The following is a 72,089-nucleotide window of genomic DNA, read 5'->3' as shown; positions in this document are numbered from 1 at the left end:
TGCTCTATTGAGAGACAACATAGCCCAGGCAGGAGAGTTCAGCATGGCCACTAATAAAACACAAGTGCTGCTTTGTCAGGCCACGAGTGATTACTTGAACAAGTGCCAACCAAGAAACCAAACATTAGAGCGCAGCTCTTCAGACCCTCAAGACAAAGGGCCAATTGACTTTCCTCATTAGTTTTTGTGCCAAACATGTAAACACAGTTTCCTCTCTATCTTTGATGCTCAAAACATGCCAGCTTGTTAACATCTTGGGTGGTATGGTGGTTTATGAGCTTGTAAAGACTATTATGTACTGGTGGGTTTTGTCCGAATTGAATAGATTGGCTTATCCTAAGGACGCCCGAAACTGGCATCTTTTTGACAATTTAGAAATTCTATCTTTGCTCTAATAGACTGATGAAACTGCGTGAAAGAAATTTAAAATGCACAGGATTTTTCACTGGCACACATGCATGTTAAAGCTTTGTTAAAATTAGGGTTAGTCTCTGGCTCACTGAAAAATAAAAACAAAACCCTGCTGAATTGATAAGAGAAGCTTTGGCTACATAAATTGCCTGATTAAACCTGGTATGTAACCACAATGCAGAAATCTCACTGAGATTTTTTGCTTGGTATTCTTTATTTTACACTGCTTTTATTTAGGGGACCTCTGACATTTTAACTTCCTATGCATTTACTCCGGTCTTTTTTGTTTCCAAATGCTGTGACTATACAAGATAATGGAAATTGGAACAATTTGAAACAACCTGAAATGTTTGTGAAAAGTGTTGAATTTTAGTCAATGCACCGGGAATGTTTTCTGTCTTGGAAATCCCTTTCATATATGGTGTGACTGCTGGCATATATGGTGTGACTGCTGATATTCTACCAAAGTAAAACACTGAGGGTTTCTTAATGTGGCCACTTTATAAACAACTGTGAATGGTGGTGAGCTTAATGAGCTGGCTTCCCTTTTCAGTTCTGCAAATGATATCCATACATTTTAGCTGAAAACTGGAGCTTTTTTTTCCACTGTACAAAAATATGATGAGGTTTTTAAAAATGAGACTGATTATTAAGAAAAAAACAACTGAAACCCTCTATTTAACTCACATATCCAACTAAAATTGAAAGGAATTCATTTGCCAGCTTCTGTTTATACTGAAATAAAGAATCATGTAACTTCCCATCCATGGGTCTAATGAGAATTACATTATTGTCAATGAAGAAACGGTGAGAAATAGGCATGAATAAATTATTTTGAATTTCCTTTTAAAGAACTAAAAGATAAGAAAGGGAAAGAATAATACAGGTGTTCTGGGATTTTCTTCATCTCTCTCTCTCTCTCTCATACACACACACACACATAGAGAGAGAAAGATACATATATCTTTTAAATAAAGGATCGAGCATGGATGGAACTATCCGCAGGCAGGGCAGTGACCCCAGTGGGAGCCCGGCTGCTGCTTTGCTCAATGAAACTAAATGAAAGAAAGGGCTACATTTTTGGTGGAATCTTGGCAGCCAGATCCTTGCATTGAGATTCTCAGTGCCAGTAAATATTATTATTAGCTGAACACGAAAGCAAATGTATGGAATCTAATGGCATGTAATATGATGTCTAATAATGAAACTCCAAGTGTCTGCTCCTAGTCTGTCCCACAGGCAAGAGCCCCCATTGTCCATGTCTCTGGCTACGAAACTTCTGGCCTGCAGAGTCTTTAGCAGGTGGCTGAGTAGGCACACAGGCTACTCACCTCTTCCCCCTTTCCACTGCAAGGTTGGTTGTGTGAAGTTTGGAGGTGCTGTCTGCAGCTTAAGATTTCTGCCTGGGTTCTGTGTGATTCAGGTCTCAGTCTGCAAGCTCTGTCTCTTTGAGGCTTCCCTGCATCATCTTGAACTAACCCTAACCCAGGAGTAATAGCAGAGTGCTGTTAATCATCCTCAAGTAGATGGACAAGCAAATGTCTTCCACCCAGAGCAAGCTGGTTTTCCAAGGCAGGTCTGTACAGGAATGATAAGGAAACAATCTCTCAGCTACAGATATGAGCCACCTGAGGGGGCTGATGGTGGGAATCCTGCAACAGATTAAGTTTCAGATGCTTTCAAAGAGTGGTAGCCATACTATTCACCTTGAAGGAAAATGAAACAGAGAGTGATGTGCCTTCCTGGGGAAAAAAAACCACCTCTGGTACACCACCAGGGATGGACGAGCAAAGCTGAGGGGAATTTGGTCTGCAGAAGATATTAAAAACACTGTGCAGAATTGTGGTTTCATTCCCAGGGACACTGTCAGGTGCTTGCACAGGTTCAGGATGGACTCCCAGAGGGCCTTCATCATGGTCTGGGGAAAGGGGCAGGGTTAAATCATAAAGAGGTCCACAGGGTCAGTGCTCAGTCCAGGACAGATTGTGAAACGGGAGTTTCATTTCCCAAGAAGGTTTTATTGAATTGCCTCCTCACACAAAATTGTACTGAGAGACTCAAAAGCCTGTCCAGTGCCTGGACTCTTCTGAGGCTCTTAAGACTTAAATTGCTCTGGGAACAGCTGCAAGTGGGTCCAAACACTGAAGACTTGTGAGCGTCCAGAATGATCTGAACAATTTCTATGACAGCTGGCAGCTAACTCTCAAAAAAGTCCCCTGAAATTTTCTCAGTGTTTCAAAACTATAGCTGCCTTTGAAATTTAAGGAGTTTTCCCTGCAAGTGGAGCTTCTTCCAGGCTTCTCAGTGCTACAGGTAAAGCTAGCTTCCAAAGCAGATTCTCAGTGCAAGGGGCAGTGACAGATTTGGAGGCAAAGTGCGTGTAAGGTCCATATGAGTAGGGCAGGCAGCTACTGGTGAAATAAAAGAATCAGTAAGATTAAAGGTACTTGTGGTGATGGTTCAGAAAAATATGAGTGGGGGTCTCTTGTCCTCTCCTTCCTCACACTCCATCTCCCTTGCTCATTGCCTTAGGTTACAGGAGCCTCAGTTCCTCCCTGTGTTCCTCCCTCTCCTTCTTCACAGATCTCTACTTCCTCCTTCAAGCCACTGACTTCCTTCACCTTGATCCTCCCCCAAGAAGAAGTTCCTCTCCCATATCGAGGTACAGAGACATTTCAGTCATTCAAGTTCTGCTACGAGCTGGCTGTGAGGTTGCCAAGGTTTACTCAGAAATGGGTCTTCTGGATATTCCAGATTTTTGAGGTAATGTGGGCCTGCTCTCGGAGTAAGTAAAGCTACTGTCTGAGGCACATGATAACAGCTTTTGCTCAGGACTGAATTTGTATATATGACAGTCTGTGTGAGACAGCTGCAGATATTGCAGGACAATTGTCCTGTGTTGTTCTTTATGTTGTGTTTCCCTTCCGCCTTTCCTTTTTCCTTCTGCCTGGATTTGACTGAAAATATCTTGTTACAAACAATATTTTCTGTAACACATTGGATTTGACCTAAAACTGAATTTGGCTCTGTACCCCTGTATCGAATGTTTGTTTTATAACCCTCTTAGCCTTTTCACTAAATTTCCTCTATAGAAGTAATAATTTCAAAATGTGTTTTAAATAGCTGTACATTTTTGATTGCCTGATGTTCAGGGTGAGTACATTAATACTGTTCAAAATGCTGTTTGCAGTATTTCGGGCATCTCAACACTGGAATTTCAGCAATCGAATTTGACCTACTGAACCCTGCACGCAAATCCCTTGAATCGATTGCACCACACAAAGCAAAGTCTGCTGTAGTGTTGCTGCTAGAGTGAAAATTGAAGAGTAGGTTATTGGTGCTCTTTTGCTACCAAGTTCACCGTGACAAAATCATGAGCTCATGATAGACCATATAATGAAACTCTCAGCATTTCGATGTAGAAGCTAAGACCAATACCTTGACCTTTCAGGACTAGCAAAATGGATACAGGAATTGTGGAAAAGGTGCCTGTTCTTATCCTAAGTCAGGCAGATAGGGCCATTGTGGACAAGAAAACACCATTCTAGATGTTTTACAATGGTTTCCTACTGAATTTCAGCATTGTAGTGAAATTGCGAATTTCAGGCAAAATGAATTTCAAACATCACTGTGACAGAATAATCACTGCATAGGGGCAGGGAAGAGAGTCCCTGTGAGAAATCACTTTCTGTTAGCTTTGTCACCAGCTAACTGCAAAACAAAATGATCATCAGTAGATCAGAAAGATGAAAATTTAAGTTAAAAAAAAAAAGGTATAAAAGCATATATATCTGCCTTGCTTCCAGATTTAGGCTCTATCTGAGTGTTACTCATCTGATCATCTGCAGCAGAGTTTGTTGTTAGAGATTTGTAGGTTCTCAGAGGTAGGGAGATTGCTCAAGTTCTAGCAAAAACAACTGGTCAAAGTATGCATTAAATCACATTGGAAGCATGTGAAAATTACTTCTTAGATTCTTCAAGTTTTTCTCCTCCTTTGTGTATACAGCAAAGTAGCACAAAATGCCATTTATGAGGTCTACTGGTGAGAAGAATGTATATGACAGTAGGTGTCGGATTCTTTTCTTGGTAGGGTTCATCCTCTCTTCTTCAAATCCTCAGTGATTATGTAGTGAATTATTAATGGCAAGGTAAATGCAGTTATTCTGGTGGAAAAGAAAAAAGATGTGTACTGTTATTATGACTGAGAAATTGTTACATGGAAAAAGGATAGGCTGTCATTTACAAACCATTTTTCTATTTAAGGTTCTCTCACTCTCTTATTCCTCCCTAAGTAGTTTCACACAAAATTGAGAGACTGGGAGAAGGATGAAATTTCTTATTTAAAGGTCACTCAATGCAATGGAGGGACTCCCGTTGGGCCTACCCTTGCAATGCTGCCTCAGAGCAGGATCATGTTCGATCCCTTTTGGGTCAGGGCAATCAGAATAAAGACTATCCAAAGACATTTGGTAAAGGGGATACTGTCACCTTTTATTTTTATTTTTTTTTTAATGAAATAAAAAGATGATGATTTTATGGAAGAAACCATTTTCAATAAGCCTAGTCAGAGAAGTGAAAGAGAGTCTAGAAATATGATCCCCAGAAAAACAGTCTATGACTACTGGTATTTAAATAGTACAGGATACAAAGAAATATCCTTTTTTTCTTCAAGCGCCTCCCCAAATTGCAGGGGTGTTACAGACATTTCATGATACTGATTGAGCGTTTCATTGATTTGAGAATATTTTCTCTCTGGTGTAAACAAAACAATTCAAATTCTCTAAAAAAGCACAGAAATTAGTATTTTCCTATTTCTGAATGCTTTGTCACCTGTAGTTTATCTTCCTCATATACTTTTGTCCAATCTTTCCCATTGACAGCCTTTGTATGTCATCTGCACTCAAACCAGAACAAGTAGAACTATGGTGTGATCTCTTTGTTTATAAGATTACTATTTATACTCTATTGCCATCCTTGCTTATTGAAGAGCACCTGGCAAAATGGGATCCCAATCTTCTTTCAGGCTGTAGGAATACTCACTACAATGTGGCAACAACACAGTTTCTAGATGCCTGTGCACATACATAAAGAAGTTCTGTGGGTTTCAGAGTAATATGTTACTCTTCTAAAAGAATCTTATTTTTCTTTGAAGCCAAGCTTTTTAAGGAGTTAGAAATATAGTCTTTGTTCTTTCTAATGCGCAGTTTTATTCTTCTCATAGAAAATAATCATTCTGCTTTATTAAACCCATAAAAACTTGAAGGTTACAAAACCTACTGGAGAATGTTTGCACTCAGCAGTGCCTTTTTCTAAGTAGCAATGAGGGTGGCTGCATAGTTAAGATTTCTGATCTGATCATTTATTTAAGCTATTACATGATTGAATTTTGTTCTGGTTTGTATGCAGGCAGCTTCTCCAAGTATGTTAGAGGTATCATACACTGAAATTCCAAAGTGGGTGCAGGGCTCCCTACTTTTGTTCTTCTGCACTGATAGTTTTTAAAATGAAAGCTTTAATCTGTATTATATAGGATCATTAATTTCTGCATTTTACACTTGAGCAACAGCATTCTGATTATCTGCTGCAATGAAAAATAAGCAGCCCTGCTCCTGCAGACTTAATTACTTACTGCAGGGCCCATCCCTTCCTAGTTATGGCACGCAATCTGTAAATGGGGTCAAAAACATTATTAAAAACCAAATTACCCACTGGATGGAGAAAACAAACATACAACTGTGACCTAGAGGACCTCACCAACGTAAGAAGCAAGGCTAGCTGCACACATTACACAGCTCTGCTCTCAGACAAGAGAATAAGCAGCCAGATGAGCTCACCACCCAGGACAGCCATGCATGCTAGCATGGTATAAAGTGTGTTCTGCCTAAGTGTTTTATAAACAGCGGAAGTGACTGATATGGAAATGCACCCAAGTGCTTTGGACAATGGGCCTGCTGAAGAGGTGCCTAGATACAGTGGGGATTTCTAGAAAAGCTGATTTTAGCAGGAAGGACCAGGAATTTTTCCCTAAAATCTCACTGTGTAGCCCTCTTGAAAATTAAGCTCTGCATACCAGATCCTTGTAAAAGTGTGATTCAGCCTCGAAGAAAATTAGATATAGACTTTCAATAAGGTAAATATATTGTATCTACAATTCTTTAGAAATAGTACTGGTTGCATTTTAGAGCAAGCAATAGGAGTTATGAAGGATTTGGGAAATTTTAAAAGTATATAAAATGCAGTAGTGCTTACAGAAACAGATAAAAATGAAACAGCAAACAGACTGACTCCTTTTTAAAAACAGTAACTTGTTTAAACACAGTGTAGAAGAATGTGTCATATTTATACAATTTCCCTAGTTGAATGGATGAAAAAAATGGATCTGAGATGGAATTTTCCATGTCTAAAAATCTAATGGTTGGTAATAGAATTGTAAACTATAAATGAATGCTGATCCATTTATATTAACAGATATACAATATTTACTTGCAATATTTCTAGCAGTAGCATGCTAAGCTAATTTATAAGACAATGGGACAAGGAATCTCTTGTTTTGAAATCACATAAAAAGCAATAATAAAAGAAAACAATAAAATATTTAAAGTGCATACAAGGAAAATAAGTCCATAAAACATACAGTTAACATTAAAAAATGATTCAGTACCATTTGGAATTTATCTATTTGAATGTGCTGTATTTAATTAATTGTAAGCACTGAAAATTGCTGAAGCTTAAAAATATTATTCAGTCCAGAACATAATAGTATAATTTTTTTTCTATGAAATAAAAACATTATAAATTCTAAATAATAAAACTCCAGGAAATGGTGAGGGTTGCAACAAAACAGTAGTAAGTTATCAACATGCAAAAATGTGAGAGATGCAAATAGTCTATAATCATGTAGATATCAAGAGGAGTTCCATAGTAAAGTTTGTGCTGTAATTTTAAACCTGAAGAAACATTAAAATAATTTTAAAAGTTTGCGTTTGCTGAATTCCATCTGCAAGTCCAGCAGAATGAATCTTCATGGGGCAGGATTTTTTTCCCCCTTTAATCAGCTGCTAATATTTTTCTATGACCCTGTGCTGCTGAGCTGCTGCTCTGCTTTCCTGACATGTCCATCTGGATAGATACCCATGATCCAGACCTCTTGCCCACTGAATTGAGATTTCAGCCAGAAGTCACATGGGCATTTTCCTATTGAACACAGAAGGGCTTTGTCCTCAGTTGGTCAGAGCATGATGCAAATAACACCAAGGTTGGGGGTTCAATCCCCGTGCAGGCCATTCATCTATGAGTTGGATGATGACTTGATGATCTTGGTGGGCTCCTTCCAAATTAGAATAGTCTGTGATTGTGACTGTGTGGTATCTGAGCTGTGGGCCTCCCTCTTCTTTGCTTTCTGGCACTGCCTGTCTGTTCCCAAGCTCACTGGGGGCCCCTGAGAAGATGGTGATGCTGAAGGGAAGGGTAGCAGTGTAGATGAAGAGCTGGGGGGAGAGTTGCAGTGCTCCAGCAATCCAAGGGGTGGCACAGGGAGGTTAGAGAAGGGAAGATGCACTTTAAGACAGATATTTATGGAAATGGGGATTTGTTCAAGGATTGGGAGGACTGGAAGGACTAGCAGGACTGAGGGTGGCTTTCAGCCTTGGAGGACAGCCTTGTGGGGGTACAAAAGGAGATGTGACAGCGGGGAGCTGGTGCTGTGCTCAGGGGCAAAGAGAGAGAACAGGCTGACTCATCAGAGCAAAAGCACAATAAGGACACACTTGCAGATTCCTCTGCTCCGTGGGCTCAGGTGGCAGCTGGCTCCCCCGGAGCTTGGCTCAACACCACTGCGTGCAGAGTGTCCAGGTGGGCACAGCTTTAGCGGCCCAGCTCTGAGCAGAGGTGTTGGTGCCTGAGGGGCTGCTTGGACAGGGAGAGCGGTGAGCTTGGTATCTCCACCTCCTCCTGCGGCTCCTTAGCAGCCTGTGCTGCTGCCCACAGGGAGAGCTGCGGGCTGACCTGAGCCTGGTGGCTGCTGGCAGGACCCTGAGAGCAGAGACCCCAGGCCGGCCAGGGTGCCCCCAGCTCTGCCACGGCAGGGGACAGCACTCCTGGCGTGCTGCAGCAGGTCGCACCTCACCTTGTCCCCACATCTTCTCCTCCTTCTGTATATGATTTCCAGAATGAAAATGCAATAGCCCTGTCAAGTTGCTGAATTGGGGATGAGACGAAATGTTTCAGAAACGCAAGATGATCAGCGCAACAACCTGAGTAATTGACAGCATCCTCCCTATTTTTATTTTCCTGATGTGATTCATTGTTGCAGGAGCAGCCTTTCAAGGAGAAAGCCTGAAGTACTGTTCTTGCTGTTGTTACAAGGGCTACTTGCTTAAATATTTTTTCATAATTAAGCTTGTCAGGTCTGTGTCTGGATTTGCAGGCCAATACTTGATATTTACTTTCATATTCCTTAGGTCAAGAAAACTGCAAAGCCATTAGGTAAAAGAAATTAATGCAGGCTTTGACCAGTGCCTGACTACATGCTCCAGGAAGAGCCTTAAATAAAATCCCACCATTTCCCTAATATTTGCACAATGACAGTAGATTTTTTGTTTATACCTCCATCTCAAAGCATTCCTGGAGCAACATGCACAGCAGTGGTTGCAAAGCCGAGTCCTGCAACAGCACTGTGAAGTGATTGTACTGAGATTTTTACAAATTTTTAACTCTTTTAGAGAAAGATTAGGAGAAAAATGCTTAAGTTTCTTTTACATTCCCCTGGAGGGCTTTCTAACTCTCCTTGGCATAGAGGACCAAAGACAACTTGAACTCCTCAGCACATTCAATGGAAGCCAATCATTCCCATAATTTTTTGTCCTTCAAGCAGAGCTGGGGTCTCTGTTTTGCTCAAGTCTTCCAACTCTCTCACAGATCATCTTCCTGCCATTCCCTGAGATTCTTCCCTCGGTCTTTAGGACAGTTTAGCTCCATTTCCATTCTCCTTGCTGTGGCTTCTTTAAATACATAAAATTTTATCCCAAAATCCCAGGGTAGGTATTTTTGCCTTTGCTGAGAAAACCTGATTTTTATTGGCCAGTTAGCAATCACTCACAGTTGAGATTTTTTTTTTTTTAATTGCTATCTGTGTGTCATTGTTTCAGTATCTTTCAGTATTAGATTGTATGCTGGATGTGTAAAATGTCACTGGCTCATTTTAATTATTGGTCACCCCACAAATGAACCTCTTCAAGAGATGCATTGCTTTGCAGGTAGAACTGGAATTATGTCTAGAAACCTCCATGTTTGTGATCACACAGCATCAAGAGATCAAATTTTTGTCATTAAACTCATCAGTTTTAATGTTTTTTATGAAGTACCAGGTCCTACAAATCTGAGGAGATGAAAATCTGAGATTTTAGAAAAAATTTTTAAAAACCCACACCATTTTTTTGTGATATAGGAAGCTAAAAATTAGACTGTAAAGCCTCACAAAACACAAACATTTTAAGACAAGGGTCCCAAGGAAGTGGAATGCACAAGTGTAGAGCAGAGAGGGTTCTAATCTTGCCATTTGTAAAGAAGTGTATTATGACTTGTCAATATTTGGGAGTCACTAAGCTCATCTCGGGAATGAAATTTGATTGTGAATGCACATAAACAAAGAGGAGAAAAGCTGTCTGGAAACACTGGCTGCTCTGTTTTACTTAGTGGTGTGCTTTGTGTTTCATTTTACACAGAAATTCTTCCTTTTATTTCCTCTCTTGTTAATTCTCACAGTCAGTGGTGTATGGTTCAATCTGGACTCATAGAAATTGGCTTCTTGCATTGGGTTGTCTCTCAGTCATGCCATTTCTAGAATGAAAGCTCAGCAAACAGCACCGAGGCACACACTATGAGACGGGAGGTCTGAACACAGCTCTGGGGAGAAAGAAGTCTTGTTACATTCATAGCCAGTGCTTGGTCAATGGGTTTTGCAGAAAAGAACGCACAGGGATTGCTCCTCTCTCTGGCAAGAGCAGTGCTGTTTTCAATGACAAAAAAGTCATGCCATCCCTTCCACAGATTCCTCACTAAAATAAGACATCTGTCAGCTGGATTAAGCCAGGCTTGGGTTTAAAACCCGTACAAATAGTACAACAGACTCATGGCTTCATACTGAAAGAGAGTAGGTTTAGATTCGATATTAGGAAGAAATTCTTTCCTCCTAGAGAATGCTGAGGCACTGGCACAGGTTGTGCAGAGAAACTGCCGATGTCCCATCCTTGGAAGTGTCCAAAGCCAGGTTGGATGGGGGTTTGAGCAACTGGTCTAGTGAAAGGTGTCCCTGACCCATGGCAAAGGGGTTGGAATTAGGTGATCTTTAAGGTTCCTTTAGTTTTGCATGGAGCAATTCTCAGTCCCTGAAATGTCTACCACTTTTGTTTAAATAATCTTAATTAGAAATTATTTCCTCTTCAGTCCATTTTCTTTAGCACCCTGTGCTGTGATAACTGGCGAAAAATGCTTTCAAGTCTTGGGACTAGAGAGGAAGAAGAAGCAAATTAATTCTGTGGGAAAACTTTGTTTAACGCAATGCTTATAAGGGATGGTATTTATGACAAATCAGTTACCTGACATGTTTTGAAAGAATGCAAGAAAAATGTCCAGGGACTTAAGAAAAATTTTTTTGAGGTTTAGAAGAAAAATCACCCCTTGGAAAACTAAAATGGCTTCATTTTTGGAATCCAGCAACACTGATCTTGTTTCAGAAACCCATTTAGTATTTGCATTAATTTCTTCTAACAACACAGGGTTTTTTCTTTTTTTTCCTTGAGATGTAAAGTAAAGCCAACTCAAATGAACTTCAAAAATATATTAATGAAGTTTTATGGTAGACTCAAAATTTAAAAATAATATAGCCAACTTTCATGAAAGATAAATTAGGTCCATCCTAGCATTTAAGAGAATTTCTGTTGTGAACATAATGTTTAAAAGTAAAAAGCAATGGTAAAAACAGTGTATATTTCAAGCTAATACTTTTAGAATATTTTCAAATGTTTCAGGCCATTAGATATATATAATATGTGAAATGAGATGATGAACCTTGCAAAGTGCCTATCTATATACTCCCATAGGACAGACCTAAATAAATTGCCAATAGATACAGAATGCAAATGGAAGAAAATACTGATAAAGACAAAACCATGCATGTCAACAACACCATTCAAACTGGTGTACTTAATTAAAAAAGTGAAGTAAATTAAAATCAAAACAACAGTGTAGCATGTACAAATGCTGGAATAATCATTAGGCCTTGCTGAATAATGAAGGAGTAAAGAATTTTTTTTCAACTGAAACAGCAGGGGTGATACATTACACAAAGCAACAATCTACAACAATATGACAATTGAATTACTTCAGCCCCATTAGGCAGGTGCAGAAGAATAATTAACATGAATTTCTTCAATGGAAAAGAAAAAAACACAAACTTTTTTCTAGTACAAACTGCTATTTTTTCCCTCCAAAATGATGAGAAAATATGCCAACGAGCAGACTGATTAAAATGAAACCTTTATGCTTATCCTCTATGTGAGACCCTCTAATTGTAGAATAAAATATGTACACAGTGTATTTTCTCATAGTCTGACAGTGTTAAAACAGGTCACCACGGTTCACATCAGCTTTTGGTCTTCTGCTGAGGCATAAGCATTGACTGTTCATTTCAAAAATATAATGTAAAAGGGAAGAGTTTTTGAAGTTTCAAGCTCAGATATTCAGTCAGGCCTCAGGTCTCATTCAATATCTTCTTTTCCCTTTCAAATTCAAAATAAACATGTGACCTCCAATTTCAATCTGAGCAACAACTGTTCTATAAAATCACAAGAAGGAGTGAACAAATTTCCTAATCTCATGAACTGTAAGTTGTTTCTTAAACTCCAGATGCATCCAATGTTTTTCCCATCGGAGTTCTACTAAAATAATTCTAAATAGTTGTTTTGAAAGAGATTGGAGACAGATAGTAATGCAGTTTACTGAGGGACATTTTATTTTCTTCCTTTATAATCAAAGAGATGGGTAAACACTAGCAGTGCTCATGTTAGAAATATATTAATTAAAGATGTGGCCATAATATCTCAAGTGACCAAGTTAGCATACTGTCTTGGGGTGGCTTCATGATGCTGTATCCCCTATCGCTTGCACTATGCCAGACATGGATCCTGTGCCTCTCTGTGTCTTTAAGCTGTTTCTCAGGAGAGGGGGGAGAGAAGCCAGGCGAATTTTTCAGAGCGGTTTGTGCTCAGGGACACACACTCACCTGCGTTCTTACAGCTGCGGAGCGGAGGAAGCTCCTTCCTGCTTTTTTCCCAGCTCTCGGCCCTCTGTAGCAGGGAAGAGTGGCATTCTCTTGCTCTTTAGCTAGCTTCTTGTTCATTAGCTAAAGCACAGAGTTTCCTGGGACTTTGGCTTCTTCTTTTTCTTCTTTTCTGGACTGTTCAGCAACACCAGAATATCACCAGGAGGTCCTACACCACGGCCCGGAGGGGCCCACGCCAAACCCCAGCTCTGGAGAGGGCAGAGCCACACCCACACAAAGGACTCTGAATTTACCAGGTTCTCTCCACAGTGAGAGGTTTTATTATTTAACATCATTCTTCTTCCGTGCCTGCATGCACTTTGCTTGTTAAATAAATAGGGGTTTTTTCATTTTTCTCCGAGGAATTTCTTGCTGAACCTGGTGGGGGAGGGGCTGCTGAAAGCTGCCTTCTAAGAGAGGGACATTCATTTTGGATGTTTTTCCTCCAAATTTGTCTCAAACCAGGACACATAATTAAGAAGCTGCTGCTACAGCCAGAGAGACTGTGGAAGGACAAATGATCATTTTATGAGCCAAGGCTGTGTGCTCTGGTAGCTTTAACTAAGCCATTTTACCTTGTCTGTGCAATAGTCTGTGAGGAGCTGAAGACCCCTGGCTCTGTCAAACAATATGTCCTGTCTACAGCATCTCCTACCACCCTAGTTGCCCATGGTCTTTGCACAGCTGGTGGGCTGCTGGTGCTACCCTCCATCCTGAACACATCTATAACCTACTGCTGTATGTCCAGGTGTCTGCATTATGGCTCATCAGAAGCACTGGACTCTTCCTCTCCTCTACCACTTGACTAGACATATGACCATAGCATAGTTTTTAGAGATACATATGCTTCCATTCTTGTAAGTTGAGTTGTTGGGATCAAGTATTGCTAGAAACAAATTTCCACTTTGAATCAGGAATACGCAACTACCACCTCTCAATTAAATGGGATTAATTTTCCTTTGAGAGCTGGGAGTCCCATAAGTATTTGAGGCTGCTGTATGGGCTACGTAGATTTTCTCACGTTTGGGGGTTTTTTAATTATAAACTTTCTAAATTCAATCATCTTTTATTTTTCTAAAAACACCAAAGACTAGAGAGCTTTAGAGAGTTGGAATGCTTCCTTTGAAAAAAGGAGTGATGCTTTGGGACAAAAAAAATTTAAGAAATGGAATGAAAACATAGTAGTTGCCACCATGTAAGCAGATGTTTGATACTTTTTTCTGGTTTGATCAATTCTGCTGCTATTTGAATCAGGGGGTCTTTAAACAACTCATTTCTGGACCCGTGAATGCTTATTTTGTAGATATCCTGCATGTAGTGCTCATTCCCTAAATATTCATGTTGATATACCTTTTCTTCTATCCCTCTACATCTTATGACAGACTCATATCTGGAGTGGTCTGTCTGCTTCAGTGACCTCTAATGTTCTAAGACACCGCTGATGGCATTTTTCCATTTAAATGTTGATGCACTTGCAGATACATCTTATTTTGATCCCATACCCTCAAGTTATAAAAGCTATGTTGACAGCCTGGCAGAAACTATGGAGAAACCACAGACAGTGAATGGACTGGTTCTGCTGCAGTGACCTGGGAATGCCAGCATGGACAAGGATCTGTTAAAGCAGGTGCTGCAGAGATAAAACCCCTAGGATAGCTTACAATGTTAAAAAAATATACAAAGAGTAAGTAGTATTGTGAGTCCTGCTACTACTCTACAAGACCTCTGCCACAACATGGATAGCACTAAAACCTGTCACTCCAGAGAAGATGAAAGAGCCAAGAGGGACCAACATCCCTTCTCTTCACAAACTCTGAAGAAGCCTACAAAGGACAGAAGCTGCAAACCCACACAGCTGCCCAGCCTGTTACTGAGTTGGGGAAAGAGATGGAGAGACGTGGCTGACAGCATTTTGTGCTGCACTACAAAAATAGTGGGCTATAGAAGTGTCATAACCATTTTATTCAAGGTAGTAAATGGCTGATGCTATTTTGGTCTTACGTGGTTTACTTAGTGTGTCTAAGCTTCCTTGTCTTTTATCTCTGCTCCAATTTCCATACAGCTAGAAGTCAATTTTATGTGGACTGGTTTTTTTTAAATGGAATTTTAAGAAATTTCTATTTTGCAGCTTTCGGCCAAACCGTTTTCCCCCCATCCTTGTTTCAGTATTACTGGCTGCTGTGTTACCCTTCCAGATAACTGGGTAAAGCCACTGCTCCCCAGCTCAAGGCATTAGCAGACATTTGCCTGGACACAAGCATCAGGCAGTAACTCTTGCTGCTAAAGAACCCAAGAACTTGTTAACGGGAAAAATATCTATAAGCTCAGGCAAGTGTAGGGAGATATTGTGGGGTGGTTGCTGTGGTGATTAGACCCACTATGATGACCATTTCTTACATGTCTCAGCTGCTTCATCCAGTGCAGATATCCTGCAGCCAGGAATATGGTCTTACTGGAGAAGTCTCTGGGTCGGGAACAGCAAAATATCAGACTAGAGAAGGGGTCATCTCTAGAGGAGAGAAGAAGAGGTAGACAAGGTAGCTAAAAATATATAATAGACATATAAACAAAAAATGATTGAAGGAGTTGACACAAAAGTAGGCAATTCTAGAGAGGGCTGTTTCATTCAAAGAAATGAATGAAACCTCTGCAGCTCAGTTATAACCTTGTCAAGCCATGCAACCTGTTGAGAAGGTTTCAGTCTGGCAGCATCATCACACTGTTCCAAGTTCCTGCTACAGACCTTCACTCTGCATTCCAGCCCAGCAGAAACTCATCTTTGTTTTCATTAGGAAAGACAAAAGATCCTTCTGACAGTTTTCTGTCCCTTGAATCACTGACGTACTATATAAATATGATGCCTATCTATTTATTATCGGACCTGACCAGGTATGCATGGATTTTTCTAGGGCTCAGGTATTTTATTTTTTCCAGGGTTCAGGCATTGTAGTTTTTCCATTCAGTTCCAACAGGAATACATTATTTTGTTGGTGATGTGCATAGAAAAAGCCTGTCCTGCCTTCTGGCAGTGTTCAGTGATGACTACAGAGTTAGTTAATGGGCAGTTACGTGTTTCAGACTAAAAAAAGCAGTCCAGGTGAACAGTTTGCTAATCCAGCCTTTGAATCCTGCCTCTTCAAAAACTTTCATGCCTACCTTGGCATTCTGGGGACACTTTCACTGAACAAAGGTACAGTGTACCAAGAACACTTTTATTTAAAACTATTTCTGAAAGCAGAAGTGGAAGTTTAGAGTATTTTAGTTTGGGACTCCCTCCTTCACTCCCACATCTACAATATATTCCTGGGCAATAAAAAGAACTAGCCAGTGCTTCCCTTTGTTTCCAGCCCTCTTTGCAATGCCCATGCAATCACTGAAAATTTATAGGAACAGAGTAAGAGGCCCATAATCTTATAGCCTAAGGGGGCAAAACTGATGGAGGAGAAGACCCACTTAATGCATTTTGCTCTACGACCAATTTCATGTAGAATACGTGAACCATTTGGTACGACCCTCCCTACCTCATAGACTCTGTCCTCTGAAGTAGCTGTCATGATCACCAGATTAGAAAGTAATACTTGCTGGCTTACTTTCCAGCTTTATTTATGGCTTTCTAAGAATGAAAATTATGAAAGTATCTCTCCCATGATCCTGCTCTGGGGGTGCAGCTTCTGAGGTGGATGGGTTTGAGTCCCATTTAATAAAGAAGGGAATAGAATACTGGATACACATCTAATTTCCAACCTTTGCTAGATGAACCCTCTGAGAATAGCTTGATTATTGTGATGAAGGAGAACCAGCACCTGAGCAGGAGATAATACTTCTCTGTGGTGCTACTTTAGTTGGTTTCATTTGGGAATTCTCTGTCAGGAGCCAGAATGAAAAATGGAGCTCCATATAAATCAAATGGACATACGTTAAGCCTACTCCAGGGTTAATGCCTCCTGTGCCAAATATTTGAATACAACTCCTATTTGTCAGACAATGTTAGACTGACACACCCAGTCTGTATTTGTCTCATCAGAAGTAAATTCTAAGTTATAATAAAAGTGAAAACTCATAGCCATGGCAGATATTTTTTGCCTTCATCATATGAGTGATCATATGATGTTATTTGTCATGATGACCTAAGCATTATACTTAGGAGATGAACTACATTCATGTTATCTGTGAACACCATGTTCTTGCTCCTCCCTTTCCCACCCCCAATTTATTTGGAGAATAATAAACAGGCTTTTTAAAACAGAGCGAATAATCTCCTGAATATTTATTCCCATTAAAAGTATATTTTTTTTCTTTCTATGAATATTTTTCAAATAACAATGCTTTCAGCTGGTTTGCTTATAATAAAGGCTGCAAACATTACTAAGGAAGTTGGCAGCTTTTATTCACAAGAGAGTTTTCTCTGGAAGGGAAGGAAACTGTTTGGTGAATCCTCTTTCTTGCTTACCCCCAGGAGTTATCACTGCATATAATGAGGTTGGATGAGCCCTGAAGGAAGTAGGAATGTTTGTCACTATACGAGCATGTTAGAAATGCCAAGTTAGTGTGACTAATGGATAAGACAGAAAGCAAAGCCAGTGATCAAAGATGAATAGAAGCATTAGAGGGAAAACCAGGAATGCAAATCTCACTTTGTTAGAAACACAGACCTTATGTCTGCTCCAGAGTTTTGTTTCATCAGCTCTTATAGCTTATGGGTTCCTTCACTGTACAGAGCAACTGTAAATCCTGCAAAAACTGGGAGAGGTAGAGCCTGTAGAAGCTGATGTTTGTATTCAAAGTTGCTTGATGGAAGCTGCTAAGTGATACTGAAAATGCTGGCAGGAATCCCAGAGTTTGGAGGGAATTTCCATGTGCTGACTCAGACATGAATTTAAGCTCACTGGAGTGCTACACCTGATCCTATTGATTTATGAAATCTGGAAGCAAGACTGAATTTGAAGCGAACTACTGAAATTCTTAACAGCACGTGTAGAAGACACAAAAAGAAGGAGTTGTGCATCCAAACACATAGTATATAGCTCCCTATCATATAATGTACTCTCTGAAGAAAAATTAGAAAGAAACTCACTGAAAAATAAGTCAAGCAACATCATCCAGGAACAGGGGCAGCAAAATTCTTGCCCTTCCAAATTGACGAAACAGATTAACAGCTGTTGAGTCAGCTACAGAGAATCAGCTCTGATCAAAATATGTTGCTGCTGGAAACACCTCAAATTCAGAAGAGAGTACTGGGTGCTTTAAGTCTTGCTGTTTCCGGAACTGTCTTCTTTATATGTCACTTTTAGCAAAACAAGCCTCTATACTTACATGTCAATATGGAAGTTAAAGCTTAAAAAGTTTAATAAGCTTTGTAGATACACTAGTTCAAAATTACTAATGAGAAATCATTTGTCCAACAATTCTAGTGAAAATGGAAACTCTGGATTTCAGGGTAGATGTAGTAGTAAGATGACTTTTCAGAAGGAGGAGGCCAAGCAGGGCCCATCCCAGCCCCTGTGAGAGCAATTCATTTGAGTTGCAGGGCAATAATGGGAAGAAACCCTTGGTTAACTAACAGTTATGTAGTCCTATGGGAAACTTGCAGACAAATTCTCCCAACCCTGCTTTTACTATTTCCCTTCTCATTGTCAAGAAAGAGCTGCTTGCTGGTTATATCTTTATTATCCAGTAATGCTTTAAAACACTTTAACATCTCCGTTTATATGGGAAACATCATCTCCATCTTTCCAAAATTTTTGAAAACTTATCACCAAGCACAAGATCTATTTTTCAGACACTGGTTGGTACTGTTCATGTCTAGAGCTAATGAAACAATTCAGAAAAATTCATTTAATAAACTACATCTCTGTCTGCTCATCTCTGTGGCTCATCAAATGCATCCTGGTTTTCTCAAATTTCTTGTTGATTTGAAATTTTTATGAAAAACACCTTACACAGAGTTCTTAATGCTTCAATCGTTTCTCAGCAGTCTCTTGCAAATCCTCAGTGTTTCAGCATCAAGCTTATGATTGGATGTAAACCTGGAAGGTTGCTGAGACTGATTAGAACATCTTCCCAGTCTAACCCTTGCAATTACAAATTGGAAATGTTTGTGTCTGTACAGGAGATTGGTTAATTTTTTTTTTCCTTTTCTGCTATTAAGAAAATTTAAATGAGACCAAGGAAGTTCAGTAAGCAGTTGATTATGGACATGTTTGGATAAAAGGATGCTCCCTCCTCTCATGGGCAAGATTTTCAGAAGGAAAATAAAGTTTTAATCTCTTGTCAAAATTCTGTTTGGACTCAGTGGCAATGGGATTTTAAACACTGCCAAATACTTTCCAGAACCAACGAATTTATTTAGGAAGAGGAAAAATGATTTAACAAGTAGCAACAGCTTTCAGAAAATCTTAGGCAAGTGCTACTGTATGCCCTGCACAATGAAAAAGGCAAAAGTCTATTTTTATCTGAAATTGCACTTATTTTACACATAATAATAACTGGTTTAAAAACAAAAGGAAAAGGCATTGAAATATATAGCTTTTTGTCATTTATTTATTTCAACTTCTATGCCCCTTAGCTTCAATGTCACTTTATTTTCATTGAGCTGCTTGAATTTTATTAAGGCTTCTTTTTACTTGGTGCTAAAATATTTGTGTTGACATAATTAGATCTTATGGTCATGGAATAACATTTATTCAGCTGAATATTCAGCATTTATTCAGTACATGTCCTTTTTCATTAAAAAACTCTAACCTACAGCTCTTCTCCTCCAGTAACAGAAAGCAGAGTTCATGAAATTTGCAGTGCATTTTCTGTGAATGAAATTCACCAAAAACATTAGACATTTTTGTTGACAACTGTATGCCCTGAGGGGATAGGAATTTTCCAATTTTGGGTGGTATCCTTGGGTTTTTTGCTTATAAGCAAGAATATTTTTGGTTTTAATTAAAATACCCAACAGAATTTCTTCCTAGAAGCAGAGACACATTGCATTATTTTCACACAGGGCTGTGGTTTTGTAGCAGCAGGTTCACACAACTTCGAGCAATGACATCAGGCTTGTGTGTTAAACACAATGTTCCATGGGATAAATAGTCCTGTGTGGACATGGCACTGGTGTAAGCCACGAGGATCTGCCCCATCATGAACAGAATGCAAAAAAACCATTTCTGCAAAATACTTCCAAGAGTTACTCCTGCATGAAGCAGTTGCTTACTCATGAGTCACCTCCTCGTGTGGTGTAGGCGACCGACTGTAACAAGCTAACTTTTACCCAGGCCCTTTTTTAGTTCTCTCACCTCCTTTCAATCTGTCTAACAGCTTTTAAGAGACAGACATGTCCCTGTGCGTGTCAGGAAAGGAAAGAAGCAGCTCATATCAGCTGAGTGGGTATTTGTGGATTTTGGGAGATGGAGGAGATAATACTTGTATGGATATAAATGCAGGAAGGGTTCAGTCTCCAGTGGGCAACTTGTGTAAATTCTGGTGTAGGTTTGTTCAGATTAACAGGGGTTTCTGATTTTTGGCTCAGAGACTTATCTCTCTAAAGGTCTGTAAAAGGAAGAAAGAGAAACTATGATATAGAATAAGCTTCGGGTTTAACAAAGTACGAATCGCAGTGTGAAAACTCACTTTGTTCCTCTAAGATGAAAAAAACCTTAAAATTAATTGGAAAGGAAAAAACAATAGTAGAGGCAACATAGCTTAACTGAGCTGTGAGATTGTGGTAGGGTACATGTACAGAGTATTTTTTCAGGCAGATTTGATCTCACCCTTCTCTGAGCCAACTGCAAAACCCAAATCTCTGTATTGGCAGACATGTAGCTGTAGTCCTCACAACACTCATTCTAAACTAATAAGTCTGGCAGACGGAGAGAGTATATCAGCTCATTCTTAGTTCCAGCAGCTACCCAGAAGGCATTACAACACACTTGAGATGTATCTCATACAAGGTACTGATATGCCCACACTGCACAGAAGTGACTGCAGTGTGCTGTGGAGACAGCTCAGGCACCAGGAGTTGTGACAGTTCCGAGGGAGGTATTATACCTTACATCCCAGGCAGACTATTGCCGAGTCAAAGCTGCTTTAGCTGTAACTTCTGTGGCTGAACCTATGAAAAGAGTCCTGTTTCTTCCAAAAATAATAATAAAAAAAAATCAGTATTCTCAGGGCAGCATGTGTGTTTTCAATTTGTGAGCTCAACAAACAGTATTTTAGCCTCAGGTACCTCTGAACATTTCCTGGGTATAGAGTCTGTGTAATATAACTTCTAAAAAGTGCCTTGCATACAATCTGCTAGGTCAGGGAAAAAAACTTGCTAGGAGTGGGATGAATTAGGAGAAAGTATAACATATGGTCAGAGGAAAGAAATTGCCACTTTCTTGTCCCTAGCATTAAGCTAAAGAAGCACACTTTAGAAGAAAATAAGCATTTAAATTTTTTTTTTTCCAGACTCCAGGTATCTGGATCTGTCAGCTGAATTCAAGGCAGAGCTCAGAATTACTGAGTGAAAAACAGGGCCACCAGTACTCTACTTACTCTTTGCAGAGATAGAAGCGGCAGGTGCTCAGGTGGGAGATGATCTCTGCTGTGAGCCTGCTGTGTGCCTGTGCAGTCAACAAGGCCAACAGCACCTGGGGCTGGACCAAGAGCAGCATGCCCAGTACATCAAGGGGTGTGATGATTCCCCTTTTTTCAGCACTCCTTACAGGACATCTAGAGTCCTGTATCCTGTTTTAGACCCTGGTACAAGAAAGACACAGATCAAGTGGTGAAAATTCAGTGGAGGCCCACCAAGATGGGGTCTGGGGCAAGTGTCCTACAGGGTAGGGGCTGAGGGACCTGCACTTGTTTGTCCTTGAGAATGGAAAGCTCTGGGGGGCCTAAGCAGAGCCTTCTAGGACCATGAGGAGAACTCCAAGAAGACAAGCCCAGGCTGCTCTCAGCAGTGTGTGGCAGAAAGAAAAATGACAGTGAGCATACATGTAAATAACAGGAGTGGGAACAGCCCACAAGTGGAAGTGGCAGTCTAGGGATTCATGCAAATCTCTACATTTGGAGGTTTGCAGCAGTCAACTGTATAAAGTCCTGAGCTATATGATCTGATCTCGTAGCTGACCCTGCTCTGAGCAGAAGGTTGAACTAAAGACCTCCTGTGATCCCTGCCAATCTCAATTATTCTGTGATCTTATTTCTCTGATAGTTTTTTTTAGGAAGGTTACAAACTACTTCACCAAAGCACTGCCATGGCTCAGACTGCTCATAAAGGATCTCCTAAAGGCAGCAACTGTAAGCAAACATACTTTGATCAAAAGATTAGCCCAAAAAATTGACTGTTACATTCATTTACTGTGAAGTAACACTAGATCTTTGCATGAGTTTCACATGCAAAATCATGCATGTGAAAATTCCTTTCACAGCAGATGTCTTGTTTTCCCACTCCGCTTAGTTCTCCAAGGGCATTTTCCTTCTCTTAGAAGATTTTTCCTTTGTTCCCAAGCCGCGTCATATGTAGATATAACTTCTTTTACTGAAATTCTTTGTAGTAGGCTCTGATTCAAAAATACACGCAGGGGCAGGAACAGGGGGGATTCCCAAGCACCACCTGATCTGCAGCAACAGATAACACACTCTTAGCCCATTGCAAACTCTTCAAGAAGCCTATTAGCTTATGTTTCTTACATTTCTGTGGAAACAGAAGTCTTGTTTCATCCTTCCAATGAACAAGAGAGTGTGCACTGGTGTTCAGCAGATAAGCAGTAAAGATTTAGGGCAAAACTTGTTTTGTTTTTCTAGACTCTTTTACTTCTGGATAACTGTAGAACACCTCTAAACAGAAAAATATGATATATATTCAGCTGGGAATAAAGAAAGAAAAGTCCTCCTGACATTAGTTTCTTCCTTGGTAAGGACAGTTGGTAGAATTAGCCTTATTAATTGTAATATTTATATACTTAGAATGTATCTAACTTCATTTATCATGGCATGCTACTTTCATGCATAATACTCTCACGTGTATTGTACAATATCAGAATAAGGTGGGTGTCAAATGTTTGAATATTCCGTGTACAAGTTGTTTTGAGCATTCAGTTGTGTTAAAACTGTGAGTGATTAAAGAACGAAAAGGGTAGGTGGACCTGAAGCAGTGAGGGGGGAACTGACTTAAGAAATACCATGAGAAGCTGACCATAAAATGGTATCCTATTTTAAAAAAGTAAGAGTCAATAACCTCTCACAATATAACGCTGGAAGAAATCCCCCAGATGCTTCACCTGGGCATCCTTCTTTCCTTAAGTCTACTCTAACATTTTTTCTTGTACTGTCTAAAATCTAGCTAAGTACATCCCTGGCACAGTTCTGGCATGTTACCAGCAGCTGGGGACAAGTGGGATTTGATCACACCACTTTTATTCAGCATATATCAAAACTATCTCTAGACCTCGAAATTAGTATTTTCAAAGGAATTTACAGGATTTAGGCATCTACAGCCCTTGGATTTTTGTTTGAAATAACAAAATATTGTGTTTGGGGGGTTTTTTTGAGAATTTTAGCCTGGAATCTTCAACTCCCACAATATTGTGCTCAAAAGCTGTGCTCAAAAATAAGCTTTTTTTTTGTTGTTGTTGCTGTTGTTGCATAAAAGGGAGTCATTATTACATTTAATTTATATGAAATGGAAATGCACTACAAAATGAAGTTTTTCTTTGTTCTCAATTAAACCCACAGTTACAGCCATTTGTCTTTGGACTGATATTTTGGTTTAAATTCTTCTCCCTGCATAAATTTATTTAGACATTTCTCATTCATCATCGGTCATTCCCATGCCTTTAGGTAACTAGCTAAATGTTGTTGAAGTAAAATTATCAGTTGACTGAATGTCTTGATCTAGTGTAGTGGCATAACTGCAAGGCTACATAATGCTGACTCTCTAGTCAGCTGGTCATCTGTTCTTTCTTGTACTTTGATTTGGATGCAATGAACTGAATTTTATAAGCAGGAAATTAAGTACAAAGACTGCTCATGGATTGCTTGTAAGAAGACCTTAGCATAAGGATGTCACCTGGGCTGCAACTTCATACTTGATAGCATTGCTTGCATGTAATTATGTCAATAGCTTGAATATGTGGTCATAAGGTTAAAGTTGCAAAGTGGTGCTACTTCTGGATCATACCTTGTTTGAGCACTGCTGATAGAAAGCACTCAGGAAGGCAACAAAGTAGATGGAAATTTCCATAAATGAAAGGGACTACCTTAGAAAGAGTTAAAGCCATCAACATTAATTTACTTTAACTCTCAATCAGCAATAAATTTAGCCATTACCAGCTGCTGGGAGAATTTCCTAACTGCTTACTTTTACAGCTCACAGTTTACAGCAGCCCATGGGCTGTTTTAACCTGTGACAGTCTGATTTTCTTTGGCTTCTGCTCAGTCCTCCCCACTGTTTAGCTTAGGCAGATCTTCACTGGTCTCATAGACTTACACAGATATGGTTCTGAAAAGTTTAATTTTTCCTACTTGTAAAAGGCTAAGCTTTCTAACTTGGGGCTGTTGATGTCAAGATGCTGAAGATGTCAAAATGAACGAAACCTAGATCATTCAAGTCTTGTCATGTGTTCAGCTGATACTACCCTTCAGCTGCAGGTAACCACTCTATAGCAAAGATACCTGAGTACATCCTTGGAGCACTTCTCAGCAGGTGGTCAGTTTGAAACCAGCTGGACTCTCACATGCTTTAACTACACCCCTCCGTAGGTCAGTGCTTAACAGATCTGTATCTTTCCTACTTTCTCTACAGTCAGTCCGGGTTTGTCTTAAGTCTAAAGGCCTAGTTATGACATCTGAGATGTTGCATGGACAAACCAAGAAGTGGAGATAGCAAAGGAATGGTCATCTGGGCTCTGTACAGGAGTTTTGCAAAGTCACCCTTATAGAAAACAAGGAGTGAGGAGGATAGGAAGACTTTTCCTGGGAGTAGACTGAAGTTATTTGTTAGGGTATTCTAAATTAGATCAACTTAGTCAAACTGAAGCTTACCTCACATAAATATTCAAAACAGGAAACAAGATGTTGTGTTGTGCTGCCTTCAGACTGATGGAGCTGTAAGGTATTCAGTGAAGTAAGTCTTAGAGTACCAAACAAACAGGAAGGTACCTGAAAAGGCCACGGATCAGAGGTTTGATTGTTGTTGGAGAATCTGTCTTTCAAGCTGCTTATCTGTGCTAAAAATTGGTTTGAGCACTTCAAATTGCAAGTGCCTGATCTGCACAAAGTGGAAGTAATATGCTGACAAAGTCCTGTACAGGTAGCAATCAACATTATCTTGGATGAGCTACAATATTGCTAAGACGTTTTAAGGATGTCAGATGCCAGAGAAGCATTGCAGTAATTAACCCTGATTGTCAGAACGTTGGGCAGGCCTGAGTCTCAGGAGCTGAAGCATTCAAATAAATAAATAAATAATTACTTGATGTGCATCACTGCTTAGGGATGGCGAGTCTGAAACCAGCATCCTGAGTCCATAAAGATAATAGCTTGCTCACAGTTGATGTGAATGGATGACAACAGGAACCTTTAGAGGTGATTTGCAAAGGCAAAAAAAAAAAAGGGTTGTACAATTTTCACTTTTTTTGCGATGACTAAAGATCGCTTGAAAGCCTCTGCCCCTCCTAACATTTCACATCTTATCTGATCCGTTTTCCTGGATGATTCTACAACAGACTGGAGGGAAAGTATAAGTCTGATGCCACATCATATCATGGAAATAATAGTGAGTCAGGACAGAAAAGGAGATTTTTTTTTTAAATTAAAACCACTGAGCTCTTTGTGGGTTTTTTTAATGCATATTTTTGGGAGCAGCTACTTAATTCCAAACTCCTTTCTTGGAGGTTTCACTTCTATCGCCGTCAAGATTCAGTACTTCCAGTCCTACAAACAAATGCAGAAAAAAATGCTAATCCATTTCTTTGTGTACTCCACAGATATCTCCCAGGAAATAAAATGAAACCTGATATTACCAGTATGTTTAGTCAAAAAAAAAAAAAAAAAGAAGAGTATAAAACAAGTGTGAAGCTGCCACTCTGTTTTGTCACACAGCAAAACAAGGCATGATGGTAAGTGACATAATGCCATTCTCTCTGCCATCTTTGAATCTGTAAATGCTGCAACATTAAAAGATGTGTGTTCAAGCTCTTAAATGAGATATTGCGTAAATAGCATCAATATCTGACACATTAGCATGCAGAAGTTGCTACAGCAGCCTATTTAGCATGAGTAAGTCAATAGGATTGAAAGAAACTTGGAGATAAAAAACATGTTCCAGGGAAAAAAAGTACACTGCAAAAAAAATGCATAGGACTGGGTTTTTCTGGAAAATTGCATTCTCTTCTGTTATCTCACAAATCAAGATTGGTTTGGGGGAGCTCTTCTGTGACTAAAGTTATTGCTCAGCAATGGCATTTACTGCCAGAGAGGGAGAAAGAATAATCAAAGCTGACCCAAACAGTATAAGCAGATATTCCTCATGGGGTAAAATTTTGAATGATTTATGATAAACAAAGCATTCATTAAACCTCTCTGAAAATAAGCATAGATAAGGCAACACTCACAGATGGCCAAAAGATCAATCAGAAAATAACCCACAGGAAGCTTAGTGCAAAAAGTAGTTGACATAATCATCAAATCAATTTCTGATGGTACAAACACTTCTGCATTCAGTCTGTTTCCCTGTGCTGTAGATCATTTGTATGTCATTCTGATCACTGCTGGCCCAATATAAGCTTGTAATAGTTTTGAGATGTTCAGGTACTTTCTGGAGTTCACTTTACACATGCTAACAAAGATGCCAGGTGAGGGCCCAGGTTACTGTTTCTGGTAAGTGAGCACTTATATGATATTTACTTTTGAGATGTAGCTTTATCCCCAGATGTTGTCCATTTTTGTATAAAAATAGAGAGCCCTGGAACACTGTGGACCTTTGTGCAAGATGTTCCTTCACAGTGATTACAAGGGAAGAAGTGCAAAAACCTGGTTGATGATGAGGTTTTCAGGCTAAGATTTTAGGTCATTAGTCAGAGCAATAGCAATGCCTTCCACAGTTCAAAGATTACTGCTCAAAGTCATAACGGAGACCAATTTTCAGAAAAAAAAAAATCTATTATTTCAGCATAACTAAAGCACTTTTCAAAGTGTGAAAGATTTAAAAGTAAAAATGGGGTATATTGCCATATCTGCCAGAATAAAGGAGGGAGAGAGGAATTCCATCTGGAGATAAACACACTGTGGAACTGAATCAGAGACAGAGTTTAACGTTTCTCTCAGGCAGTAGATTGCCAGCTGTGAGTAGGAGCATATTTCATTTGCTGGTGTCATCAGTAGAAATCATACATTAGTAATTTACAGCTGCCCACCTGCCTATAAAGTTCTTATCTGTGTACTACCCTGAAGTTTAAAGTTGTTTGGAAGCATAATAGTTGAAAAGTGTTTGAGGTATTGATGGATATTTATGTCTGTTCAGCTGAGCAAAGGAGTCCACTGCTTATTTTAATAGGCCTGAGTACAAAACTATAATTTTGTGTGCAATGTAAGAAATGTGCTGCATGTCCTAAGTTGTGGTACATCATTCAGAAATATCAATCTAGGAATCTGTTACATTTTGTAACCAGTGGACATTTCTTATACTTTCACAGAAAAGAGAGTAGCATTTGGGAATGCCTAAAGGAAGACAGCAAGAAGTATCTGAAAGGGGATTTTTGGGTTTTGTTTTTTCGTAAAATTCAGACCCATTATCGGAGTAAAGAAATACATGATGGATATGATGCATACAGACAAAGCAGTAATGCTGTAAATAATATACAATTCTGGTCTATATTCCATTTTTGTGATTTTGCTCATATTTTAACTCAAGGATGCTCAATGATGTGTACCGATTTTTGATGTACAGGATGAAATACTGTAGTTATTCAGTGTCTGGAAATGCTGAGCTGATACCCTTTCCTCCATCCTCAACCCTTCAGCCACTTCCCAGATTTCTTTTGAACACGAGTCAATAGTTTCTTCTCACATCTCTTTATCTGCCTGTAAAGGCCTCCCTTTACAACCACCTGTTGCTGAGGGGATATCTCAGTTCACAGACTCCTGGTGCAACAGCTCAGAACACTTCCCTCAGAGCTACTGCACTCTATTATTATGTCAGTATTGTTTCCTGATGTAGTAAATATGAAAACTACATTTCTTACAAGGAATTAGATTGTATAGTTTCTTTGCTAGATTTAGTGAATGAGCCAACTCCCTCCTCTATAACTAGTAATAAAAAGTAATAAAACCTTTTGCTGACATTTTATAGAATAGTGCAGAATGCAGGTAAAACACTGCAGAATTGATTTTGCACTTATCAGACAAGAAGAAATGTAATTATATTGCATTTCCCCAGGGACTGTTTTCTTTTATCTAGCCTCTTTATTTAAAAAAACCCTGTAAGAATTCAGTAATCTTCTGTGGATGTCAGAAGGATTCCAATCCATTTCAGTTCCTGGACTTTTTTCAGAGAGGCCTGTCCTCCTGAGTTGGACCACTGTGGTTCTCTATTTGTAAGCTATTATTTCAGCAAAACTCCAACTGGACCCAATTTTTCTGCAGAACTATGGGCTCTAAAGTGAAGCCCTTAGGTTTCCTTTTGCAGCCTGTTGCTTTGCAGAGCCTTGTGTCACTGTGCTAAGACAGAATCAAGCAAACTTCCTCCTCTTTGGTTTTTTCCACTGATCAGGTAAGCTCCTTTGTTATGTTTTGGACCACATGCACACAGGAATACACCTGTGTTTTACATTTCTGTAGAAGATAATTTTTATCTTATTCATTCTTTCAACTGCATTTTCTTCTTGGAATGAACAAGACTGTGGGGGATGAACCCCTCACTGATATGAGGTAATAGAAGAACAATGGAAACATTTTTGGTTCCTATTGTTACATATAATTTCTCTGTATTCCTGAATTTTGCCCAAGTCATACTGTCAGTTGATTGTTAACAAGGCATCTTGATGCTCAAAGAAGAGGTCTGTACCTGTGAAATGATGTTGGACTAGAAAGCCAGAAAACATTTTTTATCTAAATAAAGATGAGGATACCTGATCTCTTGGAAATAAAGGATCATTTCCAGGCTCTTCTTGGTAGTGCCAAGCAATAGGACAAGAGGCAATGGACAGAAATCGATGCACAGGACGTTCTACCTAAACACGAAGAAGAACTTTTTTACTGTGCTGGTGACTGAGCACTGGGACAGATTGCCCAGAGAGGTTGTGGAGTCTCCCTCACTGGAGATATTCAGGAACCATCTGGATGCAATCCTGTGCCATGTGCTCTGGGATGACCCTGCCTGAGCAGGGAGGTTGGAGCAGGTGCCTTTCAACTTTACCCGTTCTGCGATTTTAAAACTGGTTGGAAAGATAACCACTGACCTAAATGCATGCTTGCTCTGGCCTGAGGAATATCCAAATAAACTTTGATGCTATCACATTTCAAATAATAAATTCAAATGCCAGCCAGTTCATGATTTAAAAGCCTGCAAACTATTGCAACCCAGTTATCCCTTTTAGTACTACTTTGCAGTTTCTGCAGCATCACAGAGATGGTCCAATGAGTGGAGTTTGAAAATAATAGATAATTTTAAAAGTCTTAAAAAAATAATTTAATTGCTTTTCATTTCTCCTACTTGCACTTGATAAATGAACATATTAAACTGTGAAGACTCAGGAACCTCCAAAAGCCTTTGATGTGCATTAGAATAATCTAATAATTAACCTCAGGATTCACCAGCATGACTCATTGAGGTGAAGTGAAACAGTGCTTATGATGAAGGGAATTCCAGATCTGCCAGCCCCAAGGAACCAAGCCAGCTTCATTCTCCTCCGCTTTGTCATGGAGAGCTCTGAGCTCCCCTGATCTACCTTTTGTTGCATTTCACTCTTGATGAGACGCTCTTTTCCAGAGCAGCTTTTTTTAAACAGCTGGGTACATAATTTTTAAAAGGCAATATTGAAAAATAACATTCGGCTTACATAATGTATATATGCAAAAAGAAGATACATTTTCTCTCTGGACAATTTTTTTTCCAGTACCTGATATGAGAGAGCATTGTTCAGCCTGGGGTATCTATTAAATACTTCATATTGATGTGGTTACCTTAACTAAGAGTGAGCCCTCTCTTTAGAGTGAGAAAGCCTATGCTCACAACTTCCCCTGCGTCTTTGGCTATTACAGCATGGATAGAAGTCTTACCTCTGCTCTAGAGAAGGACAGCACTTCAGCTCCTACAAGTACCATTGAAGAGATGCCAGTTTTGTGTTAATAAATTGCTCCCCTTCCCTTTAACTGCAAGCATAACGATTCATAATAATGCAACTTCTTATTTATAACGGGTCAGAAGTGGTCACTGATTTTATGTACTCAGATTAAGTAAGTACTTTAATCCTGAATTTGTAATGTACTGGAAAGCATCAATGCCAATTGGACCCAATTGTAAAAGAGGGCATTGGCAGCTCCCTGAAAATGAACACTCAAAACCAGGAACTGATTAAGGAGTGGACATTCAAAAACCCAGGCAGCAATTTCTGTTGTCTGCGACTCTCTGAGTGCTTTCATAATGTGCTGTGGGAGCCAAAGTAGCCTCAGACTCACTGAAGATGGCCACAGTGATGACTGACCAGCCAGGGTCACTGTACTGCTTTCATTCACAATACGGTTCAGGAGGGAGGGTGTTGACAGAAATGTCTACAGATTTGAGCAGTGGCAATAATAAGAAAAAATTATGCAAGGCAATGCTTTAATCTACTGTTGAAAGACTACCTCTCTGTAAGCATACCCTGTCTTAGAGATGCATTTTCAGAGCCCCTTCCAGAGTAAATCAATATATTCACTAGAATGAGACTCATCAATACCACTTAAGTTTCCAGTTTCACAGATTTTTACCTAAGTCTTTGGAGGGATATCTAGGAGAAGACAGGGTGAGGAAGGATTGGTCTTGCTGAACCAAGGAAGAACTTACCAAGGAAGTAAAACCTTTTGAGGTGTCCTAATACTGTTCCTTACCCTTGAACACCAAGTAGTAATTTCTCAGCATTAATAGAGGTTGTCTTCAACCTATAGTTAAAATGTTGTATCAGGAAAGGGGCAATATATGTGGCAGTATATTATCATAGAATCACAAAATGGTTTGGGTTGGAAGAGACCTTAAAGATCATTGAGTTCCAACCCTCCCTGCCATGGGCAGAGATACCTTCCACTAGACCAGGTCAAAGCCCCACACAGACTGGCCTCGAACACTTCCAGGGATGGGAAATCCACAGTTTCTATGGGCAACCTGTTCCAGTGCCTGGATTGCTCACAGACATTTGTGTTGCTTCCCCAGCAGATATCTGGGTGGTTAAAATGCTCCCTCAGGTTGAACACTTGTGAGCACGATGCCTCCTGTAGCTGAAGTAAGGAGGTCTTATCATGAGGCTCCCTCTGACTAGGTGTCTCAACAACAAGGTGCCCTTTGTTGTTACTGTCCTTGACTGTTACCCTCAGGTTCTCAATCTGTTTGCAGCTGTTTTGTGCTCTTACCCTTTCTTTTCAGTCAAGGGTTCACCAACAGTGACCATCACTTCCATTTGCAAAAAATTAATGAATTTCACTGTGCCTTGAACTGAGAGTCAAAGTCTCACAAAAGCTTCTGAAAGTACCTCTCAAGAAAAAGGATGCCCTCTCTCTCTAGTAGACATTACATATATCTTTACTGTACATCCACTGACTCACAGTGCACTTCAAAGTCCAGATTTTCAAGATCACTGACACAACAAATTAATCCATGTGTTTTTCTAAGACTTACAGGTCTAAAAGCATTTATGTCTTTTAAAAGTAGTGCAGCTTATCCAGGCTAAAGCTAGTATGTTTCTTCTGCTGAAGTGAAGCAGCAGATACATTCAAAATATTACTTGTATTAGTGCAGCCTGAGATACAACTGCCTGGGTGAAATTTTCTTCCATCTGTAGCCAGTCAGACTGAGTCATACTGAAACTGAAGTTATAATTTATTTATTGCTGTCAAAGGAGCTCTCTTTCCTTTAGTGCTTGTATGCAGTGAAAAGTCTCAGATGAACTGTAGTTAATAATAGTTTGTGGTTAACCTGGGGAGGCACTTCAAGCAGTCGTATTTGCTTTTGACCACGTTCTGTTCAATACTGTCACTGCCAATGCGGCCAGTGGAGCAGGAAAAGCACCGACATTAATTAAGAAGTTCAGCATTTGAAAGACTACATAGGATTTCAAGGCCAGGTGAGCATCTTCAGTCTGAAAGCAGAAAACCAGAGATTTGTAAAGGACAAGTGGAGCCTTGGAACTGGGATGAGGATTTTAAATGGCCTGGTTGCAACTGGGTGGAAAAAGAATTCCAAGTTTACAATGTGCCACAATTGCATGTGAGGCTGCTTTAAAAGGATAAATCACATTCTGGAATGTTTTAAGAACACTGTTGGCTGTAAGACAGAGGAATGAAATTATTCTGCTCTACTTGCCACTGGAGAAGCCTCAGTCGAAGTACTGTATCCAATTTAGGGCACTGCACTTAAAGACATGTATACCAAGTGGGGATAGAAGAAAGCAGCAGGAATGATCAGCCAAGGAGGCAAGGCTGAATGAAGTAGCCTTATTTCTTTTGGTAAAAAGGAAAGCAAGAAAGAAGGCCGATAATGACATGCAATCTTGAAAAAGATCTTTGTAAAAAAGGAGGTGGTCTGTCATCCCCTGAGTCCAAGAGAGGGAGGCCCAGAAGAAATCAGCTTGCTTCTCAGCAAATTATATTTAAATTATATATAAGGGAGAAAAATCTAGTCACAAGATTTATGAAAGCATTAGAGCTAGATAACAAGATACAGGTCAAATTTCAATTAGTGAAGATTTTTTAAGGACAATTTAGTCTTAGGTGTGGTGGGTTAGGTGTAACGGTGTAACTGATGCTTGTTCTTTGAAGGGATATGAAGAAGCTGACCTCTAAATGTCCCTTCCAACACTGAAACTTCAAAAGGGTGAATTCCACCTTCCCCTTAGTCTGTGTAGTGCTGCAAAATGGGGGTTCAGAGGTGGTGCTGTGATGGCAAGTAAAGACAGTCATTTAACTTTAAAGCAAATGATCTTTTGATATGTGTGCTTCAAACATGCTGTCCCTTTTCATGGCATCATAAAGATTGACAAGAAATTTGGACCAGGACAAGAAATGCTGCAAGGTTAGGAGCTGGAAGAGATTTATAATCCATATTCGAATTCGAAAGTCTGAATTCCTCCTGGCTGCCTAATATCGATCTGAAACAATAATTAGAAATATATTCTGATGCCATGATGTTGCCTTTACTGTTCTCAATGGGATACCAAAAAAAAAAAAAGTCAATTCTTTGTGAGAGAATTGGGCCATGAACTGCATGAACTTTTCACATTGTAATCTGAGACTACTTCCCTTCCTCACCCCCCTATAGTCCTTATGGATTTATTGAATTTGAAAACTTTGCCATGAGATTAAATCATATTATCATGCAAAAAATATATCTAAAGGTCACCAAACCAGCCAGCTAAAATTTACAGGATGACTTTCTACATCAGGGATCTTCCACAAGAAAATCTCCACATTTCATGGGCTACACGGCCATGTGACTATGAAAAGACAAACTTGAAAACGTTTCCCTTCTAATTATTCAGCAGACAAACATTGAATCTCTGACTCAGCACAATAAAGCCTTTTCCCAATCAACACAAACTAATGATTAGGAAGGCTTGGAAAGTGTTATGTACGATTATTCTGAAAATTGCTGTCTGAGGATGCCTTAATTGGGATATGACTGGTTTTGAATAAGGATGTGTAAGTCACTATCCATTTTCATCAAGGTGGCCCAGGCCTTTTTATCCTTTTGCTGTATGCGATGACACGCATTGTAACCTAGGTGAAAATGTCCCGTCCATGTCCTAGAAAAGCTTAATAATTTATTTGTAGCCCAACTCGTTCTAGACTTGTGCACACTGCTCATTCTCTGCACTGCACAGCCATCTCTTAAAGCAGCAGTACTGCATGCTACAAACAGCTTTGCCTGACACCCTCCTGTTTTTCATGACATTGTTATGTTATGTTTTCAAAACAAAACAAAATGAAGAATCAATACTGGGGATGTTTGGGAGAAATATCATGACCTTTGTTACAACTGGTACAACTCAGCAACAGAGCTGCAAAAACAATTTCACCCCAGTACCACCAAGGTAAGGATACAGAGGAAAGAAGTTGCTCATGACATAACTGTCCTATAGGGTGTTAGGCTAAATATGTATAGGATGCTGGTAAACTAGCTGCATCTCATTGGCTTTCTTCTCTTTTGCTGTGCAGAGTCACTCTTTGCTGTATGGTAATGCATTTGGCATAGGAAAACAATGGTTCCCCTTTTTTCTCAGTTAAGGAGTCTATGGCTGTATTTTACCAGACCAGCATGACACTGCACTCCACCAAGCAATGGCTCATGTCACACCTGAAATCACAGTGGGCTGAATGAGGTGAAGCCACATAGTCTCATTCCTCAGGCTTTCCGTTGTTCTCTTGCTTGCTTTTCTATCTGAGCAGGTAGTCTATGTCCAGCTTCAGGCTGCAATCATCACCTCTACATCCAGATTTTTGAGCCATTAGGGTGCAGTTGGTCAGTGATTCAGCAGTTCTGCTTGCAGTAGGTCTGCAGGATCAGTTCCACCATAGCTGCAGCTGTCCTGCTTGTGCTGCTTCCATTAGCATCCAGCTACTGTGCTGCAGGGGCTGCCATTCCACGCATGTTGCACTGCTATGGATCAGAAGCCTCCTGAAATATGAATTACCTCTGTCTTTATCCCCAGTGTTGCCTTTAAAGTATGGTATACAGTATTGGGAAGTACCACTCTTGCTCCCTGAACAGAGGAGCTGCTGAAGACCCAGAAATCAGAAGCAGGTGAGCATATCTAAACTAGGCAGGAAAGTTTGAGACTGCAAAACTCAGCTGCAGGGAGGCATGTACAGTCTCATACCCAAACTTCCCCCCTGCATCAAATGAAATCACTGAATGAAGAAAAAACCAGACTGACAGCTTTCATAACTGTATGGGGCTAGGTAATTCCAACTATGCAAGCAGAAAGAGGGTCTGCTTTTTTCACATTATTAAGTTCCCACTCTCTGAAATCTGTGAGTTTCCCCTCCTCTGCCTCAGCTTCTTTCCACCAAACTACTGTTCTGCAGATCATCCGGGCACTTTCCCATCCAGGTTGTCCTTTCCATGGCACACTGGGATTTTTAAGGTTTTGTTCTTCTGTATCAAAGGACCCGACACTCAATTCTTGAGTGGCTTGGGATGGCTAGGACCGTGTGATTAGATGTAGACCTTAGGTTTTGTCTGCAGTTTATGAGATTGAACTAAGTGGTCATTTCTAGTCTCCATGAGGTTACTTCTCAACCCACATGCTGCCTCACTCTCTCTCTCAGTGTTTTGAAAGCTTAATAGTTATCAGAACTATACATTTTATGCCAGTTTCTGGACTGATCATTGGTGTTTTCTATAATGCAAGATTAGAGAGCAAGCAATATATTTGTACCATGACAGGGTAATAGGTTCAGAGAATTCAGAGAATCCAGGTTCCCTTTTTTTCCCCCATGAATTTGACTGTTCTTTCATATCCAGGCCCAGACTATGTTCTTGCTGATAAGGTAGAAAGTGTCAGGGCATTTTCTCTTTCCCTGAGTAGCCAAGCAAAAACATACCTGTATATTTTCTTTCACTCTGAAATAGCCTCAGATTGTCACCTGGGAATCATCTCTGGCCCGTGCTACCTCCCAGCTGTGCCCAGCATTACTGGCAAGAGAACCTGACCAAAACAGCAGCAGGACTGACTCAATCGTATGGGCACCCACATGGCCGTGCTGTGTGTCCGTCTGCTTTATTAGTACAAATGTAGCCTGGGGGAGCCAGAGACAGCTGATCCTGAGATATGCAGATACCAGGAGGCCAGCAAGAGAGAGGAACCCACAGATATTGAAGAAAAAGTGCACGTCTATATGAAAATGCAGACACACATCTGTTACACAGTGTACGAGGAGTGCTAGCAATGGGCACACAGTGCCATAAGCATTAGCTTTGCTAAAAGACAGAGGAGATACAGAGGCTCCTCAGCAACAACAGGTTCTGATTTGCATTTTGTAGAGCCAGTGCTGTGGTGCCCTCAGTGTTCTTTGTACCTATACAACTTGGCAAGCTAGCAGAATATACTCGCTCATGCTCTAATTGAGCCCTCATTTTGCTGCACAGCAGCACAAATGCTGGAACACCTACAGTGCAAGCAGGAGCTGTCTCAGAAGAACATACTGGCTCAAACTAGAGGTCCCTTTAGCCCATTTCTCTGTTTCTCATAGTCCCCCATAGCAGATGCTCAGGGAATAGCAGGGCACGTATCATATATCCCAAAGACAGCAGCTGAGCAAATCTGGGACAAGAAAGACTTGAATGAAAAAGTGTGTTCATAATTTTTAGAGTTTGGGCTTCATCTATGTGCTCTGGCAAAGGAGGAGTTTTCTGTTTACATGCATCATATCACTCTTGCTGTAAAAGTAAATGGCTCTTTCGGGCCTGTTGCAATGAACAGCAGAAATGGTACCATCCAAAGCAAACTCTGCTGTATAGACCCCCACAGTTCTGCCCCTCCACAAGCCTGACACAGCACAGCTGCTCACAAGCCACTGAAACAAGAGAGAGGCCTTGCTTTTTGATTGTTTTATAACAAGACCTAGAACAGTGTTCAGGTCTTGTGGCACCTTCGAATCTGGGGATCACTCAGTCCAGGTGCGGCCGGATAGAGAGCATCCTCCTCCAGCACGCTTTACCTCCAGCACAGCCCAAGTAAGGAGCACCCTGTGCACACAGACATCTGTTTGCTCAATGTGTGGATGTCACACAGCTCCGTGTAGCCCTGGAAAACCTGGTAGTTCTTGGCTCCTCGGCAACAACCCTGTGATCCAGTCCTGCTACCGTCTTGTGGGCCCCAGTTTTCTCATTGTTCTGGGGAGCTGATGGCAGATGTCCCATCACAAATGGAAGAGGGTACCTGGGATGGTCCATCCACTTTGAAATGTTGTTTTCCTCTCAGAAATCAGGAGTAAACAGAGCAGGCCAAAGGGGCTTGCCTGTATATACAAGAGCTTCTGCTACTACTGCCTGAGCCCACTCTTGAGAAACATGTTCGACTAAGAGAGGAGAAAGCAGGCCAGAAAGTGGGTGAAGAAAAGAAGAAAGAAGGTGTTAATGGAATAAATCCGTTTCCCAGGACCTAATGGCAACAGTGCATTTACATCCCTAAACATGACCTTTGGGCATCCTCCTGTAACACATCTCCTCCCCCAAAAGAGCATCAGTGATTTAATAGGCTTTACTCTTTGTCTCACTTTTCCTCTCCTTTTCATAAAAGTGGTCCTCAAGTTTTGCCAATAATGTGGTAAAAGACGGCCACATCCCACACAGAGGTAGCTCTTGCCCATACATATGTGCAGAAAGTGTTTTTGTCTATGTGTGCATTTCTGCTGTGGTTGCTCACTGGAAGATTTGGGCTATAACCACACAATTTTGAGCTTTATCTCAGCTTCAGTAAGTGGAATGCTGCAAACTTTCAAAAACACCATAGGTTTGAAGCTGCCTCTGCACCTTTCTGACAGTTTCACTATCCCCCAACTCAACATATTTGCAGGAGCATGTAGTGACAGGGCAAGAAGATACAGCTTCAAACTAAAAGACAGTAGGTTTAGATTAGATATTAGGAAAAAATAATTTACTGTAAGAGTGATGAAGCACTGGAACAGGTTGTCCATAGAAGCTGTGAATGCCCCATGCCCAGAAATGTTCAGGTTGGATGGGGCTCTGATCCACCTTGTCTAGTGAAAGATGTCCCTGCCCACAGCTGGGGAGTTGCAACTAGATGATCTTTGAGGTCTTTTCCAACCTAGATCACTCTGTGATTCTGTGAACATTCCCACAGCTCACATCATATACATAGCCAGTATTAATTGCCTCATTATAACTAACAAGACAGGCAAAACTAGCACTGAAGAAAACAGTAAAAATTACAGAAGGTAGCACTAGAGCCTGTCAGCTGCAGCCCTGTATTTGATTTATCCTCTCAGCGTCCCTGTGCCTGAGAGGATGGCCCAGCTTGGGCTGGAGGCTTCCAAGCCCCAAGTGTGTGCCACATCATTTTGCCCAGACCTAGAGCAGAGAGCCGTGAGCACTTGTTTGTCCTCACTGTCATTCAAAATGGGATAGTTTGATACAACCATGCTGCTGATGCTTTTGTGTCAGGAGTTTCATGTCTTGTTTGTGTCCTACAGCCTGTCAAACCTCTGAGCACCGGCTGGTGTGGAAGGGACAGCCTTGTGTGTGCCGCTTCTTGCCAGCCTGGCCCTATAGCAGAATGCCTGCACTTATTTCCCACCACCCCCCGGTGGGGTCAGACTTCCTCCTCTGAAAGAACTGTGTGTCCTGGAAGAAAAGAAGGCTGGACACCTGCTTCATATCAGTGCTTGGCTGCAAGTGCCCTGCTGAATGCTGTCAGCACCACTCAGTGAGATCTGCCTCCCTGCAGCCAGCACCTCTGTGCTCAGCTGAGCCCTTAGCTCCAGTTGTCTTTAGTCTTCCCTATCCCCTGTGCTCTTTATGCCCTCAGCTGTCTTGTCTTTCTTTTTTCTTTCCCTGCCTCCCCATTTCTTGTTCCTTTGGGACTTCTCTTTGCCTCTCCCCTTCAGGCTTCCTGTCTCCCCTCCAAGCCGGCACTTCCGACAGCAGGAATTTCAAGATATGGCATGCTCATACATTTTGTATTAGCTCTAGGGGCTCTTAAGCCTTCTGACATCACGGGGTTACACAAACCAGCAAGCACTGTAGCCCAGGAAAGCACCTGGAAGAGAAAAGGGGGGGCAAAATTAAATGCTTAGCAACAGGAATGCCACACTTTTGAAGCATTAACTAGCTGTTCATTCAATCTCAAAGGGTTATTGCATTAAGAACTCACATTAGAATTAAGCAGCAGAGAAAAAGCACTTGCTGGCTAAAGGCTGAGGATAAACCCAGCATTTCTTTATCACTGCCTAGGGTAAAGAAAAACCTTAATTACAATACTTGTCTTTGAATAATATTTCAGTCATAACAGCACATTTCTCAGATTCTGCATGATAAGTGCATTAATATTTACTCATATTCCATGACCTTTAGATAATTCCTAAGGGTCCTATTTTGTTAGCATTGATGGTTGCTTATTTTTTATGCTTCTTCTGTACACTGGTCCAAAGCTTCATCACCATCAGCAGCTTTCTTGTCTTTGGAAACCTATTCCTGTGAGCAGCATGAAAAAAAAATGGTGCTGACTTTGTTCTCAAGCCTCAAAACTAATTTTTAGGAGTAGAAACCTTATGCTATGGTAGACCCTGGTGGACTTCAGACTTAGTATAGAGACTTACAGAATATAGAAACTTGTTCCTGTTGAAACTGTTGGGACTGGGAAAGACTTGCAGTCACCCTTTTTGCTCTAGTTTTCCTTTCAGTCTCAAAGGCTTATAATTCATTGGTGTGTAGTTCCCTTTGTCAACTTGAATCCACATCCAGCTTGCCTTACACAGGAGGGCTGCTCTGGAGACTATGGGAGTAAGACTATGTCCCTTTGATTTCACTATTTAGAAACATGTATCTAAAAATTCCTTAAAATATTTAGAATTTGCTTTTTTCACTCACTGACTTTCAAACCGAAGGGGGTTTGGTGAATTTATATATATAGAGATAAATAAAAAAATATATATATTAAAACTTTTATATATATAAAACATATATAACAAAATCAGGCTAGATGAACATCTTTTTTCAGTGTTCAGGCCACTTTCTTTTCAAAAAATTTGGTTTCTATGAAGAAGTTAGTATTTCAAATTACATAAAACCCTGTTGATTTCCGGTTATAAAAACAGGGTAGAGAAGACTCAATACTCAGATGCTGGCACCTGGCCAGTGGATTTTGCCAAACTCATTTACAAACTGCATTTTGAGCAAAAATACTCTTGTATTAAAAAGTATGAGCTGGATAAGATCACCATCTTCTGAACAGTTTACAGCAAAGAAAAATTTGTAGTCCTTCACCTTTGTGCATATTTACAACAAAAAAGAGCACTCTAAATTTCTAAAAGGGAGTGCATTTGAATGAAACTATGTCTCCTTCTTTTTGGTATGCCAAATACTGAACTCCTAATCATACTGTTCAGTCTTTGGGGATAAAAATGCAATTCCAAGAAGAGTGTAAATGCCTTTTATGCAAAGAAAAGTCTCTTATCTGCAGTAATTTGGTGAATAGGCTCTGTGATGATATCTGAAGTGCTGTGCTTCACCCACAGAAACTCTGCCTCCCACCTTTAGTTTTTTGGATCAGTAATTTCGAGAATTGGAAAGATAGCTAGGCAGAGAGATGCCAGCATGGGACATTTACTTGTATATCAGTGGATCACAGTCTCTTTTTCAACTAAACAATTTAGAAAAACAAAAGACACTATCTTTCTGGATGGTTGTATTTCTTTCATAAACAACGTCAGTAGATAAGGGCCTATTTCTGTTCTCAGCTAAGGAGCATTTTATCATGCAAAGGTATCAAAATACTATCTAGTCATGCACTTGTCCCAGTGGAAAAAAAGATTTTCAGAAGCTGAAAGAGAAAAAGGCAACAGCCTTAGTATTAAAAATCTTCTTTTGACAATGCAGGACAATAGTGACATGTTAAAAATAAATACTGGCTTTGAGTTTTTTGTAAATACAAAAGATACAGATCCTAGAATCCAAATTAATTTCACCAGAAGCCAGACTAGTGATGATTTCAATGAGGAGTATTCAAAGAGGCAAGAAGAAAGGCCTTTTTCTTAAAGCAGGCAGTAGTGTAAATCCTACTTTGTACTTTGTACATGTCCTTGGATTTATAATCTGATTTTCAGCTATTCTTAATATTCACAGGAGCTGGAGAATTTTCTTTAGAAACTGGAGCGCTCACTCTTCCCACATCTGAGGCACTATATCGATCAAACCCATTTCCAAGACAGGAGTCCCAAATCCTTCCCAGAGCTTGGAGCCCAGATGCCTCAGAGCACTGAAATGATGGATCTCTTCCTGGAAACAGATTACTGGAGCATAAACACTTTAAACACCTCCCTAGCAGTGTACCAATTGCTGATGCTGTATCTGGAAATGGATTCAATATATTTGATTGTTTCAGAGCATCTTATTTCAAAGGCAAAACACAAGATTGCTCTCCCCAGTACGTGAGAAACAATATTCTGGCTGACACAAATAAATGTATTACACATGTCATGGATACAAATATCAGAGTCTTTGTCTCACTAGGAAGAGTCATCCCCTGGATCCCAGTTAGGAATACCTTGATGAGAACCTGCCTTGGTGACCAGCCAAATATGATACAGCATGTGGGACTGAGACCAGAAAAGCTTCACATGTAGTTCAGCATGCACTACAACCTTCCTTTTAATCATGTGGAAATATAAATTCACAGCCACTGTGAACATTAAAGGGAGGTGAAAATCCATCGTTAACCCATGCACTGGCTTTCTCCTGGATATATTGATGAAGTATAAACACAGCAACCTTGTCTAATATTTTATTTCAATTAGTGTAAAAGTAAACTGCAATAAGCCCACAACACAGGGAATTAACAGAAAATTAAACAAGTTCTATGTGTAAACCTGTAAAAACACTCTGAGGCAATTTGAATTCTTCATCAGGCTGGGGACTGTATGCATATTTCTTTCTTTATTTATTTTATTGAGTGCTCATGTTTCATTCCTGAGCAGGCCTGCTTGTATTGATTCGATCTCATGTTCAGTGAAGTGTGTGTGTGCAAATGTCTAATGGGAGCAAAGACCTGAAAGATAAAATGGTCTTTTTTTGGCCAGACCACACACCTTTGGAGATTTGCCTGTCCCAAAGAGGATGTTATTGCACAAACGGCACAACCTCTTTTTGAAGCCTAGAGGGGAACTCATGAAACAACATTTGTGCATTGCAGCTGAGAAAAGCTCTAATTTGTACTGCTTATCTCTGATCCATGCACAACAGATCTGAGAGGAGGATTTTGCCCTTAATTTGTTCCCTGGTGTCTACACATTTTGAGTGTGTTAGATCAATGAACAATGCTACATTTAATATGTGCCACAACACGTAGACCAAGCTAGGTACACTGAAGATGAAGAGGCAGCATCAACTTTGAATCTCCTGTTTGTAAAACAACTTTAAACGTTAGGCAGATGAGTTTGCAAAATGAATTAATTAGCAATAAAGACCAAAGGCACATTCTGTGTGAATAAACAACATAGATTTAGATCTTAGTTAAAACTTGGTGAATGTCAGCTAATGAGGAGGTCTGTAGAGTCTGTCAGGCTTTGCAAATCCTGCTTTTCTGAAAGGAACTGCTCACAGGAGAAAATGCCTATATAAGGTTTGAATCTGTGTGGTGGAATGAGACCTACAGCTCAGATTCAGCATCTTTAGCTTTCTGTGAGAAAGATCTTTTTATAGCTGTTTTTTATTTGGCTAGGATTTTCTCCTGGGAGGGCAGGAGGGCGTTAGCTCAAGAATTCACTTGATAGATTTCAGATCAGCAGCTAATCTGTCACTTCAAGAGGTGACAATGACAGGAGGGAAAGACTTCCTAATTTATTCATAAAATACTTTATCTGTCGATTCCATTTATTTAGTTCATTCTTCATAGGTAAAAGTATTGAAAAAAGGAAATTAATCCTGACCTTGGAGGTGAGAAGCAGAATGCTGATAACTCCAGCTCTGGGGGCATGAGTAGGCCAGGACTTTTCTCACCCAAGAGTGTAAAAAACATGATAGACTGATGTTATCTCATGCATTTTACTCCTTGAATTCTTTTTGATACCACAATACCACAGAGGCTTTACTGACTTATTAGCAACACTTACTGGAAGCTCATATTCAATACAGCAAGTCACAGTCTTGTTTGTTATTTTGGCATAGCACAAAAATGCCTGTGGTACATTTTGTCTGCCATTGTGCACTTACTGCCAATGAAAAGATTACATCATGTCAGAAATGCCACAATTTTCTGAAGGAATTTTTTATGAAGTATAAGAATCCACGTATATGTTTCAGTGAGATGCAGCTTATTTTTAAGTTCATCACAGCCTGGATAGAATTATTGTGTGATTTGCTGGGCAAAGAATCTAAGCAGCAAGAATTCATTGGTCAAACACCAATATAATTTTCTTTTTTAATAAGTGTTGAAAAAGCACTTAGAATTTAATTTTGTTAGGACTCTCATGTCCTTAAATCTTAGGTGATGCAGCATACTATTTATGGAGGTCACTATGATACTGTGCAATTACATTTTGACTTAAAAATGGTAATACGGAAGAGGTTTTTGTTGCTAAAAGTTAATTCTTCATAACAGAATAGAGTCTACTTATTTAACCACTCTGAGTTACTAAAACGTTTAATTGAAGACTTTTTCATCACCAACCTCAGATGCAATCTTTACTATACATTACAGGAACACTGAGTCTGTGCAAAATGAGGTATGACGATTCAAGAACTGTCTTTCAGCTAATGCAGTGAGTTTAACCGGGAGCTGAACATCTTATTTACTGATCTACACTATCTTCTTAGGTGGTATATGGTCCATCCCTGGAAAAATTCAACGTCAGGTTGGATGGGGCTCTGAGCAGCCAAGCTGACAATGTCCCTGCTTATTGCAGGAGAAGTGGAGGTGACATTCTTTAAAAGTCTTTTCTGAATGAAGCTGTATGATGCTATGGTACTATGCTTCACTTAATATGGTCTTTAGAGACATTCACAGCCTTCCTCTGCCAGATTTCAGTCTTCAAAATTGATATGGTTTGCAGCGATGAAGATATATGCTTTGGATGAGTTTTTTTTTTTTTTTTACAGCTACTCCAAAACTTATTAAAGAGGAAATCTTCAGAAAATGATCTCTAAAGAGACTGCAAGGTATGCTTTTCAAAGGCATGTAATTTGTCCAAGTTTGAGTTTGTTTTTCTGGGACTTTTTAGGAGATTTGTAGAAAGTGCATCTTGACATGACAGTGCTTTCTTGTCAGGTGTCACTTTGAACCAAAGCATGGATATGATAATATTTCTAAAGTATGGGGAAAAAGACATAACAATATCCCTTTTCTTAATTTCAGTCTTGGAATGGCAAATAGGTTTTTAACTAAGATATATTAAAAAAAAAAAAAAATAAAGGAGAGCAGCTAGAGGCATGTATTTCTCATGAAAAACATAGGTTTGTTTTTTTAAAAATAGCAAAAGATCATTGCACCAGCAAACAGAGAGCTACTGTGAAAAGCAAAGCATGCCACCATGTGAATTTCAGACAAATTCTTCAATTGTGGGGATTTTGTGTACAAAGGCAGCTCTCTCGAGACATAAAGGAATGGAAAGCAACAGTATTTTTGCATGGCTGGTACTACTCAGCAGCACTGGGGAACAGGAGTTTTCTGTGAAAGCTTCACATTTTTGTTGTGCAGCTTTCAGTTTTCCTCTTTCAGAAGAGCAGGACAGAGAAAACAGTGCACAAGTTACAGCTCATCCCAGTACCCACCTGATATGCAGCTGAAGTGCAGAGCAGGACCTTTGAGCTGAGAGCTATCCCCTGATCACCCTGATTAGCCAGGAAAAGAAAGTCTTATGTATTAGCCTTCATAATTAGACCTCAGAGCTCTTCGGCCTTTTGTTTCCTTTTTCTTCATCCAGCATTGCTCAAACTGAGTTTTCCAACTGTTTCCTCAATCTAGTATTTTTCCCTAGTTATTTGGTGTGAATCTGAAATATCTGAAATTGCTAGATGGTCTCCAGATCAAATATTTGTCAGGCCCAGGACTCCATATTATATAAAACACATGGGAGCAAACACACTCAGTACTGCCAATATGACTTATGTTCAGCAAGTTCAGTACACACTGATAACCAAGGCAGTGCAACAAGATGATATTTATATCAAGGTTTAAAAAAAAAAAAAAATCAGTTTTAAAGAAGATACAAAGAAATGTGTATTTAAATGTAAGTCATGGCTTAGTGATTGATTTCTTTACTCGGTTTTGCATGAATATGTCATTAGGAGAGTTAGACCAGAATATCAGTGAAGGTTTCATTCTTTGAACTAAGCTAATGGTCACAGTGACTGTGAATATATAATGTGTGGGTTCATATATATATATGTAAACACATGCCCATGCATGAATGTATGATCAGAGATGTAAATATGTAAATATGCATGTAAACGTGTTATCAAATGTATGTACATGTATTATTTACAAATTTATACATGGAAAGCTAATGAAAGAGAAGCAAAGCAGCTGAAATTACTTCTACATTCACAGGTCTACGTATGTCAGAAAGGGCCACCAGCACTGGCGCCATTGCAAAAGCTGCTCCACAAGTGGCCAGAGCTCCAAGGGTCCTTGGGTCACTGGAAACCAGAATTTTGGAGGAGCTTGCTGACACATGCAGGAATCTAGTTTCCATTAATCTGTGAGACATTTGAGCACGTAATGACCATTGCTGTCAATGTAAATTATGTATGTAGGGCCCTGTGAGACTCTGGGGGGCTGTACCATAAAGACAATGTATTGGCAGGTGTAAGGATCACATCTTAATTTAATTAAGTAATTAGATTAATAAAATGGGGCATCATAACTGTTCTGTATGGGAAAATTCTTGTTGGCATCCTAAAAATGAGGCAAAACTCAGCAAATGTCTGAAGAGAGACAGAATGGAGAAATACTAGGGATGCAGAGTGGATTTTTGCTGTAGCAAAGTCATATTTGGGTTACTTTTTCACTGGTTTTGTCCTCTGGCTTCTTCAAAACATATGGTTCTGAGTTCCAGCTATACCCCCTTTCTTCTACATCTTCTCTTTGCAAAGCATATTGCAGTAGACAGTTCCTCCATCTGAGCAATTAGCACCTTCCTTTCCATGGGGGACACCAGGCAGAGCTGTATGAACAGCTATGATTTATCTATTTTGAAGCTATTCAGCAGCACCACTTTGCATTTTTTTGGGTCTGGCTGAGATGGAGTTCATTTTCCCCCAGCAGCCCTCACAGAGCTCTGCTTTGCATTGGTAGCTGGGAAGGTGCTGATAACACAGCGGTGTTTTGGCTACTGCTGAGCAGCACTGGCACAGCATCAGTGGTGTTTGCTCACCCTTCTGCACCCCACCAGCAGGATGGGGTTGGACAAGATCCTGGGCAGGGACACAACTAGGCCAGCTGACCCAAATTAACCAAAGGAATAGTCCATGCTATATGACATCAGCTCAAACGTAACAGGAAAGGAGAGGAGGAGAAAGGCAGGGGGCATTCATTATTTACAATGTTTGCCTTCTGGAGCAGCCTCCAGGTGTGCTGAAGCCCTGCCTTCTGGGAAGTGGCTGGACATCACTTGCTAATGGGAAGTAGAGAATAAAATTATTACTTTTTCTCTTTGCTTGTGTATGCAAACTTTGGCTTTTGCTTTAGTAAACTATCCTATCTCAATTTACAAGTCATTTTTCATCTTATTTTCTCTGCTCTGTTCAGCTGGGAAGGGGGAGAGGTAGAGTGGCTTCGTGGGCACCTGTTGTCTAGCCATGGTCAACCCACCACATAAATAGCACACTGACCTAGTCAGAGACCTCTCTTGACTGCTGGCAGAGTTTGCCAGAGAAGAGCACCTTTTTGCAGAGTGAAGGAAAAAATCGTTGCTTGTGCTTTCTCAGGATTTTTTCTTAGACATTCCTGCTCCTCTTGGGTGACTGGATCCGTGTGAGGGTCCGAGAAAAGAGGAGCACAGCTCGGAAAATAAAAGCAAAGGATAATGAGTATAATTTTAAATTTCAGATTTACTAAAAGACGTAAGGAAAAAGAACTGTCATTATCTGCTTTGTCCCCACCTACAGGCCTTTGGCCCTAAGACAATTCAGAGAAGAAAGTTTCTGGGAGTGGGGAGAACACCCAGGCTATGTGCAAAAAATGGATGAGCCTCAGAACATAACATGGATCCAAAATCTGAGTGATTTCTCTTTACTGAGGAGCTACATTAGATGACCCACTTTGCTTTCTGAAATTCTTTGTTCCTGCTTGCAAACAGAAATTTAATGTTTAAAACTAATGGTTAACCCAAGTCACATTTTGAGTCATAGAATAATTTTACTCATTTTTTCCCCACTGTGTCATCTTAAGAGTTGATTCCTTTATGCTGGCTGAAGAGTGTTACCCTTGGACCACTTTAAAAATGCACTACTAACTGTACCTTGCTGAAAAATGCAAAATACTTGCCATGATATGGAATTGGGCCTTAGAAACTGAATGATAAATTCTATAATGAGAGATACAAGTGAGGCAGGTGATTCGGTTAAACACAGAAATAATGCAGCATGCTAGATTTTAATTTTCCTTGTTTGGCAACTGCATGGTTGTATCAAAAATAATTATTATTTTTAAATTAGATAAAGAAAACCCCATTCAATTCTGCTTTCAAAGTAAGAGTGTTTTACCACTTGTATTTATAGTCATTGAATTCCAGGGTTACATTTCAGAAACAGTAGGATACTCACTTTGATGCTGCGATTAGAAAAATGTCCACTCTTATTTTTTCCAGCACTGAATTGAACACAAAATGCTTTCTGAAGATTCAGTTGGGCTTTTTCAGCTAAATTTGCTTAAGTATAACTGTTCATTGTGGAGCTGAGGAAATGAGGAGAGGATGAAGAGTGCTGAGGATTGTTTTCTTCTATGTCTGCAAAGCATTTTTTATCATTTTCCTTTGAAGTCTCTGCAAGTTATCTGGTGTTTCTGTTAACTTTTTATATGAAAAGAGAAATGGATTTATCTTTCTAGGAACCATTTTAAACATCAGAGAAAGAGAAGAGCAGGAATGAAATCCACCTGACTAAACAAAGCCCAGCACAACAAACTCAGCCATTGGAAGGGTTTGTTTTAAATTCTGACTTCACTCTTCCAATAGTGGTATCCAAATTCACCTCCTAAATAAATGAACACTGCAGCTCCCACTCCAATGAGAGAAATTTCTCTATGCATGCCTCAAAGTTCCTTCTGACTTAGCTGGATTGCAGAGCAGCATCCATGGGGTAAAATAAAAAAAAGTGCAGAAATACAGGTATTGCATCTTTCATGATGACTAGGTAGGAATAGAAGGAATTTCACTACCTGTTAATGGGTTTGGTGAAACTGCAGCAAGTTCTGCATCTGTTTCTCTGGTTGGTCCTTCAAGGGACCATAATGCTCAAGTTAGTTTTGCTTTCAGTGAAAGTTAATCACTCTCTTATTTCAGCCTTGACACAGGGCATCCCAACAAGTTTATTTAGAATCTCTTAGATTTGTTTGCCCCTGAAAAACAAGGGAAAGATAATAGAGTGTATGGGATTCAGTCTTTGTAACTCAAACGTCACAGAAAGTCATAAAAGTCCCGACCTTCTGTGCTTGATTTCCTGATAATATATGACACATATGTCTGCCTAATTTAGTGCTTATTAAATGAATAATGTTAGTGGTTAAGGAGTATGAAGCCTTAATTAGATTTTGCAAGCAGCTAACTACTGTAGCAAAAAGAGCTCTTTATTCTGTATTTATTGCAAACATACCAGAATGTCACCAATATAATCTGAGAGGACTAAAGCCCATACAGAAGCTGCAACCTTTGTTAAAAACTAATGGGTTATGCGTAATTTTAAAAAATATGATTTTGATGTTATTCACAGGTGGAGATTTACTTTTTATTGAGTCTTGAAAATGAATAATTATGGGAGACTTTAGATGTAAAAGAACCAACTAAGAAGGACACTCAGCAGTTTATTTAGAAACACTTCCAATTTGAGCTCCTCTTTAAAGAGGTTGCATTGGTTTATGTATCTTCTTCAGAGTTAGAGTTGTTGGAATGATGCAAGAAATACACCTGCAATTCAGTCACAAATGACTGACCCTAGATTTACTGCTGCTCTTACCACCATAACAGAAGATATTTCCAAATATTTGTTGCCCAGTACTCACAATATTCAAAACATGGTCTGTGATTCTGTAATATTGTCCAAATTTGTACCTGGAATGCGTTGTTCATTACTCACTGTTCGTAATTTGTTAGTCATAACTCATTATCTTTTGTTAAAGTTTCAGTCAGCTAATCGAGAAGCAGAAAATATACTGTATGACCAACAACATCCCACAAATAATGATTAATCAAAATGAGCAGCTCCTGAACAGCAGAGTGACTAAAAATCATTCAGCTAAACCGGTTATCAAAGAAATAAAATACTCCTGTATTGACACCAATCAAGAGGGGTTTGTGAATGAGTCATGAACCAAAAGTCAATTTAATTTGAGTGTCGTAATAGTAGTAGTAAATGAGTATTTTGACATAAAATACTAAATATAAGTGTTATAATTCCCTTTCTTTGAACACTACTTCTGCATGCCTTATCAGAATGAACTGGGCAGTCTACAGTTGGCTGTGGATTTGCCACTCTTTTGTGAGATAAGGATTAACACCTCTATGTGTTTTATTAGAACCACTTGCTTGTTAATGCTTTCTTGGCTTGTTTGCTCTTTAAGAAGCTGTACCTTCTTGTTTCCATGGTCTTGTCTTGAGTCTCACTCACCTTTTGGCATTTTTTTATACTATTTTAGCAGAAACTCCATTTTGTTGATTGAATGATGATATTTCTGGGGCTGAGAACGTGACCCCGTATCATAGTTCTAGTCACACATTTAAATTGACCATTTTTGTATGAATTCAAACTAAATAATAATTTTACTATCCTTTAACTATATTTCAGCACTCTATGCATCACCATTTTGAAAGACTAGAATTCTCAGCATTAAGGTAGTTCCATTATACAATGCATTAATATGTTGGATTATCTACTCCAAATCAGGCTCCAGTAAGTCATGGCCAAATTATATATTGCATCTGAAAAGAAAGTGATTAAATTTAAAGATGTTCTGAAAAGACTGCGCAAAATATAAAGATACAGGATTTATCTTGGAGCTCTCCAAGACCTTACCATCATCACTGAATTATGTAATTTTTGGAGCCTCAGTTTGAATTAGATGCAATTCCATTAATTAAAAATGACAATGGAAGATATGGTTTCAACCAGTTATATTTATTTATTTTCCTGAGAAAGCTGATCATGATACATTGTGCAGTTCCTTTCCTAGAACAGCTACATCAAGATGTTCTGAGATTCCTCTTCCAACTGATAAATCCAGAGATGGTATTTTGCTTGGGCCAGGAGGTCTAGTTAACTCAGAATTGCTGGAATAGGAAAAGCCAAGAGCTTTTAGCGTTGCCTAAACAGATAATGGCCAGAAAGAGAATTCTTATTTTTTGGTCACATCTGGAGATCTGTAGGTATGAGAGGCCATAAACATAATCAAATTTTGGGCCGGAGGAAGAGAACACCTGCTGTTATCATTGCATGATGTCTACTAATATCCTGATGAAAAGCCTTTTGCTTTACATGTGAATATACAGTGTTATTGTCATACATTATGTGAACACCCAATAATTTATTAAACATATTTTTCAGAACAATACTGATATTTTTAAGTAGCTTTTTGAACATCAAAGAACAAACTAAGAGCACAATATTTTTTTTCAGCTATAAACCAGATATACTGCTTGCTACACTACCTTTTCAATGTAGTAAGTGTCCCTTAAAGAAAAAAAAAAAGGACAGTAATACTAAGTGAAGGCTTATAAATCATAAACAATTCTCCTGTTACCTAAATCTGAAGGAAAAAAAAATCCTTGGCATGGATATACACATCAGACCCAGTGAGAATAACTGGTCTAATGAATAGATCTTTTCCATAGGAGTTGGAGAAGATGTTGGTTCTGCAGTGTAATTCCCCTCAATTTTCCCCCCTCTCTGAGCTCTACTGCCATCATGCAGAGCTATTTGTTGGAGAAATTGCCAATTTTTCCCATTAAAGGAAACGGCTTATTCTTCTAGCTTTCCTAATTTCATGTAGCAGATGATACCATGAATTTAAGAGAGCTCAGAGTGACCTTTCATGCATGATTTTGATGCTTTTCATTGAGAAATGCTTCATACACATACATCCTTTAAAGCAGAACAAATGTCCATATATATACAAGAAAAAAACTCTTAGAAGCTACAACGTGTTGGTGGTTTGAATTCTTTAATTCATATGGCAATTGGTTTTGAAGATTATCTACAAATGTCCTACTTCTGATATTTTGCATGTCTTTTGTTTTGCTAAGTGTTTTCATCCATGTTTTCACATGAAAATAGTGTAACAAGACTGGAAAAAACCCGTGAAATAGGATGAATTTTTTAACATAATATTAACAGCTTCTACTACTTAATTGTTTAACAATGGAGAGGTGAATACGAAGAGCAAGAGCGGAAATGAAAGTACACATTTTATGATAAGAAAATCCATGACCATTGGCTTTCAGAGGAAATAAGTACCTAATGGTCATACATGGGAACACTTGCTCATTATATGCTAAAACATAATTTTTAAGGAAGTATAAGAACTCTCTTTCAATTTTTGAGCCTCTTATTTATGATCCAAGCAAAATTAGAAATGCTATGACTACATATGGCCTAACTGTGCCTGAAGGGATAAACTCAGATGTTCAGAATAAGAATTTTCCCAATAAATAGTGGTACAATCTGGTGATTTCAGACCTTTTGCTGGCTAACTCCCGATAGAAGAGATCCTCCTTTTAATCCAGTGAAATTTTATTGTTTACACACCATGTCACTGTGATCAGGCCACGGAAGTCTACAAAGTCCAATTAAATATAAATAGGTCTATCTTGTCTTAGTTCCATTCTTGTGATATTTGTTTCTCTGCACTTTCTACTCACAAATTAAGAGATCTCAGCTACTGAAGAGATTCTTGTTGCTGTTCCAATGGGTTTGTTCTTTGTTTTGTCTCGTACGTTAGTGGGAATACAGGAGTGTACTGTACTGAAGCATGGCTAGCTGTACATTCAGAGCAGCAGGAGGCCATGGGTGATTGTCTTCTTTGCTGCATAAACTGTAAATATTTCTTCATGCCAGCTATGCTACATAGTATAAGCCAGTGCCTTCAGTAGCTGGGCATGTTCCAAAAGGCCGAGGAAGTCTCCTGCTTGATCCATTCTGCATTTTTCCATATTTCCCTAAAATTAAAAGTAAGGAAAATCACTCTGATTGCATTCAAGTTTTAAGGGTCTTAGCAAGAGGACACATGCAAATGAACTGCAAAAGCATGCCTGGAGTATGAGTATGACAGTCTTTTCTCCATAAAAATGCTTCCATTCACAAGTAAAGAAGCCCCTCGTTTGAGCAGTAAAGGAAGACTGGCTTGAGGTCTGCTGTCAATTCTAAAGATTAAAGACATTAAAGATTTGTCACTGTGGGATCTAACTGTGATCTCCACAGAGATATGCAGAAACTTGCATTGGTGTGACTGCGCAGAAGCCCCTGTGAATCTTGAAATGTGTTAATAAAACAGATTGTAGCAAGGAATATGCTTTGGTCTTAAGATTCCCAAACATTGGTAATAAGCAATAAGCCATCATTTATGGCTCAGAATTGGAGCCAGAATCTTTTCCATTTCAATGTGACTTGTGACTTTATCCATTTGGCAATGACTTCCCTGCCAATATATACACACATATATATAAAAGACTTTCAATGACATTACCCCAGTGCAAGCTTTGCATCTAGGACAGAATTGAGTTCACAAAAAATGTGTCCAGAAGCTTATATACCTATAACTCATATGGATATTGACAGCAGTAGCAAAATTGTATTTTCTCAGTTCAGAAATTAGGACCAACATATATACATATACAGTTTGCAATTATGTTATAAAATATTTTTGATGCCATTAAAGAATAAGATAACATGAGGACTGTCCTATACCTATTCTAGTAGTGTGAACATCTAATCACTAGCAGGCTTAATTAATTTATTAGAAGAAAAAATTCATGTTTCTTAGCATTGGTCAGAATTTTTAAATTTTCTAGGAAAGCACATTGATATTGAGCATACTACACAGATAGTTTGATTTTTCAGAACAACCAATTTGAGAGCCCATTTCAAAATCTTGGAGAATACAAGCAATTTGAATATCGGTGGGAACTGATTGCAGGGAATTCTGGCATCACTGTATTAGAGGCATGTGAGGATTTACTGTATTACACAGGACAGCTTGAAACAGCAGTATATATAATTCCTGTTGTACATTGAGCTCATAGGATAGTTGCAGCTACATGCAGGTAAACAAAGTTTATCTGTTTCTGCTTTCGATCATTTGGAGTTCACTTATCAATCACTACTAGGTCTGTGAACTAAACCTGTGGATTTATCCACTTACGTGCCGTGCAAGTGAATTTACTCTGTATAACAATGTTAAAGGACTGTGGCTTTCACTGTATGTGACATTTGCACATCTAACAGGCTAGGTGGTATATGGATCATTAAAAGTCAAGGTCAAGAATGGAGGCAGTTCACCGGCTCTTCGTTTAAACGTGAATGTTTCCTGTTTACACATCAGAAAATATAGAAAGATGAAAATATTTAGAAAACAAAGAAAAAAATGAAAGCTATGTTCAAACACTATTTATATAATTATCCTATAATTAAAGTAATTACAGTTTGTGATGAAAAATAGTCTTTATTTTTTTGAAACATTTGCAGGTTTCTTGAAGGGTGTTTACTCATCATCACAGCAAAAGTGACATGAAAAATACTTGGAGATGTTCTCATTTCTGCAAAACATTAAAGACGCATAAGACATGTTCTTCATGAAACCAGTATGCATGTTTACAGTCCATTGACTGACAGGCCTGTATGAAAAGGAGTTAGACTGATATTCAAAGACATTTGTGAGCTTTTATAATATTGACTACAGCCACAGCTACTCTGCATATGAATTTTCTGAATAAGAGTGGATTTCTAACATATAACATTGCAAGCAGAAAAAAATGGTGTAAAAAAGGATTTCTCGCCTTGTGGATTTTTTGAACTTCTAGATGCAATTTGCTTTTCTTTATAGCACCTGGAAAGCTGGAAACTTATAAAGTAAAAGCTTTGTGTCCATGAAACTACTTGAACCTAGGATCACTGACTGTTCAGAAATACTGATCTGAGACTCAGAACATAAGGCTGTTATAGCAAGCTAACCCAAACAGTAGAAATTTCGACCTCTCATTGTTAGAATTCTACCACAGGCATTAGAATGATGGAGAACAGGCCCAGGGACCATCTCAGGGTACTTCCACAACAGAGGTGTGCCTGCTCTGCAGCAGTGTTACTCACTTGGCAGCACACCGCGCTTTCCTCACAAAGCACACTCCGCACAGACACTTTGGACTGCTGGGGGTTGACTGAGGGTCCTACTGCTGTATGGATGAGGATGGGGTTTTCCTACAGAGTTGTCCTGGATTTTTAATCCTGGATTCATTTTTTTTCACCTCACGAGCCATGTTTCACTCTTCACAGAGCTACACAGCAAGAATTGTTGTGGTCAGATTAATCATAAAAGCAATTCACATACTTCAAATAACATATACAGGGGACATTTTCAGTAAGAAATATTAGTCAGCTACTACATTTTTTTGATTACATTCATGTAAATATTGATATGTGCACAATCAATATCTGCCAGGACTGTGGAAAATTAGGAAAACTATAACTCTCATAGCATGACTTTTTTTTATTGTCCAGCTAAAGGAAAATGTATATTGACTTGATCTCCAGGGAAAAACATCTATTTATTTTTTCAAATGAGCCATATCAAAGCCAAGATGGATTTTCCTACCATTATAATAGGCAAAGTAGAACTTGTTTGAGAATTTTGTTCTTCTTTAAATATGATCTTCAGCAAAATACAATCTTTTATTTTTTCCTATCCAGCCTCATGAGCACAGACTAAACACAGTGAGCACAGTTTTAAAATAAAGCTTATAAAAAACCTCATCCATCACAACCTCCAACAACCCAGACTAATTCTGAGAGTATAATGTGCTTGCACAAGTTCCTGCTGGCTAGCATCATAATCATCATACATGAGCACTTCCCCCGCAGGATGGAGAACCTCAGCTAAGCACAATTTTAGGGTGCACAAGAAAATGTCTGTTTCTCAGAGGGACATCTTGAAGCTCTTAAAAAAAAAAAAAAAAAAAGAAAAAAAAAAGAAAAGAAAAGAAAGTCTTCCATCTGTGGAAACTGTACAACATTTACCTGAATAAATCTGTTCTTTGGAAACGTCTGATAATTTTCCACCATTTTTCAATAGCAATAGTTAGAAGAATTCATAGCAAGAAAGACTTTGGGATTTTTGTACTCAATACTTCTACATGTGAGAAGACTAACTTTACTAAGCCTGTCTCTTCCTAAAAGTGCAGCCACCTTGGGCAGTCAGTTCAAGTTACAACTAACCCTGCTCTTAAAATGTTTCCCTAGAATTTAAAATATATCTTCCTGTCAAGACTGGCTTAACAAAAAAATCCATAGAATAAGTCAAAAAGTATTCTTCCAGCACTTCACAAGTACATTTTTACCACCCTATTGGCACTTAATAACATTTAAATGAAAATATTTCTTATATTCTTAGGGGTCACAGATTATTTTTGGGGCTGTGAAATTTCAGAATATATACTCCATCTTTCTTATTCATTTGAAGAGCTATTTTTATGATTAAAATGACTGTTAACCAGAGGAGCTGAGACTGGCAGTTGTCAGACTGGCAATTTACACCTTCAGCAGATGATTTGGGAAAACTACACTGTTTTGACATGTTTCTTTCACTTTGCCTTTTTTATTTGACTTTATGGATCCTGTCCTTTGTTTTGATTTTGATGTTCTGGAAGAGATTTAAGATGCACTTTCTTAAAAAATTGATTTTGTTATTGTCACCAGACGATACCAGAAAACACGGAAAATCTGATTACAGTCAAGGATCATTCTTGTACTTTTCCTGAGTTCACCACATAGCTGGGATCTAATATCTGTGTGCCCTTTAGAAAGAGAGGACCTACCTTTTGGAGCACAACTGTAAGTCAACAATTTATGAGTCAAAGCCCTTTGAAAAATTGCTTTCTGTAGATATGACATAACAAGTCTGGTGTCAAAGCAGGTATCAATGCACAAAGAAACACTGTCATTTGTTTTACTCTAATTATCACTCAAATGGTAAAATATTTAAATTTCAACTCTTTCTTAAACTAATCATACAGCACATTTGCAACCTAAGTGCGTTTGGAATATGGTTAAAGAGAGAGATGCTCTGGGGGACATTAAAATCTAGCTGAAACTTCTAAAGAATCTCAGCCCTTTTGGACAGGCACACAAAATTTTCAGACTAAAGATTTAGGAAGCAGTTATAGCCAGATTATCTGCTGGTTTGGGACTTGTCCTGGTTAAAAAAGTGGCACTTTCTGTTATAACAGTTCCTTATTAAGCTAATCTGCCATCTGCATAATAAAATCATCTGTCAACAATAATTGAGTCTGCTTTTTATTCAGCTGGCAGTGCTGTCTCCATGTTGTGCCATGCTCCCAAACCTCCCAATTCATGCTGCTGTGGTATGTCTTAAATCACACAAGGCACTGCACAGCTCCTGAAAGGAGCACTCGCCTGGGTCATTGTAGAACAACCAAGGTGTTCAATGAAACAAGAATTATTCTCTTATACCAGTGAAAATCTTCACAATAATTTATTATTACTCACTGAAGACCAAAATCTTATAATCTAAGTTTAAAAAAGTAACTTTTAGGCCACTCCAAAGTCTTTTGAATGGTACATGAAAGAAGCCACATTTTAAACAGTGGTTCAAATTATATCTCCTCTGGTATTATGCTGTGGAATTTGGGCGGATGATTCGTTTCTACTTTGCAGTCAAATAATTATTCAAGGACCTTGGTTCTTCTTCAGAGAAACACTCTTTTTAAACCATTATAATCCTTTAACTGAAGTTCAGAGGAGTTACTTGTGATCACCATAAATTTGTGCCCAAAGAGACAGAGTTCAGCCTGAAACTTTGAGGTACTGATATCAAGGGGAACTCTGACAAGATATGCAATAATTGTAGGATGTCTAACCATGAAACAGTCTCTGGTTATTTGGTTGAGACCTCAGAACTGAACAGGACTGATCAGAAACCTTTTATAGTGTTTGAACCCATTTCCCCCAATTATTTTTCTTTTATTCAGCTCAGCCTTTTTAAGAGTTTAAATGAATTCATTCTTAAGTTGAGATTCATAAGAAAATATCCGATAGGTTTTTAACTTCCCCAAAATCTCTGTAGTTTTTTTGTTTCCTTTTAGGTGATCATCAGCAACATCTGCAATCACATGTAATTCCAGAGCACCTAGTTGCCAGACAAATGAGGCAAAATTATTCAATATTTCCGTTTTTCATTGTAATTAGAGGCACAGGTTCAAGGAATTACTCTAATCTGCTTGCAACCTGCTCCCTCCTTTTCTATGTTTTCAGCACCATCTCAAACCTTGGAGGAAAAAGAAGTCACAAGAAGTTAAGCTACCAGCAAATATCCTTAAAGAATTGAGTGAAAATATGGAGAAAATTTTCACAGCAGTCATTTTACTTCATTACTTTCCTAGGAAGACACTCAGAAAGAATACAACTTTTTTCCTTTATAATTTTTTTTTTTTTTTTTTTTTTTTTTTTTTTTTTACCTCAGGGAAATTTGGTCAAGTCAGGATGAGCTAATGGTTCAGGATCAGGAGATCTCAAGTGGTATTGCCACTGATCGGCTGAATCATTTTGGGAATACTTTCTATGTGTCAGCACCATCATTTTGCTGATGGAAAGTGTGACCTAATGTTTACCATCTTGAAAAATTGAGGGTTTGTGACAACCACAGTGATTTGACCATAAGAAATATTTCACTGCCTGAAGCACTATGGTTGCAAGTTTTATGCATGATATTATTATACTTTTTTGCTACTGTTAGGGAATAGATTTTGCTTCACAGTTCCTAGAAAAAGTATTTTCTAAAGCATGAGCAAAACAGCTCCTTTAAAGTGTACACAGTGGTGCACATGAAATTATAGATATCTTATCTGCAAAAAATATTCCCTATTCTATTAAAACCAAATTAAATTAGAACAAATTGCATTTTCCTCAAAAGAAGAAATTATGAAAAAGCATAACTATGCAAATACTTTAAAGAAAGATGCTTTGCTCTTCAGAAAAATAATAAGAAATTTCTGAATGTGTAAACTAATCTGATTTCAACTTTAAGAGCTGGAACCTTGGTCAGGTTCAGGGAAGGAAGCCTGCCTACACATATTTCAAGGTATAACTGTGACTCATTTATTTTATTGTATGTTCCCAGTATGTCTTTGCCATTCAACATTTTAAAACAAACACACTGGTTTGGTTTTTTTTCTCTAAAATATGAATTAGACAAGGTCAACTATTTCATAGAATCAACAGAAGGGCCTGGGTTTGGAGGGACCTTAAAGATCATCTAGCTCCAGCCCCCCCCACCTTAGACAGACACACCTTCCACGAGACTAACTTGCTCAGAGCCCCACCCAGACTGGCCTTGTATACCCCCAGGAATGGGATATTCAAACCTTCTCTGCACAATCTGTCCTCCCCACCCTCACAGTAAAAAATTTGTTTGTGGTGTCTCTAAACCTACTCTTTTTCAGTTTAAACCCATTCCTCCTTGTCCTGTCACTAAATTCTCTTGCAAAAATCTCTCTGCATCTTTCTTGTAAACTCCCTTTGGGTATTGGAAGGCCTCAGTTAGGTCACCCTGAAGCCTTCTCTTCTCCAGGCTTAACAATACCAATTTTCTCAACCTGTCTTCATAGGAGGGGTACTTCATCCCTCTAATCACCTTTGTGGCCTCCACTGGTCTCATTCCAACAGGTCAATGTCCTTCCTGTGCTGGGAACTCCATGTTTGATTTCATCAAGGTCTTATGGTAATGTGGTGTTTTCTCAAGAAATAAAGAGATTCTGCATTCCTGTGGCAAAAGGAATATCATGAATTAGAAGAACGAGAAACAGAAAATGTTTAAGTATGACACTGAAGACATAGATGATAATAGTTAATTGCCTCAGCCAATTTTCTGTAGCATCTTCAGGAGTCACACAGACAGAATTTGATACAGAATGAAAGTAAGCAACCAGGTTAGTAAAGTGCATCAGGTCTATCATGACAGGGAATATTTTAAGGGTTTGAAACGCTGTCTGTTCCTTTCTACACATTTATTCATGCTCCCCTCTCCCATCTAGTTGAATAGGACTACTTCTATTCTTGGAGGGAAGCATGTGTGTAAGCATATCCATGAAAAGCCCGAGTTTCTTTTCCCAGGGAAATTAGAAATTACTCAAGTTGATGTGTCAGCATCCCACTTTCTTTGAAGATGTTCATGGTGATGCATGGAGGTGTCTTGTTCTCTTATGAGTGAGGAGTAAGAGTAGAAAACAGGATAGGAATAGGAAACAGCACTAGATATCTGAAACTTCAATTTAGTAATTATGGGTTTAACCCCTCAAACACAGGCCATTCAGCCAAGTGAGAAGGGTCTGTATTTACAAGACATCATCTCTGCGCAAATACCGATATTGAAAATCTCAAGGCTGGGTCTCTCAGTGTGGCAAACAGGAGGTGCAGAAAAATCCCATTAGCTACTAACAGGATTTGTGCCCTTGTATCTCATGTATCGCTTTGAAAATTCACTCTCAGTCATCAGGAAGTAAGGTAATATTCCAGCATTCAAAATTGCATCATTCAGATATAGACAAGAAGCCTAACGGGGTATCGTGTACAAAGAATCAGAAGCATAAAGAATTTCTTATGCTTAAATATTTTATTTAAAGCCTGGATTTTTCCACTGGACCTGTCTACATGTGAGTCTTTAATCCAAAAAAACCCAAACATTACTGGATCTTCAGTTATTTTTAACTCTGCTTTACAGTTAGATGGAAATTGTTTCCCATCTCAAAACCACAAAGACCTCTAAAGATCAAAGAATTCAAAAAATTTTACTCATAAAATGGGAACCATTCAGTTACATAAAAAACCTCAAACCAAACAAAATACACATATGCATGTGCAAACTCTTCATTTACACATCATGTTCCAAGAGAGTGTTATGTTCATGACAGTCCAGATAGGTATCCATATTTTGAATCTGTACAATTTAATTCACATAATCCAATTTTTATTGCAATGAAAATTCTTTGGCTTTCTCTTAGAGGATTTTGAAATAGTTCTTATTTTCTACCTCACATCAAGAAATGAAACTAGAACACACCAAGCAGATACAGAGGGGTGTGACAGGTGGAGACCATTATACCATACTCCATCCATGAATTCATACCAATGATTCACTCAAGTTAAAATAATTCATGCCACATCTTCTACTAGCATAACCTTCTACCTCAAGGTTTTTTAGTCAAGAAAAACGTAAGTGGACAGCCAGGAGTACTAGCTTAATTCTTCATTAACTGTATCAAATACGCTAAATATCTTAACTAAGAAACTTTGAAAGAAAATGATGTCCAGAAGATTCCTTAAGAGTGTTTCCAGTGGCAATCTCTTTTCCCCAGTCATAAAAAAAGTGTCACATAGTTGGTAAGTACTCAAGAGAGAAGTAGATTCTAATAACGAAAACAATGTGTTTGAATTTATAATCGTAAGACTTTGTATGATTGAATATGAAGAGTTCCTCGACATATATTTTAGCGAGATGAAATAATGTTTTATAGTAAATGTTATCATTTCGAATAAGATCACTACATGCATGAAGAAGTGATGAGTAATACCTGAGCAAACCAAACCATATTTAAATGCAAGAATGTTTTTGTGTCAGGATGTTTGGTGAGGTTGTTCCGGGAGTCATTGCATATTCTGCCAAAATCTTGTTCATCATACTGGAAGTCCTTCTGATGGCATTGCACTGCCTTTCCTCCAAAACAGCACCTGAAGCTGTGCTCAGCCTTTGGAAAATAAGCTGAAGCCATTATGAAAACCCCTAATGAACCCAGAAAAATTTTCTCTTGTGAAATAATAAAGTCTTGATATATTTGCATTAATGGGTACTCCTTTTTAGCATAAATATTTTCCCCTCAGAATTTTATCTCTGAAAATTCCTAGCCATATCCACAGCTCAACTCTAACCCTGCCAAGTTGTGTGTCTAGCTAAGAAGCCCCCTCCTTTTATAAGGAAATCAGGAAAAAAGAGGAAAATCTAATAGTCTTCGCATGGTTTACGCAGGAAAAGAGCAAGTTTGCCAGAAGTTAGCCTTTTTGCATGGTAGGTAGTTATTTTTCAGAGTTCTTTACACTTTAAGAAAAACCTAAGTGTTACCTCCAACTTCTCTATTTTTCTTAAAGCACCAGCTGGGTCAGCTTAGCCCGACAGTTTAGGTGTGCAGGACAGCACCACCTCTGGTGCCTGAAGTAGTCAAGTGAAGCCAGTCCTAGTGAATTCACAGGAGTTGGGAATATGCTGCTTCTTGGGTATGTGGCACAGCAGTGGCTCTGGCTGCTAACTCAGATGATTTATCTTTCTAGTATTTGGATTCTTTCTGCCCAACAGGCATTTAAGGTCTCTAGGCAGTGCACAGGAGGATGCAGAGTGTTAGAACAGAACCCAAACCACCCCATAAAGCTAAGCAGAGAAGATGCAGTATCACATACATGTGCAGATTGTGTAATGTGTGGTGTTCAAAGTCTGCCAGTTCAAAATTCTAAGCAAAAGGATATGTTTTCTGCTTACTCAGGGCTGTGGAGAGGTACTTCCATCTACCCTCCTGAAGGTAGGGAGATACCTGATTTAAGTCAAAAAATGACTTTTGCATTGCAATGCAACATCAGGGGAAGCAGGGCTGATTTTAGCTCTTCTTTCACAGTCCAGCCTTATGATTCATGCCCAAGCGAATGGAAGGCAGTCAGGCTTGATCCTCTTCTATGCCTGAAGAGTCATCAGCCAGCAATGTTATCAAGCTAAATAGAGCTACTGCTGGGGGAGTGCTGAAGGGAGGAGAAATACTGCAGAGGAGCACACTCCATCCTTTCTGTTCAGCCAAATCTGCTCCACAGAAAATAAGAGTCACAGGGTCAGGAGGCATAGGGCCTGGGAACAGGAGTCTAACCCAGGCTTCAAAGACAGTTCCTATCTATTATGTACCACAGATGGTAAAAATGCATTAGTAATCCTGAAAGCAGTTGTCAGACTCAAGTTTTGACCTGCTGGGTGCTCTTGCAACTATGATACCGAGTCATGCCCCATCTTTGCAGTGCATTTGAATATTCTTATCATGAGACTGAATATGGTTAGTCTTTTACATATCAAGGCCCTTTTACAGAACCCTGGGTAGTGCAGTCTTGGTTAAATGAAAACTGCCCTCAGCTGTTAGCCTTTCCAAAAAGTTTTGCAGACCACCTGAGGTATTTTAAGTGGGAATTATGTAGTCTGAATATTTCATATTACTAATTATCTCCCACAAATCCTTACTGTGTCCTCAGATATTTAGGTCTGTTGTAATTGCTCCACTGCAATTTACAGAAGGTGACAGAGTGAGTTCACCTTGTCTCAAAATCCTCTCCTATCACAAATTACTCTTTCATTCTGATAGCAATTTAGACCACTGATGGATAAGTTTTGTTCCTTAACAGTTTGAAATAACCCAGTCATTACAGGTCAGGAGCTTATGCTGAATATAACTATGCATGTATAATGATACAACTGGTGGACTCAAAACTAACAAATAAATGCGTTTATCATAGCATAATAAAATATATGGAGTTGGAAGGGACCCACAAGGAGTGGGTCTACCTCATGTAGAGTACAACAGTTCCTTACTTTCCTTGTAGACACAGAATTAGTTCCCCTGATATGAAAACTGTTTTAGATTTTTGTTATAGAGACTTATCCAGCTTAAATGCATTTTTGCCTCTGCTTGGGATTTACAGAACATGGAATTCATAGTAAATGACCATGTTTCTACTCTCTCATCAGTGACTTTAATAATACAGTAAAGAGATTTGTGCTGTTTTAAGGAGTATGCAGAAAACATGGTACTTGTATTTGGATTCTAATTTGTGAACTGCTTGCCAATCTTCTTTTCCCCTAATGTATTAATCACAAGATATATTGGTTATGCAATAAAGCATTTTTTAATTGCTAGCTTTAGAAATATTTAAGTACCCAATTATTTTTTATCTAAAAGACTATTATGGAAGAAGAAGGGAAAAGTTAAAAATGGATATGGCCATGGCGAGACAAGTATCATAAGTTGCACAGCAAGAGCACTGAGCCTTTGATGAAGTGTATAAATAATTAGTAACACATTTTAACACATCTTTCTCTTGGTTCATAGTACCTGTGCTCATTTAATTTCAGCTGAAAATATGCCCATTCATTCACGGTGAAGGACAGATAAACTGGTAACCAAGTCAATGGGAAAACTGATTCATGTTCAAGCACCTAAGGTCAAATACTTTCTGCACATACACAGATCAGATACTCACTAAGAGATAAGCCACCAACACAGATTTATCCTGCCCTGGCAAAAGATCACAGGGGACATGAGATAGACATGTATGTGGCAGAGTAGTGCCCATAAATGTGTGCATGTGAGTATGTGTAATAATTTTAACATCTAGTTTTTATGTGAATGATTTTTAGTAACCTGAAAAAGAGCTCAATAACAAGAAATAACACTTTAAAAATAGGATGTCCCATTTTTGCCTTTTTTCAAAGTTACATGAATATCGAAATATGCTTTTTTGGTTCTTTTTCCACAAAAATTGATGGGATGAATTTGGTCAGCACAAACAGATATGAGCTTCAAAATCAATTTGTATATTCACTGAACTTCACTAAATTGCACCTCGAAAACCTTCACAAAAGTATTTTCACATTTGAAGAAGCACTTTGACACCTGAAGATGCAAGCAGGGTGTCTCACGTAAGTACAGTACCTAATGACTAATGATAAATGTCTAAGTTCCATTAGGTTCTCCAGCCACTTAGAAATTCTGATCTTAGTATACACATGATTTTTGCAAGGAGGAACAGAGAAAGAGCTCAGGAGATACATCCAGACAGCTGTTTACTCATCTCAAACAGAACTTCGGAGAACTGTTGTGCACCAGTCCATTGGTTTGCAGAATTCCCTAAAATATTAAACAAATAACAAATATGAAGCTGAGGAAGACTGCTTGCTAATCTTGCTTCTTGTTCTAGTGATTTACAGATCATTTCTGCAAAGCTTGTCCTCTCAAAGTTCTTCACATAACTAATACAAAATCATTCCCTCTTATCGGTGTATCCCTAGTCCAGACTGCCACACAGAGTTTTTTATACCATGTTATGTAAATCACCATTGCTGTCAGCTTATCTGTGATACTTGCCTCTTTAAGTGAATTTCTCCAATTGGGATGAACTGGCTCCACTAAGAGGAGTCTAAAAGACGTCACAGAATTACTTCAATCCCAACAGCATTTTGTTTTCTTGTAATAATTTTTATGCATCAACACATACAATAAAAGTACTCTACTATTATACAGGCATACCATTAAATAGGCTTACACTCTGGACACTCCTTTTATTTCTGACTGCATACCATACTCCTAGTGTTCATATGAATGTCATTACAGGACCCTTTGCAACACATTAGAACTTTTTTTTAAAGGTGCAAATACACCAGAGCAGGGAGATAGAAGGGCTGACGTCTTGATAAAAGGGCTGTGACAGAAATTTTTGAAGGAGATATGTATCAAACGGACTGTCATCAACTATATAGTGGAGTTGTGCTTGTCAGCTGTGTTATCACTTTTCCATACCAAGGGAGGGGGGGAAAAAATCCCTGACATAACTTTACTTTCCCTTTTAAATATTATCTAAAGAGGAAAAGCACTGTACCATATTAATGCAGCTAGAATGGAGATACATTGTTTTCCTAAGTGTCTGTTTATATGACAACAACCATCTTACTTCCTTTTTCTTTTGTTGTCTAAATCCTAGTGAAGAAAACATAATAGGGTTTGAATAAAAAAATTAGAAAGTCAGCTGACTCTTAGGAAAAATACCCCCATATCTAACAGCTATAAACCTAAAAGTGTTATTTCATTATCTATTCCATTTTTCAGCTTTCAGCGGTTTTTTATTATTCATTCAAAAAACAAGATTAAAAGTACAGAGAGCTTTTCTTATTTTATTTTCCCTCCACTTTATTACTATTTTTATTTCATCCTCCAGAAAAAAATAGAAAGAACTGGGAAAAAAAAGGCAGCAACTTTTTAGGCTCCCAAACCATGCAAAATTGTTACTTTTAATTTCTAAGAACAATACTAATGAATCGTCATATTACTTTTTTTTATGAAAAGGAACATATATAATTTTAAAAGGTTATTTTAATTAAGACTGTCAGCTGTCTTAAGTTTGCTTTGCTTTTACAGGTAAGTGAGGGGTTTTCCAGCTGTGAGCTGGCAGAAGGGGGTTTTACCCCTCATGCGCCGACACAAAGAAGCGCGGAGGTCAACACTGAAACCCCTCTGGAAAGCAGCACTCAGTGCCCAGCACACGATGAAACAGGGGCAGAGCTCCTCACCCTGAAGGGGCTGTATCCTTCTGTCACTGTCAGGCAGGCACGCAGAAGAAGAAAAAGAAGAAAGAGAGGGGACTCTCCGTACGTGCTCCACGCAGGCCTACACCACCGCAATGACAGGGACGAAGAACCAAAGCGGGAGGAGAGTCGAGGGATCTTATACTGGGTACAGATAGGCGGGGAGAGGGATCACAGCCAATGGGATAGAGACAAGCAGGTGGGATTGACAGCAAGAGAGCCAATGGGGACATTACATAGGAGGGACGTAGGGAAGGATGCAATGGGGCGTCGAGGAACAAAGAACTTTCTAGAACTGATACATATTAAACAAGGAAAATGAATATACATAACCTCATACATAAAACAGGAAGGAGAAAACATGCAAAATGCAGAACAAGGGAATCATGGGTTTTCACCATGACTGAAAGTTACACGCTTAAACTTAGGTTGCTGACCACCACAGTGAGTTCTCTGAGTTTTCATCTGGAGACAGAGTGGCTGGAGCAACTTGCACAGCTACAGCTAAGAAAGACACGTCTTGGAGGTAAGTTATACTAGGGCTCAAGTTTTAGGAGCAAGTAGCAATGTTTTGCCATTGGCTGGTGTTCAAGGCAATGCCCAAAGTGGTATGTGCTTGACCTGTGAAGGTGGTGTAGTGTGTGATGTAACTTCATCTTTTTGTTCAGGGGCACAGATATCCTTTGTTGAAGCTGTCAAAGCTTTTTGGGTAGTGATAAGCCTGGCATTGCTGGCTTTTCCGTCCCACTGCTCCATACAACCAGAGTGGCCCTGCTGGGTATTTGTGGCCAGGTGCCTGCAGCCTCCCTTGCCCAGTGACCTTGCCTACTGGAGCCCAGCCACAGTATAACACACTGCCTGCCCACCAGGACTGCTGGTCACACAGAGTGACAGGTGTCAGTGCAGCCATCAGAGGGAGGTGGCACTCCACTGGCCCTGCACTTCCTGGATGTGGTCAGTGACTGCGGCATACAGGCTTGGCCTTTCCCTTAGATGTGCTTACCAAGCAACCCACACGCTAAACCTGTGTTGGTCAAGCCAACAGGAACAAGGGTCCATGTTCCTACAGTCCACTCATAACATTCCAGGACGAAAGGTGATAATCTTGACTGCAGGATCACAGTCCAGTGCCCACCAAACTCAGTAGACAAGCAGCATTTTGCACCTCACTCGCTATCTGCAGTCTCCTCGATGGGAGAAATGCAATTGTAACCTTTTCTTGGTGGCAGCTCTGCACACTGCTGCTATACTTTTCTCTGTCGTAAGGCATGTTGTAATATGGATAATAACACTGAGATTTCTGATTGTTTTGGTTTATTTTGTTTTGGTTTTTTTCTGGATTTCACTGGGCAGAAAAAAAATTCACTACTGTTTAATTGATTTTCTTTTATGGAAACTATGTACTCTGCCTTTGTTTTCATTTGCACATACACATCAGTGCTTTCTATCTGAGATTGTCAGAGATTGTGGTTATACCTGATTAATTCAGGAGACCTTTGTAGCAATCTTAAGTGCAGCCAGCCAAAGTATTGTGAAATTTTTGTGTAGTTAGGCCTCTGTGGCCCAAAGCTGAGTGATAACTTCTGAGAAGTATCCTTGTAATGTGTCAGCTCTTTAATGGCTCCCAATTTCCCTAGTGTTTTATAAATCACTAGAATGCAGTCTGAGAAACCAAGTATAAATGTAAGATTGATACAGTGTGCAGAGAAGCTATGGATTCTAGGTGTTGATCTGAAATTCCTGCGTCACTGGATATTACCATGGGTGAGGTATCTGCTTCAAGGACCTGAGGCATACTTCATCCAGATCAGGAGCAGCAAAGACCAACTTCAATGGTTCTTAACCAGGTGGGACAGCCTCAGGGCAAGATAATCAACCAAAGATGGGAAACCAGTATGCCCTTGGTATGGGAGGGAGATTAAGAGACTGATAGATGCTACAGTCCTTGAAAAGCCCCAAAGTCTGAGACATCTGAGAAGAGAAGAGCTACCAGAATGTGCTTTATTTAAATGTAAGATTTATTGAGAAAGAAGTTAAATGAAAGTTTGAAAAAGACATAATGCCCAGTAGAAAGGTTTTGGAAATACAGGAGGACACCATCCACTTACCAAAAATACTCTAATACTCGACATAATGGTCTATTGGCTTCTGTTTTGCGTTCCTGAGTTTATCAGAAACATCTCAGTGGATATTGGTCAGAGAAAGTTGCAGAGCCCAGAAAGCTCTCTAGAAGGAAGCAGGACACTAAAACCAAACATAGAGAGTGGAGCTTTGTTTCTGATCGTTATTTCAAGGCACCTTCTGGTTGTTCAGTGGTAGGTTAAAATGAAGCTGGCTTCTGGCTCCTCCAGCCTGTCATGCTGAGAAACAAACATACACCAAATGCCAACATCTAATTCAAAATCCTATTCCTATTCTTCTTAATCCTAGTAAATTTTCTCTTCTGAATTTTTCATTTAGGGTTGTTTTTTAACAATGAATTTTAGGACATACTTTCATCAAACAATAGATTTTTCTCCTTAACTAAAATAAGGATATATTTTTACACGTTCACCTAAAGACAACCCTTAATGTATTCTAGTGCCCTGAACATACTGTTATGTTGAACTTGTAAAAGATTTGAATTTTAAAGGAAAAAATGCTATGTTTCCTTATTATTCATTAACCAATAAGGCCAGACACAGATTTACCACATGTAGAAAACTTGAAGTATGTAAGGCTGTTGAGATTCAATAGATCCCAAGAGTAACAAATAAATGGACAGCTGTTAAAGTATAGTGCCTCTTTCAATTTCTTATATTTGTCTAAATTACCAATTGTGGGAATGTAATACTATAGGACAAAAAAGGTGAACTTTTCTTGCAGTTACCAAAAAGCCGTTTATTGTTGTATAGTTCCGGATATAACTGGATTTGGGCTAAAGAAATTTAGGTCTTTTGCATTGTGTATTCATGCAGGGGTTTTTTTAAAGTATTTGAAGGGAAAATCATCACAATGTGTTTTACCAGTTAGCGCACTAAGGCTATTTGCTATCTCTGGCAAATTTAAAAAGATAACTTCTAAAGGGTGAGTTATGGAAAAATTCCTTTTAAAACTTACCTTTAAAAAATGGGGACTTCATGGATTAAACAAGATAAAGGAAGATTTTTTTTCTTGAAAGCCCTTTTTGTTTTGCATTTTGCCTTTATAATAAGTAATCATTTATATTTCAAGTGAAAGTAGTAGGCCTACATAAGAAAAAAAAGTGCAATTCAATTTGTAGCTTAGTGTAATACTTTTAACTGGTTTTTTTTTTGCTTTGAAGATGCATTTTTGTTGCACAAAGTAATACAGAAGTGGCATCAAATTTCCCCTTCACTTTTATTTAAAATATTTACAGTATTCCATATATATATATATCAGCTACTATATAAGAGTTTAGTACTGAATGGATTGATTAACTAGCTGTCTGGATACATAATTAATATCTCAAGGTCGCTTTTTAAGCTTGACTGTAACAGCCAATGAGAAGTGATGCGGCGGCTTTGGGATGAGCAAAGCTTTTAAATGCTACCCTTCAACCCACACAGCAGTCTCCCTTTCTTCACAGAACTGCGTTCTCGTCCATAATTTTAAGGGCCTTTGTAAATGGTATAAGCAGCAGGACCTTTGGTTCAGCTGCAGTGATTTTTTTACAGTTAAATGTGTAATTCTCCAAACGGAAGGACAGATGCTTTGGAGACATCATTATTCTTCACCTATCTGTCAGAAACTACAGAGGATCTAGCTGGTTTAGTTGCAGTCCTTTTATCTTCAGTCTGATTTCTACAATTTTTCAAATAGATCCACAATGCATTCATCACACCATGAGCAGGAATTTCAGCCTGAGCATCACCAGTTATATAAGTTCTGGGCTGAGTAAACTAATTTCCCCTGATTTCAGTCATGTGAAGCAGTGGGTGGAAAGGTCACCCTCATTAGTGGGGAGAGATGCTGCTGCCCTGGTGGCCAACTGGCTTTGCACCCTTTTAGTTATTGATCTGGGAGCCTACAGAAGCAGGCAATGGCTGCAGGGCACAGCTCAGCTCTCTCTTCTTGAGGCTCTCCTAGGAAAGCTACCAAAGGTTTCCTTCTACATCCTGGATCTCTGCTATGGGTAATTAAGGGTAGGCTAGTGAAAGAGCTAAAAATGAAGGATTCAGATTACTAATTCCTCCTGAAAAAAAGCTTTCAGGATGACAAATCCAGGGAAAATTTTCTGGGGATATCAGAATCTCACCAGGTTAAAGTGACTCAACATTTAGTTTTCAGAAAGCAAAATCCTTCTGCATCCAAAGCCAGGGAAAATGTTTAATATCCATCATTTTCTTGTGCACTCTCTGTTCCTGACCTTGAATGGCTGATCCAGAGCCATGTGGGATTTGGACCATAATGCCAATGAAACTGCAGAGACAGTCAACACCATTTCTTCTAGAGGGGTCATCCTATTCCCTGGGATCTTGCCAGTGAAAGTGATAGGGATAAATTTAAAAATTAAATTGAGGAACATCTTCAGCATCCAAAGAAAAGTCAGTTCATGACAGAAGCAAGAGGTAAAGCATTAACAATTGTTTAAACAGAGGTGCACACTAATGGTGCAGGGGTTTTTTAAGACACCATAAGTTTCAGAAATCTGAGTTATTAGACTGTTGAAAACACGACTGTTAGTGAGAGAAGGAGAGAGAGGGAGAGAGAAAGTAAGTGATGCCACTTTTTGGGGAACATTTAAGAAATGACTGAGTTAGTTTTCTCAGACCACCTGGTCAGACAGCCTGAATACTTCATTCTAGTATGGACACTCAGATTCATCTGTGTTCTCCTCTTAGGTTGAAGAAAGATGACTGATTCTTCCCCAAATGATGGAAAGGTATAAGGACAGCTGCTTGGGAAACTCTACCCTTCCTTAGTAGGTTTCTCACAGCCTGCCTGTGCCCCAGTCCTGCTGACTGTCAGAGTTCACAGTACAATGCAGGAAGGAGAATCCAGCAGGAGAAAAGTGAAGATTCCCTCCAAAATAGCACATTAGTCAGTGCAACAAGCAGCCATGGGCAGTCATCCTTCATGGCCAGTTTGGGGCAGGCACCCTTGTTTTAAGGTGGTCTTGGAAAAGAAAGTCCTGCTTTCAATCCAGATTCTCAGGTTGGGTTCCTGCATGACAAAGCACAGTGTCAAATGGTCTGTTCCCATTGTCACAGCAAGAACTTAAAAATAGGTAAAACAATATGGAAAGTGTCCCAAATTTTGCAATATTCCATTGGATTCAAATACACTCTAATTTGGGTAAAAGTGCCATCAGCAGGAATCTGGACACACACACAAGAAGTAGAAGCAACAGCAGTGTGGGAACTAACCTATGACTCCTTGATCCCATAGGATGCTGGGCCATACTCACCATGTTATAAGGTCAAGTCAACTCGTTCCTCTTTCTTTGCTGATAGAGAAATAAGTGCTTGCAACTCATCATGGGATGTATACAGGAGCAAACTGAAGGCCAAACAGAAGGAAACCATTGAAAGCAAAGTCTTAGAAATACTTTGGTTAGTCTCTGAAAGAAATTACTTGCATTTTTTCTTATATGAATACTTTTAATACTTTCTATTTTTTAAGAATTCTTTATAATTTCTTTACCCTTCTCTCCTGTCACTTTTTCCTTCCTTTGGATTTACTTTACACATTGTTTATAACTGTAATAGGCCAGCTTTTGGAGGGTTAGTACAAAATGGATGCTAATTTTTTGTTTAAAGCTTTCCTTTCATTTATTAGGGAACCAAATAGTGATTTGCACAGAAGCTTTCCAACATAGGTGCCTTGAGCTGATTAGCACTTTGTTCTGCTTTCACACATTGGCAAGCTTGTGTGTTATAAAGCAGAAACTCCACTTGTTTTCCTGTCTGGGTTTCACAAAAAAAAAGGGCTTTTTTTTTCTGCACAGAAACTTTAAGATATATAAAATTTTGTTCCAGTGAGAATTGATGATTGCTTTTAAAAGAATTTCTTAAAGAGGCTATTCATTTAAAAGAGAAACCAATGTCAGAGTTCTGTGAATGAAAGAATGAGCTCTCCAAAATGACTGATGGTGCTGTCTTTCTTCTCTTAATTGATTAGTACTTTGGTTCTGAAACCTTGGCCCACAGACCATCTGTGTCCTGCAGAGAACTTGCTAGTAGAGCCTTTACAGAGGAGACAGATACCATGATGGTAGTTTCTCTGCTTGATTATTGCTGTTAAATCATCTTAAAAGCAGTTAAATATTCATGAAACATTTTACTAATCAGACTTCTTCTAGGAAAGCAATTCTAAGTGGGAAAATTCTTTTTGCTTCTGAAGATGTTCTCCTTTTTAATATACGCAAATAATAATTAATAACTTATTTATAAAGCCCTCTTAGCATGGCTGAGGTGCTTGGGGTACTATACAACATCATCAAAACAGAATAAAAACAAAATGAACAAAAGTTCACCCTCATTAGAGTCAAGCCAAACACAAGAAAACTTACAGACAAGAAAACAGGATCTGCTTCTCTAATCGTGCGGTCTCAACATCTGTATTTTTGAAGTGATGCTGGGGTTCGAAACACATCAGCATAAGCCTCAAAGTATGTACAAATAAGGGTGAAGTGCTTTTGT

Source organism: Coloeus monedula, assembly GCF_965178545.1.
Source record: "Coloeus monedula genome assembly, chromosome: 1".
Classification (NCBI taxonomy): Eukaryota; Metazoa; Chordata; class Aves; order Passeriformes; family Corvidae; genus Coloeus; species Coloeus monedula.
This window is presented reverse-complemented; position numbering follows the sequence as displayed.